Raw genomic sequence first — 51,495 nt, forward strand, 5'->3', positions numbered from 1 at the left:
AAGATCACAGAAACAGACATCAGCAACAGGTTTCACATACTGTATTCGGTGTAATACTACACTGTGATTGGCATGTGCTTAGAGCTTGTCCCTCAGTGATGTGGATGAGGTGCTATAAAAGTACTCTTATTATTGTTATTTGGAGATAAACACAGGCCTTTCGCGTCCTTTGCTCGGAGACTGGAGGAATAAGGTGCTTACATGCACATGTAATACTGACAATGACACAATATTTCATCAAATCATTACCATAAAAAAATACTGACATAAAACATAACTTTATGTATGATCATTAAAAGGAAGTGGAACAAAGCATCATGTCTGACAGTGATTCTGTTGTCCATGTTGTTGAACGAACTGAAGCATAAACTATTTAAGCACTTTGAGAAAACTCCCAGGAAACTGATTGTGACACTTATCTTTGGCTGAACAACACAGGTCTATTTCTTATCATGTGCCATCCTCCAAACATTCACATAGTAATAAGTGCAAGGGTGGCTATGGTTTCATTCACAAAGAAAATCTAATAAATCAGACAAGTGAAGGCCAGAAGTCAGAAAATACAGAAGTGATGCATGTTGTAGATGTGTTACATTTGAAACCTTCATCCACAGGTGTGGTGCTCTGAAACATGATCACAGTGTGAGTGAAGGAATTTGGTTTTATGTCACTTTCAGCAATGTTCCAGCAATATCCTGCTGGGGGACACCTGGGGCTTCACACATTGTACATTGAACCAAGGCTTCAGCTTGACAAACGGATGTTTTAACATTTGGCTACCCCACCCCATATCATGGTATGTTCTACACAGTGTGTTATCACCTGAATATGTGTAACATACAGCCAAGCAAATTAATCACAAGCTGTTACATCCATACTCTCGTATCATTAGTTACAAACTTATCAAAGCCATTCCAACAATTGATGAATGGGTTATAAACTATCAATATTAACTGCCCTTGTTGGATCAGTGCCAAATATCATAAACAAGTTATTATAAGTTGAAATAGTTAAATATTCTGCAAATACTACGCATCCATGTATGAAACACAACCACTTTGGGCACTGACATATCTGTAGTAACATTGACTGCAACCAAGAGTCTTGCTGTGCACTGAAACATCCATGGTAACAGATTGCAACTTAGAGTCCTGCTATCGATCACTGAAGTATCAGTGGCAACAGACTGCAATCAAGAGTGATCCTGTTGATCACTGAAGTATCCACAGAAACATAGACTGCGAACTTGAGTCCTGCTGTTGATCACTGAAGTATCCAAGGTAACAAAGACAGCAACAAAGAGTCCTGCTGTTGATCACAGGAGCATCCATGGTAACAGACTGAAATATCCAGGGTAACACAACAAACATGAAGTCATTCTGGTTGTCACTGAAGTATCCACAGAAACATAGACTGTGAACAAGAGTCCTGCTGTTGATCACAGGAGCATCCATGGTAACAGACTGAAATATCCAGGGTAACACAACAAACATGAAGTCATTCTGGTTGTCACTGAAGTATCCACAAAACATTATCAGTCCCAATTCCCGATTCCCAATTTCTGTCATTCACACTTCGAAAATGTAAACAGCAATAGTAAGATAAACTGCCAATTGTGGCTATAGTTATAATCAAACCTGTGACAGTACAGATGTTCCACCTGCTGAAATATGCTGTGTCTGTGTCATTTTCAAGCTTCCATCTAATGTGTGTGGGTGAAATGGAGGAATAACAGATTATTCAGAGATCTCACAAAAATAATTAATGGCAGTGGTTAAAGAATAAATAAAATATTGTTACAATGGTGTTTCATAAGCAATCCCTTAAGATGTTTACAAATCACAGAGCTACTGTCGTTCTATTGAATACTTTTCTCAATAACTGACATGTTTAAGCAGAGTTCATCAGAAGGGAAATTACTATTCCCCAAATTTTGATATTGGTTCATATTTGTTTTCTTGGGGAGGGCAGATCTGCAATCCATGAAATATGTCAACATAAACATTCTGTCATCACTGTTCCTCTTCCACCTGACTGGCGAATAATCTAACAAAATTGTCATCTACAGGCAAGACAAATCATGTTCAACACACAAAATCTTCTCAGCCTCTTAATATTCTAGGAGTTCATCCTTCCACTGCTTGAGATTCGTACTCCCCCTCAATGTTAATAAATCTCAGACAAATTTCTTGCCTAACCAAGAAAAAACAATGATGTAAATATAGCAAGATTCTACAAATGATCACAAAGTTATTTCACATTAAGATCTCATAAAATATTCTACTGATGAAGATATAACATTCATGAGACTTCTAATCTCAGTCCTATTTCAAGAGCTTTTTCCCCACATTCTTTTTTTCATTCTAGAATATGGAACACAGAATCCATAAAATAAGAATAAAATTGGTCCAGCCTGAATTAAAGAATTTTTTGTCTACTGCCACCATGACAACAAGTGAGAATCCAATGTCCATTCATGTCTATAAGAACTTTTGGCACTTTGTGCATTGTCCAATCACATTTTGCGATACACATCTAATATGGTTCAGGAGGTGGTGCAGAGGCTTTCTGCAAAAATGATTGGTCCATTCCTCTTGTGTATCCAGCTGAGTCCATTTTTTGTTGAGGAGGCTGCCACTGTTGGTCAGCTGCTGCCATGGGATACGGGGGAGGTCCAGGATGATAACCTGTTTGTGGAGGCCCAGGGTATGGAGGTGGAGCTGTTAAAAAAAAATGATAGTGAGTGATTGAGTGGGTTGGGTTTTATGCTGCTTTGAGCAATATTCCAGCAATCAAGGTGGTGAACACAAGACATGGGCTTCACATATTGTACCCATGTAAGGAATCCAACCAGTGTCTTCGGCATAACGAGCAAACACTTTAACCACTAGACTACCCAGCCAGCCCAACAGTGAGTGAGCTAGGTTTCACGCCTCTGTTAGCAATATCATTGTGAGGGATGCAGATTTCATGGACATGAGGAGTTCCAGTTCATGGTGCCATGCTATGTATTGATAAGGTTTGACACCAAATTGGTGACTTCAGTGGAAGCTTTCAAAACCAACAGCTCTCCAATCTGGTATGCTCTCAATATTGGCACTAGAATTTGGTCCCAAAGTAGGAGTTAACTTATGTTGGTAGTAGAAATGTGATGTTCATATTGCCCCATATGGTCTACATTATTCATAGATGTAATTAAAATATCCTGGAGAAGATATTTAACCTGAATGTAAACCGTCATCAAACCGTTTAGCATCTGTTTTGTCTGGTAACTTTCATCTTACTGTAGGGCGACATATTGGGTCAAAGGAACAACGTGTCAGTTAGCCCCGTGCAAGGATTCTTAATTTAGGTCACTGACTCTGTTGTTTGTTTTCTGCATTGAATGGCTAAATTGTTGAACCAATAACAACACAGTGGATTACCATCGACATTAAGCTTATTGATGTTGCAAAATGGTGAAAAAACCCCAAAAAACAGAGAATTCAGTCGTATGTTACGGTAAAAAGAAGATCATTCTCGGGTTGCAAAGGGAAAAGTTCTCTAAGCCGGCATGCCCTTTATTCTGGCATTCATATATCTTTTCTGGTCCCAATGAACCCTGGTTTAGAGGGCTTCCACTGCATATCAAAATCTGAAGAGACAATATCTCCTGTAATTATACTGATTTCATTCTAACTAATAAGGTTTAGCTCTGTATAATTATGACTGTTTATTCCAGAATATCAACACATGTTTATAGGACACTGTTAGGTGAAAGTAAATAAAGGAAATTGGCAACTGATAGGGGATGGTTCAAGTTAAATTATTCACATTCATTACTGGAAACATATATTTCAACCTCCTAGCTTATGTCAATATATAACATAATTAGATGTGCATTCATGGAAAGAACAACAATGCAGTGATGAGTAAAGGTGAAGGAACAGGTTTTATGGATGATCAACTTCTTTATTTTCACAATGGTGATGTTTCGGTATGGATTCTTATACCGTTTTCAAGCATATGGAAGGACATATTCACATCCGCTGACACAACCCTTCCATAAACAGGGATCAGGGTATATTTCTACCGAACCAATTAGACACTTTGAGCAACAAATATTAATCTCTGGCTTCCGTCACTAATCCTCCATTAATTGGTCCCCTCAACGCTGTAATTCCCCCACCCCTGGCTTCACACTAATCACTGGTTATATCAACAACTCTAGTTATATCCTTTCATGTTTTTGTTATGTCATCTCCTCAATTATGTTGCTGTTATTGTTAATCTCCTCAGCTACAGCTCATGTACCTGTATATAAACTGTTACACCTTGTCCTCCCATATGCTTGAAAACGTATAAGAATCCATACCGAAATGTCGCCATTGTGAACATGAAGAAGTTGATCATCCATAAAACTTGTGCCTTCACCTTTAGCTCAGCAACTTCTAAAATGCCTCTAAAACAGTTCAGTGATGAGTAAATGAAACATATATGCAAATTAACTGTTATACCAAATAGCACCATACAAACTGAGATGACCCTGTTCATCCATTCATGCATACTTCTGAGTACTCATTGTTGTAGACTTCAACACTGGTTAACCAGGTCAGCTCTCTAGGCAGTCTTGATCATGCAAGGCTCATATAGACTTTGCAGAAAATGAACCTTATTATAACTACAATCTATATACATAGTGGCGTGTTCAAACTAGGCTCCTCACAGGCGCTTTGTTTTTCCCACGATCATAGGATGACAGTCGCCAGGGCTCATCTTATTATCAAATTCAACTCCTTGGGGAGTATACAACTCTTACAGCCACTAGGTGCACAAGGTTTATGTGGCTTTCTCATACGTACAAGGTACCCATTCACAGCTGAGTGGACTGGGACACGTTCACAGAACTTTGTTCAAGTTTACTGCACGTTATTGTGTTTGCCACTCGTGCATGCTCATGGTGCATAAAAACTACTTATAGAAACAGGGAAAAAGTCTATTGTAGGCTTAGTGAAAAGGAATGTCTTTAGGGCTTTCTTAAAAGAGTTCAGATTTATGGTGAGTTTGAGTTGGATTGGTAGAGTGTTCCCTAAAAGAGGCGCGACATGCTGAAAACTCCTCTTTCCAAAAGAAGAGAGCCAAGCTTTAGGTACTTTCAGGAGCTGTTGATCCTGGGGACGTAGAGTCCTGGAAGGCACATATTGGGTTAGGAGAAATGAGAGATATGATGGGGCAAGGCTGTTGAGACACTTGAAGACTAGGCACAGATCTTTGAAGTCTACTCAGTACTGAACAGGAAGCCAGTGCAATGATTTTCAAACAGGGGTTATATGATTATATTTTGGTTGAAATGTGACGTTCTACTGTCAGCCAACATCAGTGGCTATCGGATAATGAATAATATAACCAGTTCTGAATCTGACAGTCATAAAATAGACAAAGAAATCTTCTAATCATACATAAGACTAACCCTGTCAAACTTATCAAATTTTATGAACAAAAAGCTCACTGTGTACCCAGCAATATGTTACCTTGTCCAGGAGGAGGATGTGCTGGATAGTGTTGGTAGTTCACTGGCTGTTGTGGCATCGGTTGCTGTGGCATCAGTTGTTGTGGCATTGGCTGCTGTGCTGGGTACAATATCGTTTGATTGGCTGGGTATGTAGTAGTTGTTGTTGTGTGTGCTTGAGGAGCAGGTGAGTAGAGTGTGCGGCCGGTGTACCCATGTCGTCGACGACACACACAGAAACAGACGATGATGACCACGATAATTATCAATACTATTATTCCAACAATTATACCGATGATACTGGACATTGTTGTTGAAGTTCTCTCGATATCTGCAAAAACATATTCAACATTGTTCAATATAAACTCATCAAAGAGTTATTAGTGACCATGATCAATTTATTCAAGATTTTTTATTCAGTATCTAAGGTTTCCAGACCAGATTGCATGTGTATATCACGTCAAGTATGACAAAAGCATATACATATACAGTGTTCCCAGAAATTATTGAGAAAATCTTTGTTTTTTTCTAATGATGCTAAGATTGGAAAAAGGGCTTTCACTATGCACTAAGCATACTAAATAAGGGAGACAACTCTTGAAGGCTTAGAAGGCAGCTCATTACGTCAAGAGTTATCTCCCTTGTCTGAACAGACGGCTTCCTGTGTTGACATGGCAGAATTTACAGCAAGAGAGAAAAGAAAGCTCATTCTAGATGATTTTGAAAGGGGTGAGCCTGATGCTAAAGTGTTAGCTTGTAGACGAAGTATTCCTCTGTCTACAGTATACAGAACTTTGAAGAATATTCAAACAGGAACCGGGATAGAGCACAAAGCAGGGGCAGGTCGACCTAGGAAATTCAGTGTTGTGGATCGCCGAAGACTTGGGCAGATTGTGAGTAGGGGCAAATTGAAAAGTGTTCAGAACATCAGAAATGAAATGATCAGCAGAGGAAGTCCTCAGGTATGCAATGAAACAGTTAGGCAGGAATTACAGAGACTTAATTGGGTGAAAAAACGTGGAATTCCCTCGCCGTTGATGAAAGATGCACAAAAGGAAAAACGTTTAAACTGGTGTCGGGCTCATGAAAATCAAGATTGGGATAATGTTTTCTTTTCGGATGAAAGTTCTGTTTGGCTTTTCCCTAATTGTGTGAAAATTTGGACCAAAGATACTGTCAAACCTATCTACCACCGACCAAAACATAGCCCGAAGTTTCACATGTGGGGTGGCATATCAGCTCGCGGAGTGACGCCATTGTGTGTTTTCACGGGAAACTTGACAAAAGAAAGATACGTTGACATTCTAAATGGTCACCTTCTTCCGACAGCACAAACATTGTATGAAGATGATTGGATTTTCAGCATGATAATGACCCAAAACACACTGCGCGCTACACAAAACAGTGGTTGTCGGGCGAAAATGTTCAAGTTTTAGACTGGCCCAGTTACAGCCCAGACCTAAACCCAATTGAGAATGTGTGGGGAGTCATGAAGGACAGAATAAACCAAAAGGGACTGAGAAATATTGAAGATATGAAGGCCGAGGTGGTCCAATATTGGGATACCCTGTCACACGATTACCTACAAACTTTGATGGGTAGTGTGCCTAGGCGTATTCAGGCATGCATTGCTGAGCGAGGAGGTCTAACAAAGTACTAAAACAAGACTGAGACTGTAAAAGGATTATGTTTTAACATGTTTATGTAAGTAAAACGCCAGAAGTTAATAAACGTAATGAGTTACATGACGCAACATGAATCTCAATAATTTCTGGGAATACTATATCATCAACATTTTTGTGGACTTTCAATTTCCCATCACCAAAGTAAATACAACGTTAACATAAAACAACTTTGTTGTCACCCTTAGCTTCTAGCATACTACTGACTGGTTTGTGTACAGTTAGAAAATATGCAGTACTAAACTCTAAGCAATAATGTTTATAAAACTGTTAAATGATTTTTGGTTTCTATTTTGTTTAATGCTGCACTCGGCAACATCTCGGCTCTGTGGCAGCAGTGTGGAAATAACTAAGTCTGGATAAGACAATTCAGTGATAAACAGCATGAGCATTGAACTAAGAACTGCGAAGGGTCTTCTGTAACATATGCTTGTCGCTAGAGGCAACTGAAGAGATTGTCTGGTCAGGCTCACGGACTTTGTTGACACATGTCACCATATCCCAACTGTGTAGGATTAATGAAGCAAGTACAGAGTAAATGCCTCACATGTACTCAGGCTACAATCATCAGCATGTACAGCTTAATCTCTCTCTTACTGGCTTTGTGACAATGTTTATGTTACCCCAAAGATCTGCATGAATTTTACAAGGGTACATAGTGACACCACTGTCTCATGCAGACAATGTACAGTGAATTTGTGAACACTAAGATATGACTGAACTGCCATGACATTTTACTCCAAATAGCCAACTGAGTTACATGTGCACTTCAAAGTGGTAGCTATGATCTGTGACAGCATGGTCTATCCCATGCTAGTGTATCAGGTGAATGTTATTGGCACTCACAGCTGAGTAACAATTTTTGGTGTACACGGATCCACTGATGTCTTCTTAATTGTTAACAAAGAAATTCACTTTTTTCTATGAGTCTGTGAACTCTCCATAGCCATGAATTACTTTGGTTAACAGTTCACCAACAGCCTTACATCAGTCCTTGGTTGTAGGAGAGTAAGTATAGTTTTACTTCACTTTTAGCAATATTGCAGCATCATCAGAAATCAGAAATGGACTTCACACACTGTACCATTTGGGGAATCAAAACTGGGTCTTTGGCTTAACCTTGAACTATCTTTGATAAAGTGTATATGACAAACAAGACTAAACACACAACAAAGCACAGGATCTGAATGTCAGCTTTACAAAATATACACCCTACATTTACATTCCTTGGAACATCAATGATGTTTTATCCTTTTTCCATTGGTATATAATGCGGTTCGATTACCCACAGTAAATCAGAAACAACAGTGTATGGTTTAAAACCCCTAGAACCATCAACTACATAAAACAAATCTGCAAAATCTAATTAATCAACAGAATGTTCTTTTAGCTGATGGATTTCAGATCAGATTATTGTATTAATTTTGATGAAAATTATGCTTTAAGATTATCAAATTCACAATATTCTTCTATACATCATGTACATGTATAATGTTTCAGGCCGTTTGTTTCCAGCCATATTACAGGAAGTGGTGACGCTACAGGAAATGTTTGCCACCCAAGAAGAAAAGAAAGAAAGCTTAAACCAAACCCTAACCTATCTCTGAAACCCTAACCTATCCATGAGTATTAGTGGAAAGGAGTATTGGTAAACATAGTAAAATAGTCACAAAATGAATTGGTGAATATATTCTATAATCGCACCCAGGAAGTGGCTTTGATGCTGATACCAATTTAAGCTTATGGACAAATTATGTTTCATGTTTTCTCACAGGATCTTGCCCGTGAAGATGAAATTTTGTGAATGAAACAGATAATTCATCATTCCCATGAATAGTGCGAAAATGGTATGAGTATCTAAATTTCGACATCAAATGGGCATATGGTCTCAGTTTCGATCGCGAGTTTCTGTTTCGCTATGAACATGATGAACAGCTGATGAATTCGTGCTGTGGTTTCAGTGAACTTTGACAACGTAACATTAGAACGACTATCATGATTACATGACTATATGACGCTGTTTATCCACTCTGGGGATAAATGAATAGTTCTTGGATTTGTCATCATCTACCTCAAGCATTGTTTGATGATCAGAAGAATTTAAATGTCACTGTAACAATGATACAGCTCGAATATAAACCTAGATTAAAAATCAACATGGTTCAGCTTACAATCGTCGTGGAAATCGAGCAACCTTCGAGAAGTCATGGTGTTGATCTCAGTCGAACTGAAACTTATTGCCCGTTTAAATCTAGTATATGTTTTCTTTCCCACTGATAATTCGAGAGACGTAGAACGCAAAAACTTGAGTGAGTCCCTCTTCCTCAGTTTCACATTGGAAATTACAGCGCCCTCTATGTATTGGTGGTTAATATAAAAGGTTAGACTGGTTGGTGGAACGAAGTAACAAATAATGAAAGATACTGGGAAAAGTTTCTGTGTGTATAATTGATTTCAGTAAGGAGAGGGATTAAGCTGAAAGAAAACAAAATACACCTAGGGACTCTATCCATATGTTTATACTCTACATTTCTGGTGAAAGTAGGATAGACCTTTTGTCTTGATATATGTGATATGTTCACTTGTCATATAAATGTTCAGAGAATTCAGCTGTGTTTTTGTCCAAAGTGAGGGCTGAGTATACTGATAATACGCTTGTGGAGTCTTTGGGGTATAAGAATTAGATCAAAAGAGAATTAGATCAACATTCGTCATACAGTAAGGTTTTAACATCTATGTTTTCATATAGATGCAGATTATGCTCAGATTTGTTTCAACCATCTCAGGTCTGTTGAGCACATTCAGGAATGGATTACTCCTGCCCTGTGTCCTCACCAAGAGTTCCCAGCCTCAGTTCAAGAATTGCAACTTCAGTTGCTTGAAGGTCAAATATGTGCATATTTTTTGTATTACACTTGCAAGCATATGTGTGTATGTAAGTAAACAAATAAATCTATTCATGCCTGAAACATTTTGACATTTTGACATTATGTATGTATGACCACTGTGTACGTTTGGTTGACTGATTCTAAGTTTCAAATTGTACATATTGTATATAGTGACCAGTGTAGTGTTGGTCTTGATTACACAATGTTTAAACTTTTAGTTTGTATAGATATAGATAGCAATGCAATATATATTTTCAGTTTGATCTGATTAGCTATTTATGACCTATTAAAGGTCCCAGATCCACTTGGACCATGGCATAAATATACTAAAAGTAAACTTTAAAGATTTTAGTCAATGTCTTGTCTGGTATTGATCAGATGAAATATAAACTTGAAGGTAAACACAGTTACAGTAGATTGTGTTAGTTATTGTCCATTTTTATTTACCAATCATTTATAGTAAATCCCCTACAAAAATCCACATTCCACGTTCGTATTTTCTTTTGAATCCAATTTAGTAAAAATTCGCACTTGTTCCATCTTAATTCCCAGGATGACATTTTTACTATCTTTCCAGGGACGATAACGCTACCACTTCCGGTTTTATGTCAAACGTGAATTTGACAGACAAAGACGAGACAATGTTATAGCGAATCCGCTTGTTCTAATGCGTCGCGCGAACCAAGTCTTGCTGTCTGCAGGTTTAGGACAGAGAATATGTCACAAGCGACGTCTGCACATTGTGGCACATTTTTGTATCAAAACGGCAGCACGTTACTGTGCAATTTGATGTGACTCACAACTCACATTGTATTTTTTAACCCGGCGTTGAACCGGCTTCACTTGGTTTTTCGAAAATTTTCAAGTGTGCTGTGATTGTACGTTGCAACAAATGTGTTGCAAATTTCATTTTACTTGTTATTTTATATTTGTGTGACCGACTTGTAAAATGATGCGAAAATTAGCTGCAACGGATTTTACAAGTACTACTGGCTACTTCGATGACAGTTGTAAGTACTTTTCCATATTTACGCTATCGTTCTGCATTTACCGCCATATGTGTATTTCTATAAAACGCTTTTGCAGAGGATGAATTTATAGCTTTTGTTTGAAAAAATGTCACGAATCCTTGTTGCAAGTTATTGTACGCTAAGATGATCTAAATAAACTTATATATTAACTTTGGGCATGGTAATTATAAACAAATCTACAAAGAGAAAAAAACCAGAAGCATATTTATATCTTGAATGCAGTGCAAATGTTTGTATGATTTAAAGAAATGTCACAGATGACTTAACATTTCACACATTTGTTTTGCATTCCCTGTCTCAAAGTGTCTGCCTTGTTATCACCTTCTCTTTGTATTTTGTGCTAATTTTGAAACCTTCCAAGATATGGCAACAGGCCCAACCAGGTTGGGTATGACATGGTATAGTTTCCTTGGCAACACAGAAGATTTCTAAAGGAGAAATAGGGGGAAATTAGCTGTATGGTTTCTACTGGTTTGAAAATAACTTAGTTTAGGTCTGGAGGTGCAATGTTGCTAATTATTTATGATAAGTAATGATTATTAATAATGCTAGATAACATGCTGGTGCATGGTACACAGTTTAAGGGTATGCAGAGATACACAGGCCTGACATCCTTGATGGTATCTGAATCTGTATAGTGGCCTTAACTATTAACATTAAAGACTCAGGTAAGGAAATAACCCCTTTTCAAGTTGTGATCTTGATTTGAAACACTAATTCTTGTACATACACATCACTATCCCTTCATACTTTTTATATTTAAGTGTTGATCTGTACATTGTAATCATGATGGAGGTAACTATTTATCCTAGTTAGTGGCCATTAGTGGCCATTGTATGTTTCAAGTATGGATAATGATGAAAGTGCTATTTACTGCTAAAGTCTAGCATTGAAACACTTGATAATGTCTTCTACAGACTACAGTGTTTCTCAAATAATTTTGTGCTAAAATAAATCCATTACATATTCTGCTAAAGACATATTCCAGTGCACAACAAACAGTTGGACACAACAGCATAAAAATGTTATGTGTAGCTGTTGACAATGCAGTTATGTACAGTTTTATTAGGAATTTGCTGATTCTGTTATATGCATTCAGGTCATCTTATACACAGTTGTTTGTAAACTAATGATTAACAAATTTGGAAATTTCATGGAATAGTAACATACAAGATATATTGTAAATATCACATGATCTCAGAGGATGGGGTGAAGAAGTTCTCTGATATAAGAGTATTAAGATGTGATAAGAAGAAAATGTGGTGATATCAGACTGTGCCAAAAGCTTTCGAGTTGGCTAGGCCATGCATGGCTTTTATTAGGGCTGCAATGATGCAATGAATTCATTTTTAGAAAAATGTGGTGAATATCATAAGTATTGGTTTACAAATACATTAACAGGTAACAAAATAAATTAGTTTGACTATGCTGATTGTACTAATTTATGATGACAATGACCAGTGACCACATCACTTTCCCATTCTATATACTCTTAAAAAAAAGTAGGGGAACCTGAACTTTAAAGTCTGCTAGAAAGAAAACCCATTGAGGAACGCTACAATGACATTCATCTTGTGTATGCAGCGTCATTTCACAATATCACCAAATGCAAACACAATGCATGGGAAGCATGTGCACAACGTGGGAACCTCCTACACTTGCATATGTGACCCACCCTGGAATACAGGAGGAAAATGTCAAGAGAAGTGGACACGAATTTATTCTTCCAAAAGCAAACATGGCGGGGACACTCCCCAAACATCATAATGCGAAACTACATACATGTTTATGTCCTTGGACATGTGAGCAATAGATAATATATTAATAAAGTTCACTCTTATGTGAATCTGGTTCAGGGCTTAGAATTACATAGCAGTGACAATGTGGCCTCGTTCTAGGATAGTGAGGGAAATATATTCATCATAAATATTTCCACAAGAAAAAGTCAGTATTATATTCACATTATCAATTATCTGTAATAAGTGTTGCTTTGTACAGAAGGCAATCAAAATATAATAATGAACCCTATATTTTTTACTGAATGGTAGTATTTTCCATAATTAGCCTAAGAAAACTGCTTTTGTGTTGTCAGGCGAGTTTTGAGCCGTCTGAGCAATACTGTAACCATATTCATTCATAACTCGATTATCTCACTTTGATGCATAGAAATGTATGGGTAAGAAGGTTTTACGGATGCTTCATTGCCTAGCTGATTCAGGTAACGTCAAATTGACAAAATCATGTCCACAACATTACCAAATGATTCAGACATTCAGGAAAAGTAATAATACATCTTAAAATACATTTACAGTGATATACTGATGATATATGTACTCTAACTCCAAATATTTACTGACAGCCAATTTGCCACAGGCGGGAAAAGGACACAGTAAGATAGCATCATATCCAAATGGCTAGATTTGCAGTACACACAGTTTCATGTTACTTAACATATGTACATTTGTGTTCATCAACATGTGGCATGAAGATATACAGTACAATGGATATGATAAAGTCATAATTACCTGGAATACAGGAGGAAAATGTCAAGAGAAGTTATCACTAATTTATTCTCTATAAAGCAACATGGCGGGGACACTTTCCAGCCAATCAGTGGTCTGGATTTCCATCGATGCAGTTGTCTCAGAGTTGTTTCCCTTAGACCATGGCCAAGTGAATTTATATCAATGTGGTTGTCCCAGAGTTACTTCCCTTAGACCATTGTCAAAGTGAACAACGTCCCTTAGAATAAATAATTACATATGCATCTGCCATATTCCCCAGTGACCAAACATGATCATATTCTAACACATGGGGGTGTCATTATGAATCTTGATAAATGACCGTAGACCATTTTTTCCGATAATTTTCTTGCATCTGTGCATGGTCAAGGTTTTCAGCGTCAAATCACTCACTACTGACTGAAAATTGTAAACCTGAACTTTTCATGTCATACTCCAGTCACCTAACAAGGGGGATAACTGAACGAACAGCTTTGCTTTTAATGAAATCCATGTGGCGATGCATTCTCAAAACATCCATTATTATTGAATCAACATTGATTCAATCCCATATATTTTCCATTTCTGACAGTCATATATTGATAGTACAGTTCCCCTATGTTTTTTTGAAGAGTATGTAATAGTGTTTCTATTAGACAGCCTGGCTTGGATCGTCAAGATACTGAACATCAAAAGAATTTTTGGAAAGAATGAAATCTCATGAAAATACGTGTTCTTGTTTGTGTCTTCTACAGACTATTTAAAACTTTTGTTTGCTGTTCAGTATATTTAATTCTAATGATCATGAATTCAATTCATGAAAGGATACTGTTTGATTTTCAGATCATGTGAATGAGCCTTAATAAGAGCCCAAGCTCTTATCATTATCTCGTCATCACATGAACTGTTCTGAGTGGTTTTGCTAAAAGATCCAAAGACCTGGGAGTACTTTATCTTTTGTCAAAGTACTCTTTTTGAGTGTCAGTTGGTTGATGTCATTATACTGTTAAGATTACACCCTAGAAGAAGAAACAAACCCTTTGTAACACTGATTCATCATTCTTGTCCACTAATCAGATAGATAAGCTGAAATAACATTTCAAACATGGTGTCTTCACTCAGAAGATTATATAAAGCAAATTCTTAAAGGTCTTCTGATCCAGGGCAATTAATGTTTCTTGCCAGTGGTTTAGTTACGATTTTTTAATGTCTGAGTAGTATAATGACTGATACAGTTTTTGTGTTTTTTACCTCGATATTTTATCATGTCATGTAAAAAAATGATGTCTTCAGGCACATATGAAGCCTTTTATTTTGTATAAGTCCGATAGGCTGCAAATCTTTATGTTTAGATAGTATTGAGGGTTGGTTGGCCCAATTTTCATAGCAAAAATCAAGTGTAAGCTCTAGCATTTTTTTATTTAAAAAAATCTGAAAATTAGGTGTAATTTTTACTTAAAGGTCACATGCAACCAAAAATTCAAACATAATTAACACACAATTTTTAAAAAACATTTTTTTTGATATACGTGTACATTTATTGAGTAATTCGGTGTCATAGCCTAGAATATGATTATATTTGACAGAACACATGTCACGTGGGGAACAATACAGCAATATTTCTATTTCCACTGATGCCTCAATATAAACACATTTTTAAGAAAAATGGCGAGAACTTGTAAGGTATCCTCATTATTTGTATTTAATGTATTACACGAGTTTAATTGAATAGTGCTTTACATTTGATAGGCTTGGGAGATATTTTAATCTCAGATCATGATACTTTTCACAAATAAACAGGACGCGAAACTCGTCCTCCGTAATGTTGAGATCACATTGTAAACAGAGTGATTGATATACCTGCTCATTTGTGTTTCCATGTATGTTGTTAATATTAAAACACAATTATCACTTACTCATGACATATAATATATACTGCTGCTTGTTGAAAAACAAATTAACAAAATTATAAGCGTACAGTCGCGATTCAGAAGTGCAATATTTTGTACTTGGATTTACTTTCCTCAAAACGAAGCCCACAGGAGACCGAACCCAGTCAGAGCGGGTGGGTGTGCACTCAAGTGTAACGACGACTCCCGATTGGCTGGTTCATTTGCTGATATGCTGAAGGCTCATTGTGTGTACAGAAAGATGATTTGTTTGATGGGCATTTTAGAAGTATGACGAGTCACAAGAAAATAAGATTCTTTATGGGTAACAGCTTTTTTTATTGTACTTGATGCATCGTTTCAGTATAGATTCCTATATCTTTGTCAAACAAAATCATATACATGAGAAGAAGTTGTTATCCATAAAGACTGTATATAGAGATGTTGGGTTTTGTAAATACATATTCTCTGAATTTGAATCCATACTCCGGGCATGCATTCTGTTTCAAGCTCCGCGAACCTATTCACTGCGCAGCACATATGTTGAAGCCACTTTTTCCCCCAGTGCTGGGGAAAATTTAGTAACTTGTTTGAACTCTGATTAACTTTATAGCTTGAATTGGCACTTTTGATGATTTGTTTCGGTAAGTGCATACCGAAAGGTATCAGAATCTGCAAAGGTGTATGTTACGTTGCATGTGCCCTTTAAGTACACAACAAATACTTATATCTATTTTCTTATCTAACAATGAAGTTCCATTCGTTTTCTCAAAAGAGTGTCAGTCCATATGTTTTTTCAGGCAATTAAAGTTGTATGCAAAACAGTGATTACTTCTAATCCACATTTGGTTGTGTCAGCCTACACATTATTTGTCACCATTTACTTGATAGTCAGTTAATGAATTTATAACAGGTATAATTAGTGGTAACAACACTCAGATTACCTTTCAATGGTTCCCACTTGGCACTTGTCATGTATGGAGTAAATACTCAACATTAAAGTTTGATGTGGCAAGTGTATTACATGTTATGTAATATGTGTATGGAAGTGCAGCAAAAGGAGTTAACGCTGAGTTACAAAAACAAACATTGATCAAAGGATTAACTGATACCACACTGATTGAATGATTACTTTTATCTTCCGCAGTGGATTTGTCAAAAGGTAGTGTTTATGTGTGTAGATGTACTAATGTATACTGAATACAGCCTGTTGTAAAGTGTATGTTTAAAGACAATGTCCTTCCTTCTAAGGATTAACCGCCAATACATTGATTACTTGTTCATTGGCTTACTAAATTACTGTTTTAAAGAGTGGTGGACATCATACATTAGTTACAGATGTGCTATCTTGGGTGACCATTGAGACTATAAACCAATGTGGAAAACCTGAAATGATAATTCTTAGCATATTAGAGTTTTAAGACACATGACATGGAGCAGGATTATGTACCAGCTGTAGATCAGATGAATGGCATACTGTTCTTTTATGTGGATATTGATGGATATATTCAGTGTAGCCTGACATTGTTGCTATAATTATAGTCTTCTTTTAGTTTTAATATTTGCATTTAGATTTTATTCATTTGTTGTATCATTCAGCAGAATCTTATGACAGATAACATACACTAGGTCGTGGTTTGTGCGTGTGTGAAATATTCATGTTTGCAATCTATGCAATGTCTAGATATTACAGTCATGTTATAAATTCACTATAAGTGTAAACAGATTGTATGTTTATTTATTAAGTTTCAAAATGCACAGTTTGGTGATAATAATGTGTCCATTTTTATAGCACCAAACTCCACATAAGGCATTATTGAAGCCCATTTATGTAGAATCTTTTGAAGAGAAAAGGTTTGAGATGATGCTAAAGTTCATCAGGGAGGGAATTCTATTTGACAGATGCCATGTTCTTGTACAAGGACTTGTACCAAGGTTCCACTTTAGTACACAGAGCAAATTAGCCAAGGATGAACTGAGAGTTCTTGTTGGCGTCTGACGAAAGAGGTGTTCTTCAAGATACACAGGTGCTGTGCCATGAATGGACAGATAAGCAAGAGTAAAGATCTTATAGTCAATGTGAACGTCAGTAGGCAACCAGTGAAGAGACATCAGAATGGGAGTGAACTTCAGTAGGCAACCAGTGAAGAAACATCAGAATGGGAGTGAACTTCAGTAGGCAACCAGTGAAGAGACATCAGAATGGGAGTGGACTTCAGTAGGTAACTAGTGAAGAGACATCAGAATGGGAATGAACTTCCGTAGGTAACCAGTGAAGAGACATCAGAATGTTAGTGAACTTCTGTAGGTAACCAGTGAAGAAACGTCAGAATGATAGTGAACTTCAGTAGGCAACCAGTGAAGAGACATCAGAATGGGAGTGAACTTCCAGAGGTAACCAGTGAAGAGACGTCAGAATGGGAGTGATATGGCAATGTTTTGGTTGTAGAGAAGCTAGGCGAGCAGCTGTGTGATGGATTTGTTGCAGCTTTTGGATGGACTTTTGTGAAACTGCAACTAACAAGCTGTTGCAATAGTCAAGTTGTGAGAGAATGAGTGTTCTCGCGAAGGCATCCTGTGTCAAGAGATGTCTGATCTGTCCAATATTAGAGATGGAAGTAACATTTTCTGCATTGATCCAAAATGTGATTCTGCATGGAGAGGTCAGATCTGAGTAGAACACCAAGATTTCTGACATATGGAAAAGGCTGAATGACCATGTTTCCAACTTTCAACTGATCATGTTGTGATTTTGCTAACATGCTACTTGTGCCAACAGTCATGACCTCTGTCATGTGTTAATTTAGTTTTAGTTGGTTATTGAACATCCACGAACCAATTTGGTCTGTCGCATCTTCAATTCTAGTAAAGTCAGAAATGTTATCACAGCCCCTGGTAATATCATCAAAAGACTGAGTATCGTTGGCATAAAGCTGATGGTTAGTAGTCTTCTCACAAAACAGGTCACCAATATCTTTGGTATACAAAGAGAACAATACAGGACTGAGAACTGATCCCTGTGGTACACCACAAGGAAGTGTAGCATACATATGATAGTAAACTAATTAGGATTACATAACCTAAATATAAAGATGTACGTTCTCTTCACTATTTTTGAGTCCTAACAGTTTTTACCACTGGCACATGATTAAACTTCAAAGTGTTTTCATTTGTTTTCATAGTAATAAAGTAAAATAACTTCATCTTTGTTGATCAGTCTATACTTGCACTATCAGTTGCACATGCGGGTTGTGCAGCAAAGGTCAGAGTCATGAATTCTGGGATATCATCTGGGTACTCAAGGGAGAAAAACAATAATCATGATAATAAAAGCAGCAACCAGTCCACAGAAAATGCTCTGGATCAGTGTCCCTTTATTTGATGATTCCGCCATAATACGCATTTCACACTCAGATGTCTTAAATTTCGCAAGGCTCAAGTTACAGGGGGACTGTTAATTTCCCTGATTTGTGTTCTCAAGCTCTATTATATACTTAGAAAAATGCTTCTTAACTTCTGGCTTGGCTTGGGACAATCATTGGTGTCACTAGTACATGTTAGTATTAAAAGGGGCATTAAATGTTTTGTAAAACAAAATACGTTTGTTTGGTCTCTGTGTTGGTCTAACTTGGAGTTATTTCTGTGGAAAGATACAAATGGTTTCTAAGGTTGCACTGTACAGACATTTTAGGAACAAAGTAGAAAAGTATGATATCATATTAAGAAAAACCAAACTTAACTTCTTAAGCTATGAGACCCCCTCCTGACCCCCCACCTCAAAATATACTTTATTCTCAAAATGTTGAAATGTCAAATTTAGTTGCCTCTTTTGTCGTGCATTCTCATGTTTCTTGAACATTCATGTGCATGTGAAAGTTGTTGAAATTCATTTGGTTCATCAGAGATGTTTGTTTGTTTTTCAAAATCTTACAAAATGTTTTGTTTGAAATGTCTCCCATGGCCTTTCTAAGTTTCAAGTGGTGTTTGAATTTCTCTATTTTTGTCCTGTTGCAGACTACAATGGTGGCCACAGGGAAGTACACACAGGACCATCTCTGGTTCTTATCGTGGGCCTCACCATGGCGTTTGTGGGAGCAGCTATATTGATAGTGGTCATCTGCTGTGTATGCAGGAAGCGCCAGCCTCCAGATTCCCAGGGTGCCATGTACGAACGGGCAGCAACATCAGACGGCCAGAGTGTGGTCACCTCCTACCCCCTCGGTCCAGTAACAACAGGTAGTGCTCAGTCCACCCAGTCTGGCATGACAGTGGCCAAGACAACGTCAACCGCTGCATCTCAAATGTCCAGTGGAGGTAGGCTGGTCTCTGTGAAGAGTCTTGCTTTACTAACCATTGCTGCAGCCATTTGTCGCTCCTTGAATGTGGGGATTCACGACAGACTAGATCTTCTCATTGCTTCAAGCTTGACCATCATTAGCATTGCGATTTGGGGCACAGTGCTTCCTGCTTGACTGTCATGTGGTGTTTGGATTGGGAGCACATTGCTTCTGCATGTCTCAGTCATTAGCTCTGGGAATCCAGGGCATGGTGCTTTCTGATTATCTGTAATTACGTGTGGGGCTACAGGGATCAGTGCTAGATCCTGCTTATCTGTTGTAAATTGTGGTGTCATCTGTCACTCAAGAGCTGCTCCATGGCTTATTATACATCAGGTCATGTGCTTCCTGCTTACCTGTCATTAAGTTTGGTGATTCACGTCAGTGTAGGTCTTGAGTGCTTCTTGCTTGCCTATGATACTATATTGATCATCATGTCTATAATCCCATGCAGGGACTACATGCTAGATACCTAGTGATGTAGCAGCAATAATTTCATGGTTGCTGATATCATGCCCATGATACGCCATGTTGACTTACAACCCATCACATACCATCACATATCAAGTTGTGATTTGTGTAAACAGATTCTGTAGTTAAGCTGCTAAAAGAATGAATGTTGACGCATGAATTACTGTATTGGGATATGAATCATATCAGATAAGCACACCTTATTGATAGACCTATGCTGATATCCCCTGTAGTCATGGTAGTTGCCACACGCGTGACTTTTCACTGTAGACAATTCCTTTTAGTTTACCCGTGTAGTTGTGACATGCATGTCTTTCCACTATCAGGGATTCCTTTCAGTTAATCTGCGTAGTTGTGGAATGCTTGTCTTTTCACTGTCAGGGGTTATTTTCAATTAACCTTTGACGGTGTCACATGCATTTCTCTCTTGCTGTCGGGGATTTCTTTCAGTTAGTCCGTGCAGTTCTGACATGCTTCTCTTTCCACTGTTAGGGATTACTTTCAGTTAACCTCTGAAGGTGTCACATGCTTTTCTCTCTCACTGATGGCATTCCAGGCCACATATCATATTATGGGTGCTTCGTGCTTATGTCATCCTGGGATATGTCTTGCGTGGTAATTCTTATAGGTTATGCCTGCTTGTCTCACCCTGTGGTATGGCATGTCTGGATGTTCCTATAGTCCATGGCTGCTTGTCTCACACTGGGATATGTATGGTATTTCTTTATAGGGGATGCTTGCTTGTCTCACCGTAGGGTATGCCATGTCTGGTAGTTCCTATAGGTGATGCCTGCTTGTCTTGCCCCGGGGTATGCCATGTCTGATAGCTCCTATAGATTATGCCTGATTGTCTCATCTTGGGCTGTGAGAGACCTGGTTGTTCTTAGAGGTGATGCCTGCTTGTCTTTCCACAGTTAGGGATTCCTTTCAGTTAATCTGTGTAGTTGTGACATGCTTGTCTTTCCCCTGTTAGGGATTCCTTTCAGTTAATCTGTGTAGTTGTGACATGCTTGTCTTTCCCCTGTTAGGGATTCCTTTCAGTTAATCTGTGTAGTTGTGACATGCTTGTCTTTCAACTGTCAGGGATTCCTTTCAGTTAATCTGTGTAGTTGTGATGTGCTTGTCTTTCAACTGTCAGGGATTCCTTTCAGTTAATCTGTGTAGTTGTGACATGCTTGTCTTTTCACTGTTAGGGATTCCTTTCAGTTAATCTGTGTAGTTGTGACATGCTTGTCTTTCCCCTGTTAGGGATTCCTTTCAGTTAATCTGTGTAGTTGTGACATGCTTGTCTTTCCACTGTTAGAGATTCCTTTCAGTTAATCTGTGTAGTTGTGACATGCTTGTCTTTTCACTGTTAGGGATTCCTTTCAGTTAATCTGTGTAGTTGTGACATGCTTGTCTTTTCACTGTTAGGGATTCCTTTCAGTTAATCTGTGTAGTTGTGACATGCTTGTCTTTTCACTGTTAGGGATTCCTTTCAGTTAATCTGTGTAGTTGTGACATGCTTGTCTTTTCACTGTTAGGGATTCCTTTCAGTTAATCTGTGTAGTTGTGACATGCTTGTCTTTCAACTGTTAGGGATTCCTTTCAGTTAATCTGTGTAGTTGTGACATGCTTGTCTTTTCACTGTTAGGGATTCCTTTCAGTTAATCTGTGTAGTTGTGACATGCTTGTCTTTTCACTGTTAGGGATTCCTTTCAGTTAATCTGTGTAGTTGTGACATGCTTGTCTTTCCACTGTTAGGGATTCCTTTCAGTTAATCTGTGTAGTTGTGACATGCTTGTCTTTCAACTGTTAGGGATTCCTTTCAGTTAATCTGTGTAGTTGTGACATGCTTGTCTTTCAACTGTTAGGGATTCCTTTCAGTTAATCTGTGTAGTTGTGACATGCTTGTCTTTCCCCTGTTAGGGATTCCTTTCAGTTAATCTGTGTAGTTGTGACATGCTTGTCTTTTCACTGTTAGGGATTCCTTTCAGTTAATCTGTGTAGTTGTGACATGCTTGTCTTTCAACTGTTAGGGATTCCTTTCAGTTAATCTGTGTAGTTGTGACATGCTTGTCTTTCCCCTGTTAGGGATTCCTTTCAGTTAATCTGTGTAGTTGTGACATGCTTGTCTTTCCCCTGTTAGGGATTCCTTTCAGTTATCCTGGTTGTTCTTAGAGGTGATGCCTGCTTGTCTCACCCTGAAATATATCTTGCATATTAGCTCTTATAGGTTATGCCTGCTTGTCTCCCCCAACATATGTATCACTCTTTAGTTTCTATGGGTTATGCCTGCTTGTCTCACCCAGGATATGTTTCGTGTATTGGTTGCTATAGTTTATGCCTGCTTATCTCACACAGGATATGTCTCGCTTTTGGGTTTCTCTAGGTTATGTCTGCTTGTTTCACCCGGGGGTATGGTCTTGTAATGTCTATATGTTACCCATTTTTAAGCAGACATTTAGGTATGCAGTTATTGGTTCCAAGGGAGAATGGTGTTTTCAGTATCTCATGCTTTGCTCTATGTTTAAAGATTCATTTGCACTGAAAGTTAGCTGTATTTGTTTCCTGACCAGTGTGCATGCTGCATACCTGTAGTCTCAGCAAGATTGCATGTAATATATTAGAATGACAATGTTTGTACGTAATAACACATACAGTAGGTTTGTCCAACCTGATATATTTGCTTCAGATTTCTTTTACATCAATTTGAGACATATTAATGTAGGAAAGATAGCCCATCTCAACGTCTGAGACAGGTGAATTTTGTCGGGGATAGGTTGAAAAAAATCTCTACCTTGGCTGGGCTAGATTTCGGCTGGACTGGTAAATAAAACTGACCAGCCAGTCTTTGGACAGGCTAGATTTTCCAAATGTTTCCTACATTGGACAGTAAAATCTTGTAGAGTTTAATCCTGTAGAGGTTTGTGCTCAGAACCTTCCCCAGGAACTCATGATGGAAGTATGTTTGAGGTATACTGGATTGCCCAATGATAGCTGCTTGTGTGTATTCCTGTATATGATAGTGTAGATGGTGTGGAGCATTGTTACACCTTTAGTCGCAGGTTTCACTGGCCTAGACTGAATGTATAGGAGCCACCACGACATGGCTCGAATACTCTAATTGCTGATATCAGCACAACATTCATTACTCAAACAAATCAGATAAGTCAAATGGCTCTCTTCGACATTTCTGCAAGTTAAAACTTCAAACATTTTATGTTTTGTCACGGCTTATGCTCAATGTTTTCCTCTCCAGGTCCGCCGATGCCTCAACCACCGCAGCCAGGTCAGATGTACGGAGGCCATCCAGGACTTCCTGGACACCCCGGACACCAGCCTTATCCAGGATATCCTAATGCAGCCAACATGGGTCCACCGTATATGTACCAAGTCCCTCAGCCTACCTTCCAGCCTATGACAACCCTGGCAGTGTTTGGAGCACCGGATGGAGCCCCACCTGAGAACTCCCAAGCCAATACCTCTGGGGGAACACCCATGCCATATTCTCTGTACTCCCCTGGACCAGGGGAGATGAAGCAGCCTTTGCCACAGGGGGTACCACATCATTTACAGCAAGAATTTCAGCGCCAAGTTAATATGGCCACCCAGCAATACAACACAAACCAGCAGCAATCATCTGAGTTTCCACGACAACAAGCCACTGCCCCACCTCCACCTGCTCCCATGTAGATGTTTTAGGCAGCTTTAATGTATCTGAACCTTGTTTGACGACTTCAATTCGTGTATATAGACTTTGAATACAACAGTGGGTGTTACACACTATATTGACACATGAGTTCACTGGCCATATTGCTGTATTTGGCTCATGGGAGGTATATATTTCATAATGCAGTATTGGTTTGATATGGCATTTGCTGTATGGCTTTGTGGCTTACCTGGACTCAAATTCAAGCAAGTTTATTTCCTAGTCTAAGCATCGTGGCCATACATCATAAATTTATTCAATGTCAGATTGTAAATCTACAGCTGTGTTCACATAAATCTCAGCTGCTGTGAAACAAATGGCATTATTTTGGAATTTTGAAAGGACTGTGATGTAACTTGCCCAGGTGAGCTTCCAAGTCTTGGTACTGTTTTATTTGCTGTATTTCCAACTGATGTTTTTATGACAATGACAGAGTTTATATGTAATATTAACATTCTATTACCATCCTTGCAGACATAGCTAAATGGCCATCTGACCAGGTTGTGTGTCATGTGACAGGTCATGTGATTACAGTGATCATGTAACATCATGTGATTGCTGATGGATTTGATCATGGTGCTTTTTCATATACCCATTTGGAGTCACAATACAATATTTTTATGGTGCATGCGAAACTTGTCTCAGTCTGCGTACACCAGTTTCACAGTGTTTATAGTTTTTACATGATCAAAATCTGCATAACTGAATATACATGTACTAACTTGTGTTAGGCATCTTACAAGTGTAGACATACAGATAAAGTGTATGGGAAAAAGGAAATTAATGGTAGTAAACAGTGTGGCATGCTGTATTTTGATAGATTTATGTCATTTTGTATCAGTGTTTCTCTGGGCATCCACAGATACATGAACTCTTCTTAAAGTGGCTGACTCGTGCCACTATTGTACATAAAGCTTGCGGGATAAATGGAGGATTCTGTTTTAAATTTGAAATAAATTCATATTATGGTTCCCTGACACAAAATTAGGGTCAGTATACTTTTTGCAAACCTAAATATACTCATGGAAAGAAATAAGGGAACACATGAAAGTTCATGTGTTCCTTTATTTATTTCCAGAATTTTACTCACAGTGCAATACAAACCTTGTGAAGAACCTGGAAAAGAATAAAGGAACACTTGTACTTTCAGCTGTTCCCTTATTTGTTTCCATGAGTATAGTTACTGAATGTGCAAATTACTGATTGCTTTTGTGGAAAGATGGAATTAGTGTACACCCTGCATTCAGACATATTTTCAATGTATGTTTCATTTGTTTTGAATAGATATTATATTGAATAGATAGACATTTCTGTGTAAACAACCTTCCTCTATTATTTAGAAGATCCTTAGATAAGCCCCAGAGAACTTGGTGCAACAGCTAGATACTGCTGTGGAACATGTACTGGTATGTAAAGTGTCCAGGCAGTGTAATTATACCTATCTAGTGTCAGCTTTACCCAGTGAAGTAGTGGCACTGGTTCACGACCTGTAGACAATATTCAAAATTAAACATTGTTTATTTGCGGCAATGTTTGATTTCATGTACAGACATTTTAAACCTTTGTACAAAGTTTTATGTTGATGGTGTTTCAGTTTGTGTTTTGTTGTCTTCTGTGTTTCTCATCATAGATTTGTGTTCTTCACATGAAATACCTCATGACTGGTAGCATTACACACAATATCAAAAAAAGAGCCAAAATGTTTTGTTTTTTAATTTCACTTGATTTTCATGTACCATTGTCGTTTTATTATGGAGGTAATGTCACTAGTGTTTTTCATATATTTTTTATCATCATTTCTTATTTAAATTTTTTTCCTTCTCTCGCTAAAAACATTTGAATGGTTTACATCTGGCATGGTGTTACTTGAGTTTCAAGCTGCTTTGTTATGTACAGGACTTAACAATTTTCTTGTAACTGAAAAACGTAACATGACTTGATGAAGCATTGTCATTCCTGCTGAGGTGGTATTCAGGAGAGTCAGTATAACACCTGAATAGAGTGACAAATCAACTGGGTTCATTGTCTTTCCATAACATTGCAATAAGCAAGCATGAAGTTGTGAACATTTTTGTGCTTCTCAGTTGTCCCCAGCAGAGTTACCTCCGCTGATTTCATTTTCATCTTAGTTTCATAGGTTATAACCAGAGATACTCTCTTTGTACAAATATTTAACCAAAGATTTGTGGTGTGACATGAAGTATTAGTTTAGAGTAATTTCTTGCTCATGTTTGGTTCATAAAGAGTTTTTAAGGTCTGTTGTGATGGCCACTAAGTCCTTCATAGTTCATTATCTAATGTGTTTGTCTTGATTATTATCAGGGTAAGTACCCAGGACCCATACTCTTAGTCCGCAGTAGAATGTGCATGGCAGTATGCTTAGAAGGGGACATTGATTTACTCTTGCTGACAAGTATTGTGTTGTTACAGAAGTGAGGTATAACACTGTGACTAGAGAATTTAGCAAATATATGTTATTGCTGAAAGTTGATGTGAGGTGAAAACATCAGCTGAAAATACTAAAATTATTAAACATGTAATTTTTCAGTATTTGATGATGAAATTTAACAAGTAATTGATACACATTGTTTTATCTACAGAAAACATGTGTCACTTATTATAATGATTTATTTTGGTGAGGTTTCATGTAAGTCATGAAATAAATTCATGATTTAGAAATGAAAACAAATATCAGTAAATCTGTGTGGAACATTTTACAAATAATAATATCCATCTGACCTAAATTAATATAAACATGGGGTGTGTCTGTCATGTATGGGTTCATTTAAGAATGAAGTCCATCTGCTGTTGTTACCATTATGGGCATATTCATTCTGACTGGTTAGAAATATGTGCAAGCTTGAAAGCTTTCTGATTGGTTAGAAATATGTGCAAGCTTGAAAGCTTTCTGATTGGTTAGAAATATGTGCAAGCTTGAAAGCTTTCTGATTGGTTAGAAATATGTGCAAGCTTGAAAGCTTTCTGATTGGTTAGAAATATGTGCAAGCTTGAAAGCTTTCTGATTGGTTAGAAATATGTGCAAGCTTGAAAGCTTTCTGACTGGTTAGAAATATGTGCAAGCTTGAAAGCTTTCTGATTGGTTAGAAATATGTGCAAGCTTGAAAGCTTTCTGATTGGTTAGAAATATGTGCAAGCTTGAAAGCTTTCTGATTGGTTAGAAATATGTGCAAGCTTGAAAGCTTTCTGTGTTGCATGTGTCATTCAAGAGCTGTTCCACTGCATATTATACATCAAGTCATATTTTGCATATATGTGCTAACATTCATCATTGTCTTACCATCATGTTCTTGTTCATTGCTGTCTCTTGCTAGACAAAACCTGACTGCTTGGATGGCCACACTGTTTTTATTCAATATATATGGATTTTTACAGTCTAGCTTGGATCTCATCAAAATAGAAACGTGAACCTGAACTCGTGAATTTTCTTGGCATGTATTTATGTGACATTTTTCTGAAAAGTATATAGATTAGTTTCAGGAAGCTCTCTACTCTCTTAATCTCTAGGACTGGCATTTCAGTGAACCTACAGTAAGCCAGGATTGTCTCTGTGGTTTGTGTTATCACAAATTAGCTGCTCTTGATTTTCACTAAACAGTATGATTAGCTACAGAAAGCATATCTTCGTGTCCATTGCAACTGGCAATGACAGGTCCTTACCCATTTCTTTATCTAGGGTTTGATTTGTCGGTAGAGTGATGGTGATTCTGAGGTAATCTGAGACTGTGAGAACCTTGAAAATGTATAAGGGTTTCATGCATGCAAACAAAATGTAGTCATGGTGGTATAGTGGTTAAATAATGAGTCCTGATTTAAGCATCATCATTTAATATTCATAATGATACTATTTTTATTTTAATAATAGATAATAACTGAAAAGAGAAAGACAGTAAAATGTGACATGATTGTGAGATGTTTAATGATGTTTAACTTGCCAGGACTCAATGATCTGATCAGTTGTTTTTGTGTCAGGGTTGTGTTGGCCAGTACATAAAATGTATCCCTCCAATTTTTGTAGTGTATTTACAGATGTCACATTTTTGTTTACATTTTACACTGTACTTATACAGAAGTCTCTTGTTGTGGAGGTAAAGCTTATGTAGTATCTGTACCAGATCTATTTCTTTTCATTTTGATGTGAAATTACTGTCTTATTTTTAACAAATGGCATTTTATAGTCCCTTATGAATAGAATTCAAATATGATTTGTTTTCTGTCTAATTTTACAGTTTTATGTGTTAAAATGATAATCAAAATTCAAAAGTAATACTGTTTATACAAGCCAAAGTTATTCTCAAAGGAAGTCATGGCATGACAGAAGGACTAAAGTAATATGAAGCAACAGGAGGGTCCTAAACTTCTCTTTGTGTGGTATTCAACTTTTAGGTTGAGTCTTTGATATGGCACTTTTGATAGATTCTGATACAATAGTGTTATGGCCAATATTTGGTCAGGTCGAGAGAAAATCCACAACAGGGAAAACCAGCAATAACTTACAAGCATTGTTGAAATAAGCACCTGTCCATGACAGATCTTGTGTTGTGCCATAGGTTCAAATATAGGTGGCCTGCTGTAAATTTTTCAGTCATTATACTAGTATTTGTCACTATAAGCTGCAGTCTTCCACATGGGGGCCTGAAGGTTTTAATCGGGGCCTGCTGCTTCAAAAGTCTGCAAGTCCTGCTAGCAACCTGATAATTGTTTTTGAATTCCCGACACTGTTACAATGTAAGATATATTGCAGCCTATGATGTTAACGCCCCAGCTCATGTAGAGTGCTGCTGTAACTGTAGTATAGACCGGCTACCAGTGTGATAACTTGCCTTATAGCACATGCTAACTATGCTTGGATGTAGTGTCAGATGATAGTAGATATACACTTGTGCAATCACTAGGCTAGATCAGGTGTAGGACTGAGCAGTATTTAGAAAGAACTTTCACTGCTGCATTTGTATTGCATCCATTCTACTTGTCGTCAGAACACTTGTTAAATTGTCAGTCATAGTTCAGGTATTTCACCTTGTACATTGGTAGTTTTGATGTAGCATATTTGGAACTGAAGTGTATTGTTGTGCAAAGTAAATGACATGACAGCAAATCTTGGTCATGCTAAATGAAATTTCAGATTTACTTTCTAAATCGTTAGACAATATTGAGCCTTCCTCACCTCTTTCAGACCTTCAAATGAGCTTAAAGATTATTTGTCTCAGAACTGTTAATGTATTGATGAAACTGCATCATATTTGAAAAGGAAATCTAAGGAGATATTGTGTGTATTTTTAACTTGTATCCTTTGACAGGAACCTCTTCATTCTTTTGTCAACATTGGTTGAAAGTAATCCCTTCAAAGAAAGATCTTTCTCTGGCGAGACCAATTTCATTTCTTGTTTTACATATGCTGCTGGTCATATTTTTCAAGAATAAGGAAAAACAAATTTCACACTAAAACAATAAATTCCTATTGTTTTTATTAGCTAGGAATGTAAACTTACCACATAAAAATTGTTTCATTGCTTCCCCCCTCCCCATATACACTCATCAATTGCCAATAGTATATACTGTTATTATTTAAAAGAAGTACTATTTTGGTGGTTTAAAAAAACCCAACATACCAGTGCCCATTAGGTTTTCTGAGGACAAACATCCATAAAACAAGAAATGAAAATTGGTTTGGCCTTTGGCATGATCATGTTTAGGTATAAGGATCATGGGTGATCTCCCTTACCTTGTGTGGCATGCCTGATAAGGCACATGTTGGGACAAGGCCAAAGTATGATGCCTGATACTTCATGATATGCTATTGCACCTGATTTAGCCTAATTGTCAAGGATTCCACTATTTGAGGTTTGTGTGATGTGATGGCTGATACCTGCCATGTGTGTCGTGTTGTTGATGATTCAGCTGTATAACATCTAGCATTAATATGCAGTTTTACCACTGCCAGATAGCTTGTGTCTTGTTTCTTGTGTGTCTTTGTATATACAACCAGATTCTGTCCAAATGTCCTTTAGAATTTATTCCATCTCTCAAAGTCTTTTGAAAAGAACTTAACTTAAGCAGAAAGGGTTGTTGTACAGGGTACAATGAAATGAGCCCTGGTCAGATCTGTGTACAAAGAAAGGATGTGTCCTAACTGACCATTACACTGAAGCCACTGGGTGAGTCATTTTAAACGGTGCTTGGTCTGATTCTCTGTCTCTAACAATTTGTTATCCTCTTCTGCTCAGTTGTTCCTGTAATGGCAAAGCTGTAAACAAAGAAAAGTCAAACTTTCCTATGGTTCCGGATCTCCCATCTGACTGTGGTTCCTTTTCAGTTTTAATTGTGTTTCTAAGAAAATAATTACTCCTGGTATAGTTTACCCATTGCAATGCATACTTCTTGAATGCAAAATGCATGGCTCAATGTTTAATTTGGAAAAAACTTGTACAAAACAGAAAGTGCCCGCAATCATGAATATATAAGAAGATATCTAACATACTTGTATTTATCTTCTTTTTCAAACATTCATTTTCCCCGAATTTTCAGGATCCCCATTGTTTTAGGTATTTTCTGAAAAAAACCCAAACTTTCCACTTTCTAATGACTTTCTAATCTAATGACACAGTATACACAGAAACAGATACAAGTCTTATTCTGCATTTAAACAGGTTGTTTCAGTGCTGTGTATTGGTTAGCCAGGGTACATTTCTGAATTACCATTCAGTCAAGGGTAATTTCATTTGTTACCTATTTGACAACAACCCTTTAGCATTACTCTCCATGTGTAAAGCTTGGATATATTCAACATGTACAGATGTGTATCCTACTTTGTTAACAGATTTCATGTGATGAAAATATCCAGCTAACTCCATGTGTGGTGATGGGGGTTAAGGCTGGTGTGAGTATGGGCTATGGGCTTAGATAGGGTGTTATGAGGTAGTATTGTATAGGAAAGGTTAAATATATTGGTTGACTTAAGAACGGGAGGTGAAATAAGGGATACATAAGGAAGGGATGAATATGGGATACAATGTCTTGAACTCATAATGGACAGTGGGTTAAGGATAAATAAGGGATATGGGGTTTAGAAAGTATGGGAGAGGTGTTTAGAAAGTACATGCATGGGATATGGGTTTAGAAAGTATTGGATATAGGGTTAGAAAGTATGGGATATTGGGTTAGAAAGTATGGGTATGTTAGAAATACATTGTGACAGTCTGTGGGCTCAGAAAACAGCTGGATGGAGAATATTACGCGTACAAGAAATGGGAAAAGGAAGTCTGGTGTGGAGTATACTTAAAGTATATGTGGGCTTACACATCGCCTGTGTTTTGTATAACAAAATATGGCCAGGAGGCTGGTTCGTATGGGTAGATGGTGTTAAAAAGAAAACTGGGTATGGGGTAGAATGACTCAGATGAGGGGTGAGGAGATTTAAGAAACAGAGATGCAAGTGTCAGTAGCCCCGAGTGACTATGCAGTGCAAGTTAATTGAAATCCATATTAATACCAACAGTAAACCATATCTCTTTTCACATATTGTTCTTTTCTATGTATTTTTATAATGCTCGCATAGTTTTGACTGTGTAGTTTTATATGCTATTTTAGACGTATTTTAAAACAATGAAAATGTGACTTTCTTTTTGAGGCTTTTAAAGCCATATTTATTACAGCCTGTATGTAATAAAGAAAAGTCTTTGTAACAGAGTTGATTGTGTGAATCATTAGTAATGAGCAAGTGAGAAAATGAGAGGTTGTGTGGATTGCAATACGTTATGCTGCATTGTGTATGTGCATGTATGGTTTCATGCTGCTTCCAGCAATAATACGAGTGAGTGAGTTTGTTTTTATGCCACACTCAGCTTTGGCAGCAGTCTGTAAATAATTGAGTCTGGATCAGGCAATCCAGTGATCAACAACATGAACATCGATCTGTGCAAGTGGGAACTGATGACATGCATCGACCACGTCAGCGAGCCTGACCACCTGTTCCCGTTAGTCGCCTCTTATGACAAGCATTGTTGCCTTTTGTGGCAAGCATGGGTTGCTGAAGACTCATTCTACCCCACATCACTGGTCTCATGTGTTTCACACATTGCACCCATGTGGGGAATTGAACATGGGTCTTCGACATGACGAGTGAACACTTTTAGCAGTAGGCTTCAACATCCTCCTTCATTCTTCCTTACTGGCATCAGCCACCGTGGATTCCCCTACCACTCTCATAAATTATCCCACTTTGATGGTCATGAGAGGCAACACAGGGGAATGGGTGGTCGAGTTATTGTACACAATCACTGGGATATTTAGCTACCATCAAGAACATGAAATACTGTTTAGTGCAGCATTAAACAAACACTGATACCACCTCCCGTTACTCAATATATGGCTTTTATGTAAGGGAAAAAAAAGGAGAGTGATGAGTTTGAACTGAGAGTAATCATATTGTACAATAAGGCTTTGATTGACAGCAGAATGCTAGACAAAGTCATTTCCACTGGCGGAATTAACTTTCTTTTGTGCTGTATTGATGCATCAAACAATTGATGGATTGCAATTATTGAGTCGCCGATAGTTTTTCGTTTCTACCGTCACTTAATTGCTATTCATCATCAGTATGTGTGTCTATAGTTTAGTAATTGCCTTCTGTTCACAAATGCACAGTGCAAAATAGAGGAAGTACCAGATTCATTCACTTTGATTTAGAGTTATCCCTGTTACCTCTTAAACTTAATCTGGGCTTCATGTTTCTTGTCAGTTATAAAGAGACTGAAAATCAGGGTTCAAAAATATTTTGAAAAGCCACTTGCAACAGGGCAAGTGACTTCAAGAAAGTAACTTGTCCTAACACATTTTCCACTTGCCCTGATTTTATGACACAATGCATGATGTTAATGTTTATTGGACTAAATGTTGAAGAGTGATAATTTCACTCTCTACTAGCTCTACTTAACTATTAACGCGAACTTTAATAGCTTCAATATGAGCAAATATGAAATGAAATCCAAGATTATTTGTAGTTTGAGTGAGTGAGTTCAGTTTTACACAGCACTCCGCAATATTCCAGCTATATGGCGGCGGTCTGTAAACAATCGAGTCTGGACCAGACAATCCAGTGATCAACAACATGAGCATCGATCTGCGCAATTGGGAACCGATGACGTGTCAACCAAGTCAGCGAGTCTGACCATCTGATCCTGTTAGTCGCCTTTTACGACAAGCACAGTCACCTTTTATGGCAAGCATGGGTTGCTGAAGGCCTATTCTACCCTGGGACCTTCACGGGTCATTTGTAGTTCGAAACCATAAGTGGAAACTATCTAGTAGTCCATGGACAAGTACCATTATTTGATTGCCCAAAATGAAAACTGACTTGTCCTGGGCATCAGGTGATGGGATTTTTTATTCAGCATGGTGATGGGATTTTTTTTCAGCATGGGTTTTTTGATTTCATACAAACTATACATTCATTTGGGACATGAATTCAAATGAGACAAAACTACTGCAATGGTACTGCAACAATATGATACAATAGATATCGCAATAGCTGCTTCCCCCTCAATAGGCACCCCTAATATTTACATCAGTGATATATGTGTCTCATTTTGCGACATTAAGGCAGACATTTTGGTATGAAACTGATTAAGAGTGAAAGTTGAAAGACAGGCATAAAATGAAACACAGTTTAAAATGAAACACAACTTTTATTTTCACATACACATGCAATATAGTTATCAATTGAGCATGCTTTCCTTAAGTGAACAAGCTTCTTTCATAGAAACATCCATGCCACAGGAATGATTGTTGATGAAAATATCCTAGCCACATAAAGAAACTGTGCATTGTCAAAATATTATCCCAGATAAATACAATAACAATGTCAAAGGTACATATAAAGTTTAGTCGAGGCATCATGAGACAAGTCAGAAGAATTTCAATTGAAAAGTCAATCACAATGACATCACAAGTCCATAAGCGGGACGGGTCAAATGACCAGTCACAAGCTCATTAACGAGTATGTTAACATTGAGAACAGCATTGAGAACAGCAGTGCATCGACGACACATAGAGCCGATCAAACGTGCAAGGAAGGTTTGTGGGATGTCACACCAGATTCTGTTGCAAGGTCAATGATGTTATCTGGCGAAAGAGGAAGACAGCGCAGATGTCAATCCAGAACCCGATCCCTGTAGTGCACATCAGTTATGTTGCCTGAACAATCACCAAAGGAGTTCTTATTCCAGCCCAAATCATCACGGAACCACCACCACCACCAAAGTGATTCCTCTCCAAGACACAGGCCTGTGCATAACATTCTCTCACTCGTCTATAGGCATGCTGATGTCCATCACTATGGGAAATGTTAAACCTGGACTCATCTGGAAAAATGAACATTTTTCCACCAAATCAAGGGTCTGCGGACATGATTTCAGCACAACATTTGGTGAGCTTGTCGATGACATTGTGTCAGGATAGTTCATATAGCAGGATGTTTTGGTCTGACGTACATGTTGTCAAAATGTGTTGGGGTGAATACGGCGAAGTCCTATGGATGGTCCGGACAGTGATCACTTCAGTCAGAAACCTGTGGAGTGAGCGAGTTTAGTTTAGTTTTTACGCCACTTTTAGCAATATTCCAGCAATATCACGGCGGGGGACACCAGAAAATGGGCTTCACACATTGTACCCATGTGGGGAATCGAGCCCGGGTCTCCGGCATGATGAGTGAATGCTTTAACCACTAGGCTACCCCACTGCCCCAGAAACCTGTGGAGAACATGGATCACCCTTATCCATCTGACCTGTCTTGGCACTGTTACACGTGGACGATTGATGACTGCATTTGTGTTCTGGTAGTGTCTCACCAGTGCAGTGATGGTGTTCCAGTGGCAGTGGAAATGTGCAGCCACTTGTCGTTGAGACATTCCCCCATGGACCATCCCAGTGGCCTCATGATGTTGTGCAGATGTTAGCCTTGGCATGCTATGTGTTTCAATAGCTGTTTAATTTTTTTAACGATCGCATGGGCAGGGGTTTAGCTTTCCAAAGTGACAGTATTATGTGGCATTCATTTGCATTTTGTCTTTCCTGGAATGGACATGCAACAACGTACTGCATGTCTCAAGGATGAAACCACTGACGTCACGGAAAGTGGCATGTGCATGCATGTTGGATACATGTCACTAATCTCTGAGTTTAAATCCTAATGTGTCTACAAGGGTTTGATAAATTTAGATTTAAAATTTTTGTATGCACAGTTTCTTTATGTGCCTAGTACAGAAACGTCCGAGACACAACCTCTCTGCTTGACTAGTTGTCTTGATATATTTGATGTCCACACACACTCAGGTGAGATTCTCTTCATGAAATACCAATGACTATAAATTTTATCAGCATAAAAATTCATCTGATGATTTCATAAATAACTAGAGTAACAAACTGGTCACATTCAATATTTGTCTGAAACCAATCATGAGACAGCTAGAGGTGTTCCTATACAGATTAGAGATTGTCTCCCCTTGATGTGATATCACACTATGACTGTTTGAAAACATTCCCATAAACGTGAAGATGTACAAGATGTGTTATAGGCAGTAATTCAAGTTTTTCTTCACATTTTCAATAATCCTAAGTGTTCTTTCATAAGTGATCTTTCTTTAATGATACAAAATTGTTTCTTTCCCCAAGAGTTTGAAATTTGGTGTTCTACAGTCATATACAGTAACGAGAAACAAACTACATGTACACATAATTACCCACTCTGAGTAAACATGGGCTCAGTATTATTCCTTCTGCTGTCATTCCGAGTCCAAAAACCCCCAGTAGAAGGTCGCGTCAGCTAACCTTTGAGCGACCAATGACCATATAATCAAATCAGCTAACCTTTGAGCGACCATTGACCATCTAATCAAATGCAAGATGACTACTATTTATTAGGTTTGAGTTTCTGAGTGAAGTGTTTTTGAAGTTTCTCTTGCCCAGTCGCTGACACTCATCTCTCAACAAACGAAAATCTGCATACAAGTATTACAACTCAGATATTTGAACTGCATTATATATGTTGTATTGGTTTCTGATGACATGGTTACTATTAGCTTATATTTCCACAAAATGGCTTCCTGTAATATTGACAAGAACTCTATTTTCAGTGACTGTTTACAGAGGCACGAGCTGTTGTGAATAATGGCATCCTCCATGTGTAAGCGATCATGTGGAAAATAGCATTCAGAAAAGTTTGAGTACAAATGTTTTGTGCCAGTATTTGGTAAGCTGTGTTCTGATTGGTCATTTCAAAAGGTTAGCTGAGGTGACCTTCTACTTGTTAGACTCAGTATGGCAGTGTAATAAATAATACTGGGTCTTACTTAGACTTGGTAATTGCCGAATTATCACCATAGTTCCCTTACAAGTTCATGAACGTCAATCGCCATCGACTACAATCACTAGAGAATCACAAACTGGCAGTACAATGACATTGTCAGTGCTACTATATGAAATACTTCTTACCACCAGTCTCTGTGACCCAATCACTGGCATATTTAACTGATTCTTATTCATAAGTACATTTTTCGTATAAATATTTCACAAATCAGTTCTGTTTTGCAGTAATCATGTAAGACTAGATGCTAGATTTTTATCTTGAAATCAAGGACAGTGAGTTATCTCCCTTCCAATTGTCCAGTCGTGTAGACTGGTGAGAATGTTTTGGCATCTGTTTCCTGTAACCTGGAACAACAAGTGACAGAGTGAGGAAGCTGGGGAAATGAGACAATTTAATAACTTTGAATGTGCACAGTTTTCTTTGTTGCTTAATGCCACAATCATCAATATTATCTATATGCATACGGGACCCATGAAGGTCCGGGGTAGAATAGGCGGTCAGCAACCCATGCTTGCCATAAAAGGCGACTGTGCTTGTTGTAAGAGATGACTAATGGGATCGGGAGGTCTGGTCGACACATGTCATCGGTTCCCAGTTACGTACACCGATGCTCATGCTGTTGATCACTGGATTGTCTGGTCCAGACTCGCTTATTTACAGACTGCTGCCATATTGCTGAGTGTGTTGTAAAACTAACCTCACTTTTTCACTCATATGCATGTGGTATGTAAATAATTGAGTCTGGACCAGACAATCAAATGATCAACAGCTTAATCGATCTATGCATCTGGGATACTATAACATGTGTCCAAAAAGTCAGCGACTACCCAATCCCTCTTACAACAAGCATGGGTTGCTCAAGACAAATTCTAACATGGATTTTCATGAATGTGATGTGATGTGATGTGATGTGATGTGATGTGATGTGATGTGATGTGATGTGATGTGATGTGATGTGATGTGATGTGATGTGATGTGATGTGATGTGATGTGATGTGATGTGATCACTCACCAGTTCTGTGTGCTGTACTTGGTGTTATGCTGGTCATACACGTGGAATGTGTACACATGCCGGGATCGTGACGACAGGTTCTGCTCGCTCTTGTGAACCACCTCACCATGGATCAACACCAGTGACCCTGAAGGTCAAGGTCAAACAGATGGACGGGTTGACAATGTGGAAATTCAGTATCAGCATCTCATTAAAATATCGGCTTGACGCATGTCACAGATGCATTTTAATATGAGTTTAATCGGCAGTATGAATATTCAACATCCTATATTTATACATATGAAATAATGTGTTTGCATTTATGGAGTCACAAACGTTAAAACTCAGTAAACCAGAACTTCTCTACAGAGGTCCAGACATTAGTGATCAAATTTGTGATAACATGATTTGTAAAGGTCCTTGGTTGTGTGCACACCAGTAATTATGGTACAATACTAGTATACATATTATTTGTCAGATAAGACGACATCAAATTTGTCTTGAAAGACTTTGCTTGTCATTCAACGATATTTCAGCTGTATGAAGTGAGCTGTGTACAAATGAGAATCCAGTGACCAAAGGAAAGGACCTAGGACCCCTTGCATGTATCAATATTATGAATAACGGCTTACACTCTTTTGCTACAAACACAATCAGAATAGTCCCAGGTCCCAACTATCCAATCCATATTAGTCACCTAACTATGATCTGACCTTTTTTAACTTCAACAGGAACAAATTTCTTATCATCAAATGTGACGACTTCCCCTGTGAATATGGTTCCTGGTTTTCCTGGGCCTCGCTCTGGGTTGATGATCATACGCCGGTTTCCAGCAACGCCATCTGGAGACAGCAAAACACATCAATGTCATGGCACACTTTGTACACACTGTACATGTCTTCTACACTAAAAACAAAAAAAAATTAATAAAATAAAAATTAATAAAATAAAAATTAATTAAAAAATGTTATGTCCCAATAACATCCATGAGGCTTGTCACCATGCTGACCACTTGATCCTCTGACCTTCCAACAGAGGTGTTTCAGCTGTACGAGGACTCCAATTATAGCAATACAAAACAATCCGCCAGTCCTTCACCTCTTTTGAGTAGTGTACAGGTTGATTTTACGGTTAACCTAATGTGTATGTATAGTGTTATGATGTGTTACTATTTTCATATATATAAAAGCTTGTAACACTCAAAAGTATGAGTAAATGTTTCAAGTGTGTTGGGGTGAGTGAGTGAGTGAGTGAGTATGGTTTTAGGCTGCTTTTAGTAACATCAGAGCAACATCACAGACAGGCACATATGTAGCAAGTAACATTTTCATTATTGCAAGCCCGATACCATCATGTAAACCCTGGCTTTTGTTTATAATGGTAGCTATGTGAGGGACACGAGAAATGAGCTTCACACATTGTGCCCATGTGGGGAATCAAACCCGGATCTTCTACATGACGAGTGAATGCTTTAACGACTAAGCTACGTGCCTGTTCCCTCCAAGTGTGATGGAGGAAGGGGCTAAGTATCCATACATCCCCTTGTGGATCTAGCCAGTAGCAACCATCCTTGAATATCTGGAGCAACTTATGACCATCCTATGATGAGCAACAAATGAAACACACGTTTCAAAAAAATGAAATCTCATAAAACTAAGCAGTCATGTTTATGTCTTCTATTTATAAACTTGATGAAAAAACAAAACAGTGTTGCATTTCTTTTGCTGTTCAGTATATTAAGATAAATACCTTACAACCATTTTTCATTTCGTGTTGAGTCTGGGTTGTAGGATGTGATGTTAAAAATTGACTTCGTATCACACAGCACTGTCTCTCATCATAAGACTTGAAATATATAACCTTTTATCAACATGCTCTGTTGCATACTGTCTCGCAAACAGTTTGGTAAGGACTCATCTTCAATAGGTGCTTAGGTGATCAGGTGCTCGGGCTCACTGACTTGGTTGATGCATGTCACAGTATCCCAAATGCGTAGATCAATGCTCATGCTGTTGATCACTGGATTGTCTGGTCCAGATTTGATTATTTTCAGATCAGCGCCATATAGCTGGAATATTGCTGAGAGCTACAGAAAACTTAACTCACTCACAATGCTTTGAACAAAATTGTTATGCAGTTGGTTTATGATGACATGAATAATCTCTCTGCCACTGATCAGCCCTATATTTCACGAACATGACACAGGTTGTTTCTATATCCAGAATGAAAAAGTTTGAATAAAGATTTTACATGATAAACTGGATGTCAACCTTGCATATTTTGATATCAGTTATATCAACACTCTGCAAGATTAAAGAGTATAAAATCTTCATCAACTCATGTTGATATATGATAGATCTAAGATGCACCATTCCAATGTTTCATTAGCATTTTGAGTGAGTGAGTGAGTGAATATGTTTGTTTGGCTTTCTTAGCAATATTCTAGCAATATTCTAGCAGGGGACGACAGAAATGGTTTTTATACATTGCACAGTGCCCAGTGTGGAGAATCGTACCCATGTAATCAGTGTGATGAGCGAACACCTTAACCATCAGGCTACCCATCATTAGCATTCCCAACACCTAACAGAAACTGAAATGAAGATAATGTAACCTTTGTGAGATCCTGGAATGAACCACAGACAGCCATTGTCCACTGTGGTGTCTTCTAATGCGATCCAGAACCCCATCAGCTTCAAGGGAGTTGTGTGCAGGAATGTGGAGTCTTGGTGCGGAACCACTGTAGGGGGAGCCACAAGTCAGGGATTCATCACTCAAATAGCTCTGCTCAGCACATTTACAAGCATAATACATCTGGTTAACACCCCTGGATATAATTTCTCTCAGTGACAACCAAACTGGGATATGTTCTTCCTCAGAACTCTTGGCATGAAATTTACTTGTTACAATATATTTCACAACGAGGTGCCAAAATATAACCAATTTGCTATTCACAGAACTCTTAAACAACCTCAGTCACCCGAGTAAGATGTTTAGACAAATAAAGGGAATCATTACCTTCACCTCCGATGCCTGGTTGCTGAAATGGAAAATGACACAAAACATGGCTCTATGACATATATATAATTTGTTTATTTTGTTGTAAAAACCCCAGTACTTGTGTGGAGGATACTTTTGGCATCTTCAAGCACATTTAGACAGCCTACAGGAGCTGACGAGATCACAGCTAAACCATGCCAGACTAAAAGACACAAATAATGGTCCAGTCTTTTGTTAAGGATCAAGGTGATCCAACAAAAACTAGCTGAATTTGAGTCAGTACACTGCATCTGAGTGAGTTAGTTTCGTTTTACGTTGCTTTTGGCAATATTCCAGCAATACTGTGGCTGAAATGGGCTTCACACATTGTACCGGGCCTCTAATGTGATAAGTAAAAGCTTTAACCACTAGGCTACCCTACCGCCGATATATAGTGTCTGAGTCTGGTATCAATATTAAAACACAGAGGCACAGATACAGATACAGACATAGACACAGAAACAGACACACTTTACTATCCAAGAAAAACAATCTTGAATGTGACGTTAAATCATATTTTACCTTTCCTCACCTCTTGGAACTCTTTTGCAACACACCACTTTTGTGACATTTTAGAATTTAAACACAGATAACAACTTTTCTTAAAACAACTATCACTGTTCACTGTTCAAAACTTTACACCATCAAAGGTAAAACAACAGCTTTATTATTCACAAAACAATGATATCATAATAAGTTTCTTTGGTAGGAATGGTTAAATTCCGTGTAGCTACCGTGCAAGGTGCCCCTACCTTGAATATGTACATGCTCTGACACACCATGGGCTCCTCCATTCCAACAGCTCGCAGCACATCCTGCACACAAAACATCTTATATGGACAGCTACTCAAAACTAAAAGCATTATTAAAAAAATGAAAAACATTGTGCAGATCACATCTGAATTTCAATCACAGCAAGTTACTTTTAAATAACAGTATCAGTGTTTACCATAGACATGAAACTTTTTGAGTGATCATGACTTCCTGGTGTCATGAGAGGGAGTCATGGACATGTTCAGTACATAGCTTTCATCTAGACATCAACTGTGATTGTTTGATAAAGGTAAAGCTTGACAGTACTGAGCATTTAACTGACAAACAATGAACTAAGCAGTCTAAAACAACAGCAAATTACAAGCTTTGATTATCTAAACTTAGGACCCAGTAGCACTGTGTCAACAATGACACAAGCTTTTAAATTCACTGCGCATTCAAGATAATTTGTGCATCAAATACGCACATTTTTTTTTTTGTCTGGGCAAACACTGCAGTATCCCTTTGTGACATTTTGCTTCTCTTTATGCTTGATGACAGATTTACCCATAGTCCTGTTTTACTCAAAGTAAAAGTAGCCAGGTATAATCCTAAAAAACAATAGAGACATCAAAATTCTTTCACTGGCCCGAACTCTTTTGCCATGACAGAGTAGCTAAACTAATATGAAAGAATTAACATTTTAAGGAAAGTATACTCTATGGAAAAATTGTCAAAAAGAAACTTAAACAGAAATCCCAGGCGTGAAACCCAGCTTTATCTGGTCACAAAACTGTGAAACCCACCTTTATCTGGTCACAAAACTGTGAAACCCACCTTTACCTGATCATAAAACTGTGAAACCCACCTTTATCTGATCATAAAACTGTGAAACCCACCTTTACCTGATCACATAACTGTGAAACCCACCTTTATCTGGTCACAAAACTGTGAAACCCACCTTTACCTGATCATAAAACTGTGAAACCCACCTTTATCTGATCATAAAACTGTGAAACCCACCTTTATCTGATCATAAAACTGTGAAACCCACCTTTATCTGATCATAAAACTGTGAAACCCACCTTTATCTGATCACAAAACGTAACTCGTCTGAAGACTGGGTTAAGAATATGAAGAGCTGAAACAAGGAGGGTAAGAGCATTAGCTGGAACAGTGAAACAAACGCATGTGTAGTATGTGATAAACATTAACTTAGACCAGCCTTACTTGTTCTCCGTGATTTAATGTGCATGTCCCATTGTAACACATACCAATAATACTATGACTTATAACTATGATCCTTCAACAACTTTCATCCCAAGTTGAATAAAATTCTGAATAAATGTTCAACTGGCAAGGTAAAATTATGAAGATTCACAATCTTAATTTCACTTTAATCAGTATATGCTTTTATTTAAAGAGAAATTAATCCATGTTTTCACAGCAAACAGACTCTAGAAAAAATGATAATTCAGAAATATTGTTAATGGGAAACATTTTTGCTAAAAAAAAGTGTCACCAATAACATTGTACATTGTGATGAAACAAACTGTGAAGTTTTAAATCAGTCAGACCATTAACAATATGAGATCTGTATTCATGGGCTGATCCTATGTTATACAACACAAGTTCATGTCACCTCTAACTTGTAGATTAAACAAAACTGACGAGGTGTATACATACCATGGCCTATTTTGTTGACTGAGAGCTGCTTGTCCACCTGTAACACCCCTGAGGACATATGGCCAACATTAGTCACACCAGAGGCCATATTATTTATCTTTATTATTGAACAGGACATGAAGATCATAAAGACAACAAGCATCAGACATATGATATAGAGAACCAACCTTAGACAAACAACCAGCATCAGACATATAGAGAACCAACCTAAGACAGACATCCAACATCACACATATAGAGACCCAACCTTAGACAGACAACCAGCATCAGACATATAGAGACCCAACCTTAGACAGACAACCAGCATTAGACATATAGAGAACCAACCTAGGACAGACAACCAACATCACACATATAGAGAACCAACCTTAGACAGACAACCAGCATCAGAAAACATAGAGAACCAACCTTAGACAGACAACCAGCATCAGACATATAGAGAACCAACCTAAGACAGACAACCAGCATCAGACAAACAATCAAACTGAACCATACACAAAACCAGCCTCAGAAAGACAACCAACCTGATACACAAACTGATGTACACACAAAACCAGCCTCTGGCAGACAACCAACATCAGACACACGAACAAAATGAGATACACACAAAACCATCATCAAACAGACAACCAACATCAGACATGCAGACAACCAACATCAAATATACAGAAAACCAACATCAAACATACAGAAAACCAACATCAGACACACAGACAACCAACATCAGAGACACAGACAACCAACATCAGACATGCAGACAACCAACATCAAACCATGATAAGATACCCAGACAGCCAACATCAAACTCATAATCAATGTTAGACATACAGACAACCAACATCAGATATGCAGACAACAAACATCAGACACACAAACAATGTTAGTCATACAGACAAACAGACATAGGGACACTCAACAATAGAGACAGAAAAAACCCCGTCAGACACACAAAGCAAGTCATTCTGATGACACAATGACCATATTACTAGGTTCGAATCAGAATCTTAAAACAAATCCCAGGAGGCATCTTATCATTAAAAACATCCCTGTAACACGGACTACGAGGAAGAACGACCATTATTTCCTTGCTAATCATTTAAACAACTGTGAAACAAGTCATTTAGGCCAGACCAATTGTATTTCTTGTTTTACAGATCTGCTGGTCATGTTTTTTCAAGAATAAGAAAAAAAATATAAATATATATATTAACCCCCTGTCCCTTACAAACCTCAAAAAATAAAACTTCATGTTTTTATTGGTGACAAATGTAACCTCTTTAGGTTTCCTGAGGACATAAATGGCTTGGTTTTCCTTATATGATAAAACTGTACCTATTACTAGTCATCATGTCCATCTTTTCAATTTAGCTACCATGCAACACACTTTGTGGTATATCATTAAATACTGCTGTCCGAATGTGTATGACATTGGAAAATACATCATCTGATGATATAGTTTGTTTAGCACTCATTGAATGAGCCAAAGCATATAGGTATTAAGGGGCTTCTAAATGTCATACAATTATGCATACCATTTAATAAAATAAATTTGACACAGAAAACTATGGAAACATGCACTGTCAAACCCTGATGAGCCAAATGTCTGTGTATCGAATATTATGCATACCTCGAAGTACCTGTTGGTCCCGCCTGTTTTTTCTACCATCAGAGCTATCCTTACTTCTCGAATACATGCATAAGTCGAATTTATTACTTGGTCCAAAGCGATTCAATTCATAGGGATTTTACTGCATCTCATGGAGTTACTCAGTCATGCTATAGTTGTGTTTATGATGTATACCCTAAGAATGAACACATTATTTGTTATGACAGAATGCTCCTATTTCAGTGTCTCACAAAGTGTTGTTGCAGAATATGGCCCAGAATGTTTTTGTGTTCAACATGCCAATACTGGAGTACAATGTGTTCATGCACATCCCAAGTCAATAATCAACTAAGTATACTTGTATATATGAAAACCATAGAACTGAAGAAAAATTGGTGCATTCTTCCCGCCAGACTGGTGCTTAGTCCCGAATATATGTAATTTTGATGGTAACAAATAAACCCATTTCAAATGAAAAGGAGCCCAGGCTTGCTTTAATTAGGGCTATAGCATTGCAAGGAGGGTAATTCGGTAGGGAAAATAATGTGGTTCAGGGACTGTGAGACAGACTATCTTACCGTTATCATCAAGAGCTCCCTTCTCGAAAAAAAATCTAATTTTGTCACCACTTGTCATGAAATAGTCATCATTTGTCTGAAAATATGAATCCAAATTGAAAAACAACATAAACAAGAAGATATAGGTAGACACTGGTTTAAACATATTGTTTGCTGTAAAAGGCCAACAGGCCATCTTAGCGTTAAGAAAGCTTAAAGTGTTGAATTACTTGTATTGACATACATGTTGAGGGATCTATACTCAGTAAACAGATATCTGAGTCACAGATGTTGTGGCAATTACTCCCTGTGATTTACTGGTTAGTTGGTTGGCATTTAATATATTCCAGCATTATTCCAGCTATATGGTGGTGGTCTGTAATTAAATGAGTCTGGACTAGACAAATTCAGTGATCAACATCATGATGATCAATCTACATAGAATAGGCCTTCAGCAACCCATGCTTGCCAAAACAGGCAACTATACTTGTGGTAAGAGGCAACTAACGGGATTGGGTGGTCAGACTTGCTGACATGGTTGATACACGTCATCAGTTCCCAATTATGCAGATTGATGCTCATGCTGTTGATCACTTGACTGTCTGGTCCAGACTTGATTATTTATAGATCACTGCCATGTAGCTGGAATATTGCTGAGTGTCTATCTACATAACTGAGATACGATGACGTGTCAATCTAGACAGCGAGCTAAACCACCCGATCACATCAGTCACATCTAACAACAAGCATGTATTGTTGATCACCAATTCTAACCAAATCTTTACGGGTCTGTGTGATATAAACTGCAGAACAGAACCACTAACTCTGCATTGTGATCTACATCTTATACATACCACGACAGCAATAGTCCATCTCTGTCATGATGTCTGCAAATAACTGAGTCTGGACTCGACAACCCAGTGATTGACATCACAAGCATCAATCTACACATCTGGTGTATGATGGCATGCATCAATCAAATCAGACAGCCCGATCATCTGATCCCATCCGTCACCTCTTATGACAAGTATGGGTTGCTGAAGTCTAACGCATGACTTCACAGGCCACAAAACATTTGCAAAACCACTAGGATTTCACATCCCAAAACACTTTCTTCATGTAACTGTATTGGATTATCAGATAAAGGTATCAACAACTACACATCGAACACATCACCCACATGGGACAGTCACCCTGAGTTTCATCTGTTGACAACTTGGTTACCTGTTCTGTGGTGGAAAACACTGTGTGGTGCTGTGATGGATCCATGTCACTGATGATGTTGCTGCATTCATGACGTAGTGCTGACACATCAGTGTCGTCAAGGAAATTGGGAATGACAGCAAAACCGTCCTTCAGGAACTATGTGTGGAGAAAGAAATCCAACATATTTCAGATGGCAAGAACTTCATTCTAATTAGGTCCGGTGAAATGGTGTTGTGTTCAAATTTGTTTCACTCACACACCAATGTGATACTCATACCAGTCCAGACTGGTGCTGAGTTTATAGTCGGCTGGGATAGTTGGCTACAGTTTCACCTATTAATCCCACTCACACACATTTCACTGAACCCACTAGTTTTACCCCCTAATAACAAAGTAACAATGATAACAAAGTCCAGGAAAGGTAACCACAAGTATATCTTTGAAGTTCTTTTCGTATGATGGAAGTACCAATCATCTGGGCTTGCAAAATTACTGATTATAATATCATTGCAGTGATTTTATAACATATGTCCACTAAAGGAAATCATAAACAATTGTGAGTTTCTGTAGTCCTAACTTTGACCCTCAGTCTCAAAATGTGCATGAATTAAGTTGTTATGTTGTATTTGTGAATAGGTGATAACAAAGGTTTGTTGATGGAATAAAATAAAACATAATAAAATGTAAAAATATAATCTGCGTGTCAGGCCGTCTATTTTGTGTGTGTGTGTGTGCGTGTTAAAGATGAGAAGTACGAATATTTCTTTATGCAGCCTCAGATGAAACTGGAGCACACATGGGAGATAACTCTTCGTACCTTGAGTGTGTTTACTGGGCGTTATAGTGTTTCCGTATTTCCATAACATCGATCCATTGAGGACGATGAGTTGCGTATTCATACCTAAACAGAAAAATGACGGGGGCCAAATGACGTTATGAACTGTCGTATATTTATGTGATATGTCTCAGTTTCAAACTTGCGTATCCGCCAAGTGCGGCTTGTACCTCAAGGGTCTACATCGGTGGCCTGCTCAGGCTGCCTAGCGACATTTTGTTTATCACATTTCAGATACAAAACATCATCATAACTTGGTATATCGAAGTTACAAATATCTCTTCTTCCCACTCCTAAAATAACATACAATTTAGTTTCGTAATTCACGGTATGTATATTTATTGAGTATTGTGACTCAAATATTCGGTTGTGGCTTCACGAAATGTCCGACTAGACCCTCAAATGGCACGCTTTCAGTCACAGGCGTATAGTTCAACGATGAGTGAAATCCACCTTGACATATGCTGTCACATTGTTAAGCAAGACATTTCTACTTATTGTGAGATAATGCACTGGTTCGTTGGCCTTGAAATAAATCAAAACGAAAGGAAATTAACCTGAGCTGTGACTCTCTTTAAGTCCATATTGTTGAACTTCCGTCGACCTCGACCTACAAGGCTATGAAGAACAAGGTCAAGGTCATAAGTCGTTTCGCTGACTCGTCACCTATACTGCTTGTGTAAGGGCAGCGACCTTTATCAAGAGCGAAGGACTTGGATGGTTACTTGTTGCAGAGTGCAGTGAAGGAAAGCATTTGATGACTGATGAAATGGGAAAATGAAAAAAACCCAAACACATTCATGGGACACTCTCAACAAAGAAATTGCCAAAGTGAAAAGCAAAGAAAAAAACCCAGAACTTTTAAAATTACAAATGTTTGTTACTGGTCAAAATTGACAATTTTGCCAGTTATTTTTTAAAAGAACGAGATTGAAAACCTTACAGTACTGCTGTTGCTTGAGGTGATTTTTCCATGACACGCATAAACAAGACGGCGTGTTCCTCTGACATCAGAGGTCATAGTATAAGTTGTTCATTGGTCTCGAGGGGTGCATGGTCCCGAGGGACCAGCGAACAACGTGTATTTATCTTAATGAACACCTCAATGTTAATTTTGAACCGTCTAAAGAAGCATGAGTATCAGATTATACACTACAGCCAACCTGAGTAAATCAAGCAATTCGAATCTTGTATCGTGCTGTTTTGACCGCAGGTGTTGTCTTGTGCACTGTCATTCCCCTTCTTAATATTCACTAGGACAGAATGTGAACGTTTTGTCAAAATTTATTGGAATACGAGGCAAACCTCTCCGTAGGCATCGCTAGATTTTGCACACAAGAAAAACAAATTTAGAGTTATCTCCCTTCCATTGGTTTGCCTTCGCAAAACATGGGTAATTTCCGTGCATATAGTATTCCCAGAAATTATTGAGAATCATGTTGCGTCGTGTAACTCATTACGTTTATTAACTTCTGGCGTTTTACTTACATAAACATGTTAAAACATCATCCTTTTACAGTCTCAGTCTTGTTTTAGTACTTTGTTAGACCTCCTCGCTCAGCAATGCATGCCTGAATACGCCTAGGCACACTACCTATCAAAGTTTGTAGGTAATCGTGTGACAGGGTATCCCAATATTGGACCACCTCGGCCTTCATATATTCAATATTTCTCAGTCCCTTTTGGTTTATTCTGTCCTTCATGACTCCCCACACATTCTCAATTGGGTTTAGGTCTGGGCTGTAACTGGGCCAGTCTAAAACTTGAACATTTTCGCCCGACAACCACTGTTTTGTGTAGCGCACAGTGTGTTTTGGGTCATTATCATGCTGGAAAATCCAATCATCTTCATACAATGTTAGTGCTGTCGGAAGAAGGTGACCATTTAGAATGTCAATGTATCTTTCTTTTGTCAAGTTTCCCGTGAAAACACACAATGGCGTCACTCCGCGAGCCGATATGCCACCCCACATGTGAAACTTCGGGCTATGTTTTGGTTGCTGGTAGATAGGTTTGACAGTATCTTTGGTCCAAATTTTCACACAGTTAGGGATAAGCTAAACAGAACTTTCATCCGAAAAGAAAACATTATCCCAATCTTGATTTTCATGAGCCCGACACCAGTTTAAACGTTTTTCCTTTTGTGCATCTTTCATCAACGGCGAGAGAATTCCACTTTTTTTCACCCAATTAAGTCTCTGTAATTCCTGCCTTACTGTTTCATTGCATACCTGAGGACTTCCTCTGCTAATCATTTCATTTCTGATGTTCTCAACACTTTTCAATTTGCCCCTACTCACAATCTGCCCAAGTCTTCGGCGATCCACAACACTGAATTTCCTAGGCCGACCTGCCCCTGCTTTGTGCTCTATCCCGGTTCCTGTTTGAATATTCTTCAAAGTTCTGTATACTGTAGACAGAGGAATACCATGTTTACAAGCTAACACTTTAGCATCAGGCTCACCCCTTTCAAAATCATCTAGAATGAGCTTTCTTTTCTCTCTTGCTGTAAATTCTGCCATATCAACACAGGAAGCCGTCTGCTCAGACAAGGGAGATAACTCTTGACGTAATGAGCTGCCTGCTAAGCCTTCAAGAGTTGTCTCCCTTATCTAGTATGCTTAGTGCATAGTGAAAGCCCTTTTTCCAATCTTAGCATCATTAGAAAAAAAAAACAAAGATTTTCTCAATAATTTCTGGGAACACTGTACTTGATTCAATGTTATTCGAGATAAATACGTACTACCATGAAGTACGGAATGAGCTGTCTTTGGCAGCAGGGTACATTGGTACACGTGAGGTACAACATTCAAAATAATAGAAGAGCGCTTAGCCAATCACAAAACGACATTTATGTGTGAGGTAATATAAATTATGTATAAAGATGTACAAAGATAACAACATAATTACGAAGCCAATGAGATTAGTTTAATGCACAAAGAAAACAAAGTGTTGTAATGACAAAAAGAAGAGATGGGCGGTGTGTGTAGATGGATTTAAATCATTGCCATGATTGTTGTCCACAAGAAAATAGTATCTACAAATGAATACTATCACTTAGGGATATCTTATTAATCAATTTAGAGAAACAAAATACAATAAAATCACTTCCTTTGAAAGTACAGTCAATAGACCCTATAGCTGTGTGATTAGTTCTTCTGAAAGTAGTACTCTAAGTTTTCATTAAGCTAACAATTCAAGGGAACAGAGCCTTTTCTTCTGTGTTAATATTTGGACATTGTTTGCAAACATGAATATATGAATGCATGTATAAGTGGTTCTGGTAAATTTCTATCATATGAGGTTTAATGCAGCTTTCTACTGATGCAGATGCTAAGCTGAGCAGACGATGATTCACGAGTAGGAATTCTGATGAGATTTTTTATCATATATCTTTGATACAATTACTCTATTTTACGGTGTTGTACATGTTATGAATCAGCTAGACAACAAGGGTGAGTTGCCATTGTGCCATATTATTTGTGAAGATGATGCTACAGCTCCGTCACTAATGTAAACAGACTTCACAGGAAGTACTCCATCTAACGCTACTTACCTAACAACTTACTGTACCTCCACATAGTCCTCTGCCGGCGCTTGAGATGTCAAGCGTGCATCTTAAAGCATGTTTTATTCAAGACCCCCAAAGGTGTAAAGGTGGCATCCAGCTGTTTCATGATCTACATATATTAAACTTGTAAACTCAGCAATAAAATACCGTGGGACCGAAAATGCAAGATTAGGACTGAAAATTTGCGTTTGGCTACTGGCTACTGTAAGATCATGTGAAAAAATCAAGGGCAATACCGAGCGTCCAAAAAGTATAACGTTTGTTAAACTGTCCAGTAGAGAGTATATACCTATTTTCTAGAGTTGTGACGATACGCCCATGCCACGATACGATACGTATCACGATACTGTTAGTCCGATACATACGATACGATACGTATCACGATACTGGTAGTCCGATACACACGATACGTTACGTATCACGGTACTGGTAGTCCGATACATACGATACGATACGTATCACGGTACTGGTAGTCCAATACATACGATACGTATCACGATACTGTTAGTCCAATACATACGATACGATACGTATCACGATACTGGTAGTCCGATACACACGATACGTTACGTATCACGACACTGGTAGTCCGATACATACGATACGATACGTATCACGACACTGGTAGTCCGATACATACGATACGATACGTATCACGGTACTGGTAGTCCGATACATACGATACGATACGTATCACGATACTGGTAGTCCAATACATACGATACGATACGTATCACGATACTGGTAGTCCGATACACACGATACGTTACGTATCACGACACTGGTAGTCCGATACATACGATACGATACGTATCACGACACTGGTAGTCCGATACATACGATACGATACGTATCACGATGTTGGTAGTCCGATACATATTTTGTCCTTGT

At 38.1% G+C, this 51,495-nt stretch overlaps 3 protein-coding genes across 5 annotated transcripts; 1 reads left to right on the forward strand and 2 right to left on the reverse strand.

Annotated features, from left to right (window-relative positions):
* Positions 1–262: 262 nt before the first annotated feature.
* Positions 263–9,482, reverse strand: LOC137273203 (protein shisa-5-like). Its single transcript, XM_067805700.1, has 3 exons — positions 9,342–9,482; positions 5,511–5,819; positions 263–2,720 (listed from the first exon to the last, which is right to left on the reverse strand). The coding sequence occupies exons 1-3, from the start codon at positions 9,376–9,378 to the stop codon at positions 2,536–2,538; spliced, it is 531 nt and encodes a 176-aa protein (XP_067661801.1). The 5' UTR covers positions 9,379–9,482; the 3' UTR covers positions 263–2,535.
* Positions 9,483–10,664: 1,182 nt separating this feature from the next.
* On the forward strand, positions 10,665–25,275 carry LOC137272249 (rho GTPase-activating protein 17-like). Its single transcript, XM_067804609.1, has 3 exons — positions 10,665–11,068; positions 19,494–19,793; positions 23,529–25,275. The coding sequence occupies exons 1-3, from the start codon at positions 11,008–11,010 to the stop codon at positions 23,960–23,962; spliced, it is 795 nt and encodes a 264-aa protein (XP_067660710.1). The 5' UTR covers positions 10,665–11,007; the 3' UTR covers positions 23,963–25,275.
* Positions 25,276–33,662: 8,387 nt separating this feature from the next.
* Positions 33,663–47,649, reverse strand: LOC137273204 (phytanoyl-CoA dioxygenase domain-containing protein 1-like). Of its 3 annotated transcripts, none has more exons than XM_067805703.1 (11): positions 47,591–47,649; positions 46,217–46,354; positions 45,014–45,089; positions 42,830–42,877; positions 42,229–42,284; positions 41,143–41,205; positions 40,370–40,391; positions 39,966–40,091; positions 38,065–38,193; positions 37,373–37,499; positions 33,663–36,704 (listed from the first exon to the last, which is right to left on the reverse strand). In XM_067805703.1, the coding sequence occupies exons 1-11, from the start codon at positions 47,615–47,617 to the stop codon at positions 36,638–36,640; spliced, it is 879 nt and encodes a 292-aa protein (XP_067661804.1). In that variant the 5' UTR covers positions 47,618–47,649; the 3' UTR covers positions 33,663–36,637. The 3 variants fall into 3 exon arrangements, with proteins under 3 accessions (XP_067661804.1, XP_067661802.1, XP_067661805.1); XM_067805701.1 differs by having other exon boundaries at positions 33,663–34,563; positions 47,591–47,641; XM_067805704.1 differs by lacking the exon at positions 47,591–47,649 and adding an exon at positions 47,016–47,099.
* Between the last annotated feature and the right edge of the window lie 3,846 nt (positions 47,650–51,495).

Source organism: Haliotis asinina, chromosome 2, assembly GCF_037392515.1.
Source record: "Haliotis asinina isolate JCU_RB_2024 chromosome 2, JCU_Hal_asi_v2, whole genome shotgun sequence".
In the NCBI taxonomy this organism is placed as follows: domain Eukaryota; kingdom Metazoa; phylum Mollusca; class Gastropoda; order Lepetellida; family Haliotidae; genus Haliotis; species Haliotis asinina.

Bases quoted from the DNA above. Each gene is read 5' to 3' on its own strand.
- LOC137272249 (XM_067804609.1), top strand. From the start codon at position 11,008: ATGATGCGAAAATTAGCTGCAACGGATTTTACAAGTACTACTGGCTAC. The intron at 11,069-19,493 runs GTAAGTACTTTT...GTCCTGTTGCAG, and splicing joins TGGCTACTTCGATGACAGTT to ACTACAATGGTGGCCACAGG. The intron at 19,794-23,528 runs GTAGGCTGGTCT...TTTCCTCTCCAG, and splicing joins ATCTCAAATGTCCAGTGGAG to GTCCGCCGATGCCTCAACCA.
- LOC137273204 (XM_067805701.1), bottom strand. From the start codon at position 47,617: ATGGACTTAAAGAGAGTCACAGCTCAG. The intron at 46,355-47,590 runs GTTAATTTCCTT...CTCCACACATAG, and splicing joins TAAAGAGAGTCACAGCTCAG to TTCCTGAAGGACGGTTTTGC. The intron at 42,878-45,013 runs GTAAGATAGTCT...ATATGTCCTCAG, and splicing joins GGGAGCTCTTGATGATAACG to GGGTGTTACAGGTGGACAAG.
- LOC137273203 (XM_067805700.1), bottom strand. From the start codon at position 9,378: ATGACTTCTCGAAGGTTGCTCGATTTCCACGACGATT. The intron at 5,820-9,341 runs GTAAGCTGAACC...ATGTTTTTGCAG, and splicing joins GCTCGATTTCCACGACGATT to ATATCGAGAGAACTTCAACA. The intron at 2,721-5,510 runs GTAACATATTGC...TTTTTTTAACAG, and splicing joins ACATCCTCCTCCTGGACAAG to CTCCACCTCCATACCCTGGG.